Source organism: Palaemon carinicauda, chromosome 43 (assembly GCF_036898095.1).
Source record: "Palaemon carinicauda isolate YSFRI2023 chromosome 43, ASM3689809v2, whole genome shotgun sequence".
NCBI lineage: Eukaryota > Metazoa > Arthropoda > Malacostraca > Decapoda > Palaemonidae > Palaemon > Palaemon carinicauda.
This window is the reverse complement of record NC_090767.1, coordinates 9,218,301-9,275,800: the sequence shown is the minus strand read 5'-3', so window position 1 is coordinate 9,275,800 and position 57,500 is coordinate 9,218,301. Positions and strand designations below refer to the sequence as shown.

The 57,500-nt window shown below is 52.5% G+C and overlaps 1 protein-coding gene across 1 annotated transcript; it reads left to right on the top strand.

Moving 5' to 3' along the window:
• The first annotated feature begins 28,185 nt into the window (after positions 1–28,185).
• LOC137633710 (uncharacterized) lies at positions 28,186–54,249 on the top strand. The gene is made up of 3 exons (XM_068365958.1): positions 28,186–28,372; positions 48,577–49,082; positions 53,899–54,249. The coding sequence occupies exons 1-3, from the start codon at positions 28,186–28,188 to the stop codon at positions 54,247–54,249; spliced, it is 1,044 nt and encodes a 347-aa protein (XP_068222059.1).
• The last annotated feature ends 3,251 nt before the right edge of the window (positions 54,250–57,500 follow it).

The window sequence follows — 57,500 nt, the reverse complement described above, 5'->3', positions numbered from 1 at the left end:
CTGTTGTTAATTGTATAAAATTGAAGTTACTTGTACCTCTATTTCTATTTCATTTAACCAATCTTTAACGATTATATTTAGCTTTCGTTAAGAAGAGTATTTAGACGAAGGAGTTTTCTGGAGACTTTCAATATTGTAAGAGAAATCCTGATCAGATCCTCCTACATTTTCAGGGGTTAACAGTGAAAACTAAATAATCTGTTTAATTAGTTTAGCTGATGTTAATTACAATCACAATTCAGATTATGAAATATGTAGTGTGATTCATACTACTAATTCATGCAATTATTCCATAAGCCTATGGCAATTTGAATAAATATTCTTATCGTACGTATGTTCACATGTATGTATGTCTGCGGAATAGAATTATATTCAAACACGTATCTTGTCAGATTGCTTTCGTACTTCCCAGAACTTGCGGATTTTTTTTTTATCTTTTATGACAGACTCGTCAGAGTAACGAATGAGTTGCTCTCCTTGTTTAGTTTTTCGATGTATTTTATAAGGATCGTGATTTTGATTGAAGCTTTTATAACAGACTCCTCTGATAAAAGAATGTGCTGCTCTCTTCATTTTTTTCCGATGTATTTTATAAAAATCGTGATTTTGATTGAATCTTTTATAACACTCCTCTGATTAACGAATGGTATGCTCTTTATTTTTTTCCCCCGATGTATTTTATAAAAATCGTGATTTTGATCAAAAATTTTTATAAGAGACTAGTTAGATTAACGAATGGGCTGCTCTATTTTTTTTCTGATGTATAATAATAAATCGTGATTTTCACTTAGTTTCCTTTATATTGGAGGAATGCTTTTATACTGCCAACAGATTTCCTTGATAAAATATCCAACTTCTGTACTACATTACTCAACTTCTAAATTCCGATTTGCATCTCTCTCGAGCGATAATCTTTATACTTGATACTTTACGATGGGGGTATTTGAACATTGTTTCTGGCTCCCGATAATCAGCGCAAACAAGTCTTCCAGATGATTGAAAGCGATCGAAGCTGACGGTCTTTTGAGGCAGTACACTCAGGGAAGAAGTGTTCACCTGTGATTCAAGAGTATGACGGTGTCGGATTTTGGGTTAGCGAATGAAGATTAGGTATTTTAGCAGGGGTTTAATTACAATTGTTTTTAGACATTTTCATCTTATATATATATATATATATATATATATATATATATATATATATATATATATATATATATATATTATGGCTGCATACATATACAGTGTATATATATATATATTATATATATATATATATATATATATATATATAGTATATAATATATATATATAATATATATATATATATATATTATATATAAATATATATATATATATATATATATATATATATATATATATATATATATATATATATATGTATATGTGTGTATATATACATATATTGTATGCCTGCATTTATATAAGGTATATATATATATATATTATATATAAATACTTTACAAATATTATATGTATTTATATGTACATATGTATACATATATGTTATATGCATATATCAGATAAGAATTTCCATTGGATATATATATTTCCAAGATTTGTATAAATATAAATACTATTTCTGGTTGATATTGATTAATAGGCGCTGCGCGCGCGTGCACACACACACATATATGGTATATTATATGATATATGATATATGTATATATATGTACGTAATAAATATATATATATATATATAATATATATATATATATATTATATATATATATATATATATATATATATATATATATATATATATATATATATATATATATACCTAATAAATATAAATTTATTACGTGCTGTATATGTATGTATTGCATCATAATGTAGGGAAACTTAATATTGTAATAAACCTTCTCTTTTTATGGAATATATTCCCATAAGTTGACATTTATTGCAAAATATAAAAATCAACGCTGATATCCTGTTTTGAGAACTTGTAAACAAATTTTATTCTAGAGAACCGAATTTGAATTTGATAAAAAGTTAAACATTACTGACATCCAGATTGCGAATAAAATTTCTCACATGATATGATATTTTAATGAAGAAACTACCGCAATTTTTGTATAACGTTGGTACAACCTCAAAAGTTCAAATCTGCAGCAAATGTTTTCATGTTGTACAGGCTAACATAAGTCTCTCTTTTTTTATATTTGAAGGTTCTGTTTTAATGTTGTTACTGTTCTTAAAATATTTCATTTTAATAGTTCATTATTTCTCTTGTAGTTTATTTATTTCCTTATTTCCTTTCCTCACCGGGCTAGTTTTTCCTGTTGGATCCCTTTGGCTTATAGCATCTTGCTTTCCAACTAGGGTTGTAGCTTAGCTAATAATAATAATAATAATAATAATAATAATAATAATAATAATAATAATAATAATAATAATGGTATCAGTAAGTGTAACAGTAACAGTAAGGGTAACAGGAACAGTAGTAGTAGTAGTAGTAATAGTAGTAGTAGTAGTAGTTAAAACGGACACTTCAATCTTTATGATGCTGTCCAGTTTATGATAAACCTAAGAGCATTGTAAAAATCTTGTTTATATTCGGCATTAAGTCTTGAATGAAACGTGTTTTGCATACTTCTTCGTTGGATGAAACTGCCGGAACAAAACTTCATTAAGTATGGAATGTGTAAAATGCCTTTCGATGGAAGACTAACGCTTACTAATTAAACAGCTATTGGGGGAATACATGAATTATGATTAATTTTTATATACATATATATAGATATACATACATACATATATTCCTGCAACTGTATTAATATTGTTTGCAATATGTCCTAGTGCTTTTCATTTTACCAGAAGGAACGATTCCTCTACATTGAACCATAATTTAATCTAACAAAGTCAATAATAAGAAGGAACCAGATCATCAACTATTTGAGAAACTATGTCAAAAGAGGCCGCCATTCCAGTTGTCTGATGTACAATGCTTATGAAGTTCCGATAAGGAGTTCTGAAACATGATCGGAATTGCGAAAGTAAAGAGGTGTTGGTAAGGAGCCTGACATATCCATAGAAGGTCATGTGAATCAGGTTATATTTCACGTTGGGGTTGAGGGGGTCAGCTCGAGATTAGCTTCGGGTGTCCTAACAATATTACAGTACATGAAAAGTAATAAATTACTTGCGAATAATGCGGCAAAAAAAAAAAGATTGATGACATGAATAGTAAGAGATTATGTGTAATATTTGGCCATTAAGTATTTTTTCTTTATTTTGGATAGTCTATATAAGTAATATTAATACGAAGATAATTATTGATTATGTGACATATGAAAAATGTAACTGGCCTCATTGAACTCAATAATCTTATATAAATGTGTTAGGTGATCAGAATGACGAAAAGACCACCAGGAAAATTGGATTAAATATCAGAGTTGGTGTTGGGTAACGTCGTGTATTAGGCAATATGATTTGCATGATTTGTTTAACACGTAAATCATGTAACGCATTAGAGAGAGAGAGAGAGAGAGAGAGAGAGAGAGAGAGAGAGAGAGGAGAGAGAGAGAGAGAAAGAGAGAGAGAGAGTGCTTTGCAAGCAATGATTTACAGTATTGTATATGCTGTAGCTGAGTTGTGTAGAGCTTGGTTTACCTTTGCTAAAATCGGGGTTTGCTCCCGGCCTACCACCTATCAGCATTTTCAACTGTATAAGGTCAACAGAATCTAATGACGTCAGGTAAAAGGTTTATATGTCTGGTAAAAGGTACTGTTACGTTGTACATATTCTACAAACGCATGCATATACATATGTATTTATGTTCCTAACAATATAAAAAGTTTTAAGGATTAATACGAGGTCCATTCAAAAGGTATCCGACCTTGGCCCATAAAAGGACAAATAATTCACCAATCAGCAACTTCGTTTTGTGGGAGTTGACAGCACTCTTACTGCGCATGCGTGTAAATTTAAAAGCTTTAGTGCGTGGCAGTACCCGCCTATGAGGGTTAGAGTGCAGACGTCCAGCACAAGCTCGTCGGATTATCGGCCTTACACAACATGTCGGAGCGCATCGAGCAGCACTACTGCATTAAGTTCTGCTACAAGCTTGGTGATACACAAGTGCAAACTATCCAGAAGATTCAGCAAACCTTTGGTGATGAAGCCATGGGAATAACACAGATAAAGGAGTGGTATAATCGCTTCAAGCAAGGACAAACCTCAGTTGAGAGCTAGCCACGGTGAGGCAGGCCATCCACCAGCAGAAACGAAGAATTCATTTCAACTGTTCGTCGAATAGTGGAGGACGACCGTCGTATAACCATCAACGAAATCACTGAAGAAGTAGGAATAAGCACAGGATCAGTTCATACAATTTTAACGGAAGATTTGGCCATGCGACGAGTCCCTGCTAAATTCGTTCCCAAGTTGCTGGACGAACAGCAGAAACAACTCCGCCTGGAAATTGCGCAAGACCTGCTTGACTGTGCTAACAATGACTCTGACTTCATGAAGACTATCATCACTAGTGATGAGACATGGGTGTACGGATATGACCCGGAAACTAAATTTCAGTCATCACAATGGAAGCATCAGGGATCACCAAGACCCAAAAAAGCACGACAGGTTCGCTGCAATGTCAAGGTAATGTTGACATGTTTTTTTGACTCCAATGGTATTGTGCATCATGAATACACACCAGCAGGACAAACAATTATTAAGGAGTATTATCTAGAGGTTATGCGACACCTTAGAGATGCTGTACGACGAAAACGACCGGAAATGTGGGCGGCGCGAAACTGGCAACTGCACCATGATAATGCACCTGCTCATTCTGCCCCACCTGATCCAAGCTTATCTGGCCAAATCAACACTCCACTTGTTCGGCATCCTCCTTACTCTCCAGACATGGCACCTTGTGACTTCTGGCTGTTTCCTAAACTCAAAACAATCCTGAAAGGGAAGCGTTTTGAGTCGAGAGAGGAAATTATGAGAAAAACGACGGCAGAGCTTAACACCATCCCAATGTCAACATTCCAGAGATGTTACCAGCAGTGGCAGCACCGGTGGGAAAAGTGTGTGCACTCCCAATGGGAGTACTTTGAAGGTGATTGAATAAATTTTTTTCAGAATGTGCAATTTTTTTTCTTTATGGACCAAAGTCGGATACTTTTTGAATGCACCTCATATATTGAAAATTTAAATGAAATACAAAGATAAAGAGCAAGATAGATTTGACTTTAATTGCTATGGCGTACCATAGAGTAAAAGAAAAGGTCAGAATCGATTTCAACACCAGAAATCAAAATGCTGCTTTTTCTCTCGGGTCATCAAGATTTATGGCGTCTGTCTTGTTTATCTTGTTTTACTATCTTCAGCTCTGGGTTCATTTGTAAACTTAATTTCGCTGAAACTTAGTTGAGAGAGAAGAGAAGAGAGAGAGAGAGAGAGAGAGATGAGAGACAGAGAGAGAGAGAGAGAGAGAGAGAGAGAGAGAGAGAAGTTCTCATTCCATTGATTAAATCTTATTTTAAGAAGACACTGATTGTGGGCCATTTCTTAGTGTTAAGTAAAACAATTCTTCATACGGTAGAAAAATTTACCCATCACTTTGAGGCCCCCCCCCCTCTAAGATATTACAGTCACAATAGATTAAAGTATAACTGATCAATACAAGAGCTTCACTACCCATTGAGTTTGTTTTGTGAATTTAATTATATTCCAAATTCTTAAAACCCTGGATAGGTACGGTGGGTCGTTTGGCGACCCGAGCGTCAAAAAAAAATAGGTTTTTCTCACGTGACTCACACCCTGTACTGAATTTGTGGGTGATCGACCTGCAGGAGGTGTCTCCCTACACGCTCTAGTAGTGTCCAGATGTGCATTTGCTGTAGCTGTACTCCTTCCCCGATTTCTGAGACGCGTCGGGGTCGTTCGCCGTCCGAGTTTACCCTTCTGAGGTAGTTTGCATAATTATCAAAGTATTACGTATTATGAAATTGTCGTAGAATGTGCAACTTGTATAGGTTATCAGTTGTGGAAAGTCTTGGTGGATTGTTTGGCTATCCATGTGCATGTTTTTTTTTTAGTTAAAATGTCGTTCATCACCACGAGGACCATTTTACCGCGAGTGCCCCTTTTTCATTTTTTTTAATTTTTTTGCCAAGTCATTTTTCCGTAAGATATTGCCAAATAGTGTCGTAAACTTTGCTTGTTTAGTGTTGGAAAGTGTGTCTAGATGATCTGGCTACCCATGCATGACTTTGTTTTTGTCAGATACGACGTAGTTATTGGTATATTGGGTATTTAACTGCGGTTACCAATTTCTGTTTTTTTTTCAATATTTGTAAAAATTACTACGTAGTAAGGAATTGCCGTATATTATTCATTTTTTTTCATGTTTATGTGTTAGAAAGTGTGCCTTGATGGTTGGGCTAGACACGTGCATGTCTTTTTTTTATCTGAGATGTCGTATATTAGAATGTCGGGCATTTTACCGCGAGTGTCCCTTTTTAATTTTTTTTAATTTTTTTGCCAAGTCATTTTCCGTAAGATATTGCGAAATAGTGTCGTAAAACTTTTGCTTTTTTAATGTTGGAAAGTGTGTCTAGATGATCTGGCTACCCATCGCGTGATTTTGTTTTTGTCAGATACGACGTAGTTATTGGTATATTGGGTATTTAACTGCGGTTGCCAATTTCTGTTTTTTTTTCAATATTTGTAAAAATTTACTACGTAGTAAGGAATTGCCGTATATTATTGATTTTTTTTTCATGTTTTATGTGTTAGAAAGTGTGCCTTGATGGTTGGGCTAACACGTGCATGTCTTTTTTTTTATCTGAGATGCCGTATATTAGAATGTTGGGCATTTTTCCGCGAGTGCCCCTTTTTATTTGTTTTGCATTTTTTTGCTTAGTCATGTTACCGTAAGGAATTGGCAAGTAGTGTCGCAAAACTTATATTTTTATAGTGTTGGAAAGTGTTTCTAGATGATCTGGCTACCCATGCCTATTTTTTTTTTAGCCAGATATGGCGTATATATAAGTATGTGTTCGATTTTCCTGTGATTGCCATTTTTTCGTTTTTTTCCCATTTCTTTCAAAATTACTACGTACTAAGGAACTATCACAGAGTAATATTTCATTTATATGTTTTTTTGTCGGAACAATATGCCTTGATGGTTTGCCTAGCACGTGGCTGAAGTTTTTTTTTTCTGAAATGCCGTATATTAGAATGGCCATTTTTCCACGAGTGCCCCTTTTTATTTGTTTTGCATTTTTTTGCTTAGTCATGTTACCGTAAGGAATTGGCAAGTAGTGTCGCAAAAATTATATTTTTTATAGTGTTGGAAAGTGTTTCTAGATGATCTGGCTACCCATGCCCTATCTTTTTTTTAGCCAGATATGGCGTATATATAGGTATGTGTTCGATTTTCCGGTGATTGCCATTTTTTTCGTTTTTTCCCAATTCTTTCAAAATTACTACGTACTAAGGAACTATCACAGAGTAATGATTCCTCTAGATGTTTATTTGTCGGAAAATTTTGTTTACTTTTTTTTTGATTGAATATCATCAAATTTTTTTAGCTAAAATATTGTTTTACATTTTTTTTTTCGATTTTATTTTCCCTTCAAAAAAAAATTTTTGGGTCAGAATTTTAATTTTATAGTCGTAAAATAATCGACAATTATCCAGCAACCCACCATACAATTTTTATGCATATCCAATAATAATTAGATTAGTAAATAACACCTTGAAATTGACATACCCCTTCCTACATTTCAAGTGGCAGATTAGGGAGTCTGAATCAGTGTGGTTGGCGGCCATTTTGTGGACATATCCGAAGCGTAAGCTGCCCTATCTATATATATTCTTGTTCCCTATAGAATTTGTGATATTTTTGTATATTTTTACCTGCATAAATATCATATTATATATTAAATATATGTATTTTTTACGAAATTTCCAAGTACTCAAAAAACTTACCTTTAGATATGGCCCCTGATATAAATGTAATTTACAAAATAATGAAGATTTTTTTTACATATTTCTATTTTAGGATAACATATGTTTATTCCCTAAAAAAATTAGCCACTTCCTATTTCATTTGGGTACCCAAAAAAATTCATGAAATTTGGACAATTTTTTTTGGCCAAAAAAAGTTACCCTTTTTTTCTCATTTCAGATCTTCACCTCCATGGGTCTGACTTCATCCAAAATACATCAAGATGTGTCCTAAACATTCAAGAATCAATTCCTAAAAGGATTTGTGTATATATGTATAAACTTTTTTTTTATGAATTTTTATGTCAGGTCTTTTTTTTCTACTTAATTTTTTAAAATATTTATAATAAATAGTTTTTCTGCAGATGAGTAGTATTTATCTTTACAGTTGTTTTAAGCATTCATTGAAGTTTTTTTTTGGCAAAAGAAAAAAGGAGGTTACTGCAAAAACTGATTTTTTCAAGAATTTTTTTTGGCGTCGGGGTCGTTCGCGTCCGAGTATACCCTTAAAGGGGTGTCCGAGGACCGTACCTATCCAGGGTTAAAACTGCTGGCAATGACATAGTAGAAGTTTTGTTTGTAGGGAGGCTTGCCTATTATCTTTCTTTTAGATACAATCCTTCTGTTAACAGCATTTTGTTTATTTATTTGTTTTGTTAAAGCTGTTATAGTTTACATTGGAAATATTTATTTTAATGTTGTTAATGTTCTTAAAATGTTTTATTTCCCTAAGGCCTTTCTTCACTGGGCTGTTTTTCCCTGTGGGAGCCCCTGGGCTTATAGCATTCTGCTTTTCCAACTAGGGTTATAGCTTAGCAAGTAACAATAACAATAACGATAATTATAATGGTAGTAGTAGTAGTAGTAGTAGTAGTAGTAGTAAGTGAAAAAGAGTAGTTTATCATGCATTTGACTCTCTCACCGTGTGAGGTCACAAATTTATAGCGTTAGGTCAGGCTGGGTCAAGTTACGAAACGCATCATCACAACAATAATTACAGAATGACAAGACTCTTAATGAATCGTAGAGAGCAACAAAGAAGATTAGTTAGGAAAGTTGCTGTTGTTTACGAATACAAAAGTAACACTTTATCACTATCTCTCTCTCACTACCTCTCTCTACCTCTCTCAATACTTCTCTCTCTCTCCCTCACTACCATTCTCTCTCTCTCAATATCTCTCACTACCACTCTCTCTCTCACTACCTCTCTCATGACCTCTCTACCTCTCACTACCTTTCTACATCTCACTACCTGTCTACCTCTCACTACCTCTCTCTCACTACTCTCTCCTCTCACTACCTCTCTTGCACTACCTCTCTACCTAAAACTACCTCTCTCTTTCTATACTCTCTCTCTCTCACTACCTCTCTCTCACTCTCTCACTACCTGTCTACCTTTCACTACTTCCCTCTCCCACTCACTCACTACCCCTCTACCTCTCTCTCTCTCTCTCTCTCATCTCCTCTCTCTCTCACTCTCTCTCTCTCACTACCTCTACCTCTCACTACCTCTCAACCTCTCAATACCTCTCTACCTCTCACTACCTCTCTCTACCAATCTCCCTCTATACCTCTCTCTCTCACTACCTCTCTCTACCTTTCTCTCTCACTACTCTTCTCTCTCTCTCTCTCACTACCTCTCTCCCTCTCTGTCTCATTACCTCTCTCTCTCTCTCACACACACCTCTCACTACTTCTCTCTCTCTCTCTCTCACTACCTCTCCCTATCTTTCTCTCTCTCTCTCTCTCTCTCTCTCTCTCTCTCTCTCTGTCTCATTACCTCTCTCTCTCTCACACACACACTCTCACTACTTCTCCCTCTCTCTCTCTCACTACCTCTCCCTATCTTTCTCTCTTCTCTCTGACTCTCTCTCTCTCTCTCTCTCTCTCTCTCTCTCACTCTCTCTCTCTCTCTCCCTCACTACCTCTCTACCTCTCACTACATCTATACCTCTCCTTATCTCTCTACCTACCACTACCTTTCTCTCTCTCACTCTCTCACTACCTCTCTCTACCTCTTTCTCTCTCTCTCTCTCTCTCTCTCTCTCTTGCTACCTCTCTCTCTCTCATAACCTCTCTCTACCCCTCTCTGTCACTACTTCTCTCTCACACTACCTCTGTAAATCTCTCTCTCTCTCTCTCTGTCTGTCTCTCTCTCTCTCTCTCTCTCTCTCTCTCTCTCTCTCACTACCACTCTACATCTCACTACCTCTCCACCTCTCTATCTCTCTCACTACCTCTGTGCCTCTCACTACCTCTCTCTCTCTCACTATGTCATTCTCTCACTTTATCACTACCTCTCTCACTCTCTCACTACCTCTCTACCTCTCACTACCCTTCTCTCACACTCTCACTACCTCTCTACCTCTCAGTACCTCTCCCTCTCACTACCCTCTCTACCTATTACTACCTCTCTCTCCTACACTCTCTCTTTCACTACCTCTCTTTACCTCTCTCTCTCACTACCTCTCTCTCTCTCTCTCACTACCTCTCTCTCTCACTACCTCTCTCTCTCCCTACCCCTCTCACTACCTCTCTACATATCACTACCTCTCTCTCTCTCTCTCTCTCTCTCTCTCTCTCTCTCTCTCTCTCTCTCTCTACCTCTCACTACCTTTCTACCTCTCACTACCTCTCTCTCACTACCTCTCTACCTCTCACTACCTCTTTCGCACTACCTCTCTACCTAAAACTACCTCTCTCTTGCTATACTTTCTCTCTCTCTCTCTCTCTCTAGTCACTACCTCTCTCTCCACTCTCTCACTACCTCTCTACCTTTCACTACTTCTCTCTACCACTCTCTCACTACCTCTCTACCTCTCTCTCTCTCTCCCTCTCTCTCTCTCTCTCTCTCTCTCTCTCACTACCTCTCTACCTCTCACTACCTCTCTACCTCTCACTACCTCTCTCTACCTCACCCTCTCTATACCTCTCTATCTCACTACCTCTCACTACTTCTCTCTCACAACCTCTCTACCTCTCACTACCTCTCTCTACCTCTCTCTCTCTCATTACTCTTCTCTCTCTCTCTCACTTCCTCTCTCCCTCTCTCTCTCTCACTACCTCTCTCTCACACACACACACTCTCAATACCTCTCTCTCTCTCTCTCTCTCTCTCTCTCTCTCTCTCACAAACTACTCTCTCTCTCACAACCTCTCTCTCTCTCACTACCCCTCTCTCTCTCTCTCCTCACTACCTCTCTACCTCTCACTACATCTAAACCTCTCCTTATCTCTCTACCTCCCACTACCTCTCTCTCTCACTCTCTCACTACCTCTCTCTACCTCTCCCTCTCATGCTACCTCTCTCTCTTTCTCACAACCTCTCTCTACCCATCTCTGTCACTACTTCTCTCTCACACTACCTCTGTCTAAATCTTTCTCTCTCTCTCTCTCTCTCTCTCTCTCTCTCTCTCTCTCTCTCTCTCTCTCTCTCGCTCTCTCTCTCTCCAACTACATTTCTCTCTCACTACCTCTCTCTCTCACTACCTCTCTCTCACTACCACTCAACGTCTCACTACCACTCTACCTCTCACTACCTCTCTGCCTCTCTATCTCTCTCACTACCTCTGTGCCTCTCACTACCTCTCTTTCTCACTACGTCTCTCTCTTACTTTATCACTACCTCTCTCACTCTCTCAATACCTCTCTACCTCTAACTACCCCTCTCTCACACTCTCACTACCTCTCTACCTCTCACTACCTTTCTACCTCTCAGTACCTCTCCCTCTCACTACCTCTCTTCCTATTACTACATCTCTCTCTTACACTCTCTCTTTCACTACCTCTCTTTACCTCTCTCTCACTACCTCTCTCTCTCACTACCTCTCTCTCTCTCTCACTGCCTCTCTCTCTCAGTACCTCTTTCTCTCCCCACCTCTCTCACTACCTCTCTACATATCACTACATCTCACTACCTCTCTCTCACTACCTCTCTACCTCTCAATATTCTCTCTCTCTCTCTCTCTCTCTCTCTCTCTCTCTCTCTCTCTCTCAGACTATCTCTCTACCCCTCACTACCTCTCTCTCAATACCTCTATACCTCTCACTACCTTTCTCTACCTTTCTCACTACTTCCATCTCACTCTCTCACTACCTTTCTCTACCTTTCTCACTACTTCCATCTCACTCTCTCACTACCTCGCTACCTCACAGTACCTCTCTCTCCCACTCTCTCACTCTCTCACTACCTCCCCCTACATATCTCTTTCACTAACTATCTCACAAGCTCTCTCTACCCCTCTCTCTCACTACCTTTCTGTCTTACTATCTCTACATCTCTCTCTCTCTCTCTATCTCTCTCTCACTACCTCTCTCTATCTCTCTCTTTCAGTACCTCGCTCTCTCTCTCTCTCTCTCTCTCTCTCTCTCTCTCTCTCTCTCTCTCTCCCATTCTCTCTATCTCACTACCTCTCTCTCACTACCTCTATTTCTCTCTCTCACTACCTCTCTCACCACCTCTCTACCTCTAACTACCTCCCTACCTTTCACTACCTCTCTCTCACTACCTATCTACCTCTCACTACCTCTCTCACAATACCTCTCTACCTCAAACTATTTCTCTCTCACTATACTCTCTCTCTCTCTCTCTCTCTCTCTCTCTCTCTCACTACCTCTCTCTCACTCTCTCACTACCTCTATACCTATCAAACCTCTCTCTCCCACTCTCTCACTAACTTTCTACCTATCAATACCTCTCTATGTCTCACTACCCCCCTCTCTCTACCTCTCTCTCTCAATCTCTCTCTCTCTCTCTCTCTCTCTCTCTCTCTCTCTCTCTCTCTCTACTTCTCTCTATCTCTCACTCACTACGTCTCACTACCTCTCTCTCTCTCTTACTACCTCTCTCTCACTGCCTCTACATCTCACTACCTCGCTACCTCTCACTACCTCACTACCTCTCACTACTTTTCTACCTCTCACTACCTATCTTTATCTCACTCTCTCTCTCACTACCTATCTCTCTCTCTCTCTCTCTCTCTCTCTCTCTCTCTCTCTCTCTCTCACTACCTTTTCCTACCTCTCTCTCTCTCACACAACCTCTCTACCTCTCACTACCTCTCTCTACCTCTCTCTCTCACTACCTCTCTCTCTCACTACCTCTCACTACATCTCTCTCTCTTTCTCACTACCTCTCCACCTCTCTCTTTCTCTCTCTCTCTCTCTCTCTCTCTCTCTCTCTCTCTCTCTCTCTCACACACACACACTACCTCTTTCTCCCACTACCTCTCTCTACCTGTTATTCTTACTACCTCTCTCTCTCAATACCTCTCTCTACCTCTCTCTCTCTCACTACCTCTCGCTCTCACTACCTATCTCTCTCTCACTACCTCCCTCTGTCTCTCTCACTACCTCTCTCTCTCACTACCATTCTCTCTCTCACTCACTACATCTCTCTCACTACCTCTCTCTCTCTCTTACTACTTCTTGACTAAAGGAAAATGGATAAACTCGACCTTCGTTAGAAACTTGCCAACTAATGTGTGATCATTACTAATAACTCTTTGTACTTGAAGGACGTTTATTGCTGTGCAATGGAGAAACAGGGCATGATTCTCCAAGGGAGTGAGTTTTCAGAGGAACCATAAAATGGATTGTGTAGCAGCATGGAAGAGAGGCCAAGACGGGGATACTATTTCCCTACCATAGTCTTTGGCATCCACCACATACTGCTGGATTACTTCAGAAGAATTCAACTCCGTGGATTTATATCGAGCAAGCAGGCGCTTGATAACTTTGAGGTAGGTTTCAGTAAATGTTGGCACACTTTACGAGATTTAAAGTTATTGAATGAATAATTTTAGCGCTGAGTCATTAATCCCGTAAAAAATAAAACTTATAACCAGAAAGAATTTACTCTTGTTAATATTTTTCTTTGCCATTTATCATATCTTTTGAGATCTTTTTGTTGAATCTTACTCTGAACTTTAAGTCGCTTGCATAGGCAATAATTTCATATACAATTTTCTGATAGACGTATCATATCTTTTATAGGCTATGCACAGTAGCATCATGGTAATGGTATTGCTAGACGAATCATATAAACTTTTCACTGGTTATAAGCGATTTGGAGTGTGGATGTTAGGTAACTAGTGCCAGAGTTACAAAGATATCAGGGCAGCATCAAGTGTCATTAATATTAATTTATATTCTGCATAATATTATGCTTTAAATTTATCGTATGTTCAATAATAAATTCAATGTTCACTTTGATGTTTGTTTTCTCACCATTTTTTACAAGGAGACTTCAAGTCCCCTTTCCCAAATCCCTCCACCAAGGTGACCCCAGGTCTCCCTCCCCATATCCCCAACACCAAGGTGACCCCAGGTCTCCTTCCCCAAATTTCCCCCACCAAGGTGACCCCAGGTCCCCTTCCCCAAATCCCCAACACTAGGTAACCCCAGGTCCTGTTCCCGAAATCCCAACCACCAAAGTGACCAAAAGACCCCTTCCCCAAATCCCCAACACCAAGAAGACCCCAGGTCTCTTTCCCCAAATCCCCAACACCAAGGTGACCACAGGTCCCCTTCCCCAAATCCCCCAACAAGGTGACCCCAGGTCCCCTCCCCAAAGTACCCAACACCAAGGTGACCCCAGGTCCCCTTCCCCAAGTCTCCAATACCAAGGTAACCCCGGGTCTCCTACCCCAAGTCCCCAACACCAATTTGACCACAGGTCTCCTTTCCCAAATCCCCATCAAATAGGTGACCTCATGTCGCCTCTCCAAGTATCAAACACTAAGGTGACACCAGGTCCCCTTCCCCAAATCCCCAACACCAAGTGACCCCTAGTCCCCCTCCCCAAATCTCCCCCACCAAGGTGACCTAAGGTCCCCCTCCCATAATTTCAAACACCAAGGTAACCCCAGGTCCCCTTCCCCAAATCCCCCCACCAAGGTGACCCCAAATTCCCCCATCAAGGTGACCCCAAATCCTCAACCCCAAATTACCCCACAAAGGTGACTGTAGGTCCCCTTCCCCAAATCCCCAACACAAAGGTGACCCCAAGTCTCCTTCCCCAAGTCCCCAACACCAAGGTGACCCCAGGTCCCCTTCCCAAATCCCCAACACCAAGGTGACCCCAAGTCCCCTTCCCGAAATCCCCAACACCAAGGTGACCTCATGTCCCCTTTCTCATATCCCCAACACCAAGGTGACCCCAGGTCCTCTCCCCAAATCCCCCCTCCCCCCAACCAAGGAGACCCGGTCCCCTTCCCCAAATCCACAACAAATAGGTGACCCCCTGTCCCCTTCCCCAAGTCTCCAACACCAAGGCGACACCAGGTTCCCTTCCCCAAATCCCCAACACCAAGGTGACCCCAGGTCCCCATCCCCAAAATCCCCTTCACATAGGTGACCCCAGGTCCTCTTCCCAAATCCACCCAACCAAGATGACCCCAGGTCCCTTCCCCAAATCCCCCCACCAAGGTGACCCAGGTCCCCTTCCCCTAACCCCCCCACCAAGGTGACCCCAGGTCCCCTTCCCAAAATCCCCCCACCAAGGTGACCCAGGTCTCCTTCCCCATATCCCCCACCAAGGTGACCCCTGGTTCTATTCCACAAATTCCTCCCACCAAGGTGACCCAGGTCCCCTTCCCCAAATCCCCACTACCATGGTGACCCCAGGTCCCCTTCCCAAATCCCCAACACCAAGTGACCCCAGGTCCCCTTCCCCAAATCCCCAACCCAGGTGACCCCAGGTCCCCTTCCCCAAATCCACCCCACCAAGGTGAACCAAGGTCCCCTTCCCAAATCCCCACACCAAGGTGACCCCAGGTCCCCTTCCCCATATCCCCAACACCAAGGTGACCCCAGGTCCCCTTCCCCAAATCCCACACCAAGGTGACCCCAGGTCCCCTTCCCCAAATCCCCAACCAAGGTGACCCCAGGTCCCTTCCAAATCCCACACCAAGGTGACCCTTGGTCACCTTCCCCAAATCCCCACAAGGTGACCCCAGGTCCCCTTCCCAAATCCCCACACCAAAGTGACCAGTCCCTTCCCCAAATCCCCAACACCAAGTGACCCCAGGTCCCTTCCCAAATTCCCCCCACCAAGGACCCCAGGTCCCTTCCCCAAATCCCAACACCAAGGTGACCCCAGTCCCCTTCCCAAATCCCCCCACCAAGGTGACCCTAGGTCCCCTTCCCCAAATCCCCAACACCAAGGTGACCCCAGGTCCCCTTCCCCAAGTCCCCAACACCAAGGTGACCCCAGGTCCCCTTCCCCAAATCCCCAACAAATAAGGTGACCCCAGTCCCCTCCACCAAGTCCCAACACCAAGGTGACCCAGGTCCCCTTCCCCAAATCCCCAACACCAAGGTGACCCCGGTCCCCTTCCCAAGCCCCAACCAAGATTACCAGGTCCCTTCCCCAAATCCCCAACACCAAGGTGACCCCAGGTCCCCTTCCCCAAATCCCCACCAAGGTGACCCCAGGTCCCCTTCCCCAAATCCACCCACAAGGTGACCCCAGGTCCCTTCCCAAAATCCCCCAAAAAGGTGACCCCAGGTCCCCTTCCCCAAATCCACCCACCAAGGTGACCCCAGGTCCCCTTCCCCAAATCCCCAACACCAAGGTGACCCCAGGTCCCCTTCCCCAAATCCCCAACACCAAGGTGACCCCAGGTCCCCTTCCCCAAATCCCCACCAAGGTGACCCGGTCCCCTTCCCCAAATCCCCAACCAAGGTGACCCCAGGTCCCTTCCAAATTTCCCACACCAAGGTGACCCCAGGTCACCTTCCCCAAATTTCCCCACCAAGGTGACCCCAGGTCCCCTTCCCAAATCCCCACACCAAGGTGACCCAGGTCCCCTTCCCCAAATCCCCAACACCAAGGTGACCCCACCCCTTCCCAAATCCCCCCACCAAGAAGACCCCAGGTCCCTTCCCCAAATCCCAACACCAAGGTGACCCTAGGTCCCCTTCCCCAAGTCCCACACGAAGGTGACCACAGGTCCCCTTCCCCAAGTCCCCAACACCAAGGTGACCCCAGGTCTCCTTCTCCAAATCCCCAACAAATAGGTGACCCATGTCCCTTCCCAAATCCCTAACACCAAGGTGACCAAAGGTCCCCTTCCCCAAATCCCAACACCAAGGTGACCCCAGGTCCCCTTCCCCAAACCCTAACCAAGGTGACCCAGTCCCTTCCCCAAATCCCCAACACCAAGGTGACCCCAGGTCCCCTTCCCCAAATCCCACACCAAGGTGACCAGGTCCCCTTCCCCAAATCCCCCCATCAAGGTGACCCCAGGTCCCTTCCCAAAATCCACCTAAAAAGGTGACCCAAGGTCCCCTTCCCCAAATCCCCCACCAAGGTGACCCAAGGTCCCTTCCCCAAATCCCCCCACCAAGGTGACCCTAGGTCCCCTTCCCCAAATCCCCCGAAACCAAGGTGAACCCAGGTCCCCTTCCCCATATTTCCCCCACCAAGGTGACCCCAGGTCCCTTCCCAAATCCCCACCAAGGTGACCAAAGGTCCCCTTCCCCAAATCCCCACCACCAAGTGACCCCAGGTCTCTTCCCCAAATCCCCAACACCAAGGTGATCCCAGGTCCCCTTCCCTAAATCCCCCCACCAAGGTGACCCCAGTCCCCTTCCCCAAATCACCAACACCAAGGTGACCAGAGGTCCCCTTCCCCAAATCCCCCCACAAAGGTGAATCCAGGTCCCCTTCCCCAAGTCCCAACACCAAGGTGACCTGAGGTCCCTTCCCCAAGTCCCCAACACCAAGGTGACCCCAGGTCCCCTTCCCCTAGTCCCCAACACCAAGTGACCCCAGGTCCCCTTCCCCAAGTCCCCAACACCAAGGTGACCCGAGGTCCCTTCCCCAAGTCCCAACACCAAGGTGACACCTGGTCCCTTCCTAAAGTCCCCAACACCAAGGTGACATCAGGTCCCCTTCCAAATCCCAACACCAAGGTGACCACAGGTCCCCTTCCCCAAGTCCCCAACACCAAAGTGACCCCAGGTCCCCTTCCCCAAGTCCCCAACACCAAGGTGACCCAGGTCCCCTTCCCCAAATCTCCAACACCAAGGTGACCCCAGGTCCCCTTCCCCAAATCCCCAACACCAAGTGACCACAGGTCCCCTTCCCCAAATCTCCCCCACCAAGGTGACCCCAGGTCCCCTTCCCCAAATCCCCCAAACAAGGTGACCAGGTCCCCTTCCCCAAATCCCCAACCAAGTGACCCAGGTCCCCTTCCCAAATTCCCCACCAAGGTGACCAGGTCCCCTTCCCCAAATCCTCAACACCAAGGTGACCCCAGGTCCCCTTCCCCAAATATCCCAACAAGGTGACCCCAGGTACCCTTCCCCAAATTTCCCCTACCAAGGTGACCCCAGGTCCCCTTCCCCAAATCCCCAACACCAAGGTGACCCAGTCCCCTTCCCCAAATCCCCCACCAAGGTGACCCCAGGTCCTTCCCCAAATCCCCCACCAAGGTGACCCCAGGTCCCTTCCCCAAATCCCCCACCAAGGTGACCCCAGTTCCCCTTCCCCAAATCACCCACCAAGGTGACCCCAGGTCCCCTTCCCCAAATCCCCACACCAAGGTGACCCCAGGTCCCCTTCCCCAAATCCCCAAACCAAGGTGACCCCAGGTCCTTTCCCAAATCCCCAACACCAAATGACCCCAGGTCCCCTTCCCAAATCCCTCCACCAAGGTGACCCCAGGTCCCCTTCCCCAAATCCCCCCCACCAAGGTGACTCCAGGTCCCCTTCCCCAAGTCCCAACACCAAGGTGACCCCAAGTCCCCTTCTCCTAGTCTCCAACATCAAGGTGACCCCAGGTCCCCTTCCCCAAGTCCCCAACACCAAGGTGACCCCAGGTCCCCTTCCCCAAGTCCCCAACACCAAGGTGACCCCAGGTCCCTTCCCCAAGTTCCCAACACCGAAGGTGACCCCAGGTCCCCTTCCCCAAATCTCCCCACCAAGGTGACCCCAGGTCCCCTTCCCCAAATCCCCAACCAAGGTGACTCAGATCCCCTTCCCCAAGTCCCCAACACCAAGGTGACCCCAAGTCCCCTTCCCAAAATCCCCAACACCAAGGTAACCCCAGGGCTCCATCCCCAAATCCCCTCCACAAATGTGACCCTAGGTCCCCTCCCCAAATCCCCAACACCAAGGTGACCCAAGGTCTCCTTCCCCATATCCCCAACACCAAGGTGACCCCAGGTCCCCTTCCCCAAACCAACCCCACCAAGGTGACCACAGGTACCCTTCCCCAAATCCCCCCACCAAGGAGACTCCAGGTCCCCTTTCCCAAATCCCCCACCAAGGTGACTCCCAGGTGTCCTTCCCCATATCCCCAACACCAAGTTGACCACAGTTCACCTTCCCCAAATTTCCCAGATAAAGGTGACCCCATGTCCCCTTCCCCAAATCCCCAACACCAAGGTGACCCCAGGTGTCCTTCCCCATATCCCCAACACCAAGTTGACCACAGTTCACCTTCCCCAAATTTCCCAGATAAAGGTGACCCCATGTCCCCTTCCTGAAATCCCTACCACCAAAGTGACCAAAGGACCCCTTCCACAAATCTCCAACACCAAGGTGACCCAAGGTCCGCTTTCCCAAATTCCCCCCAACAAGAAGACCCCAGGTCCCATTTCCCAAATCCCCAACACCAAGGTGACCCCAGGTCCCCTTCCCCAATTCCCCCAAACAAGGTGACCCCAGGTCCCCTTCCCAAAGTCCCCAACACCAAGGTGACCCCAGGTCCCCTTCCCCAAGTCCTCAATACCAAGGTAACCCCAGGTCTCCTACCCCAAGTCCTCAACACCAATTTGACCACAGGTCTCCTTTCCCAAATCCCCATCAAATAGGTGACCTCAGGTCGCCTTCTCCAAGTCTCTAACACTAAGGTGACACCAGGTCCCCTTCCCCAAATCCCAACACCAAGGTGACAAAGGTCCCCTTCCCCAAATCCACCCCACCAAGGTGACCCCAGGTCCCTTCCCCAAATCCCCCCCACCAAGGAGACTTCAAGTCCCCTTTCCCAAATCCCTTCACCAAGGTGACCCCAGGTCTCCCTCCCCATATCCCCAACACCAAGGTGACCCCAGGTCTCCTTCTCCAAATTTCCCCCACCAATGTGCCCCCAGGTCCCCTTCCCCAAATCCCCAACACCAAGGTAACCCCAGGTCCCGTTCCCGAGATCCCAACCACCAAAGTGACCAAAAGACCCCTTCTTCAAATCCCCAACACCAAGAAGACCCCAAGTCTCCTTCCCCAAATCCCCAACACCAAGGTGACCACAGGTCCCCTTCCCCAAATCCCCCAAACAAGGTGACCCCAGGTCCCCTCCCCAAAGTCCCAACACGAAGGTGACCCCAGGTCCCCTTCCCAAGTCCCCAATACCAAGGTAACCCTGGGTCTCCTACCCCAAGTCCCCAACATCAATTTGACCACAGGTCTCCTTTCCCAAATCCCCATCAAATAGGTGACCTCATGTCGCCTTCTCCAAGTCTCTAACACTAAGGTGACACCAGGTCCCCTTCCCCAAATCCCCAACACCAAGGTGACTCCAGGTCCCCTTCCCCAAATCCACCCCACCAAGGTGACCCCAAGTCCCCTTCCCCAAATCCCCCCCACCAAGGAGACTTCAAGTCCCCTTTCCCAAATCCCTCCACCAAGGTGACCCCAGGTCTCCCTCCCCATATCCCTAACACCAAGGTGACCCCAGGTCTCCTTCCCCAAATTTCCCCCACGAAGGTGACCCAAGGTCCCCTCTCCCAAATCCCCAACACCAAGGTAACCCCAGGTCCCGTCCCCGAAATCCCAACCACCAAAGTGACCAAAGGACCCCTTCCCAAATCCCCAACACCAAGAAGACCCCAGGTCTCCTTCCCCAAATCCCCAACACCAAGGTGACCACAGGTCCCCTTCCCCAAATCCCCCAAACAAGGTGACCCCAGGTCCCCTCCCCAAAGTACCCAACACCAAGGTGACCCCAGGTCCCCTTCCCCAAGTCCCCAATACCAATTAGACCACAGGTCTCCTTTCCCAAATCCCCATCAAATAGGTGACCTCATGTCGCCTTCTCCAAGTCTCAAACACTAAGGTGACACCAGGTCCACTTCCCCAAATCCCCAACACCAAAGTGACCCCTAGTCCCCCTCCCCAAATCTCCCCCACCAAGGTGACCTCAGGTCCCCCTCCCATAATTTCAAACACCAAGGTAACCACAGGTCCCCTTCCCCAAATCCCCCCACCAAGGTGACCCCAAATTCCCCCATCAAGGTGACCCCAAATTCTCAACCCCGAATTCCCCCACAAAGGTGACTGTAGGTCCCCTTAATCAAATCCCCAACACCAAGGTGACCCCAAGTCTCCTTCCCCAAGTCCCCAACACCAAGGTGACCCCAGGTCCCCTTCCACAAGTCCCCAACACCAAGGTGACCCCAAGTACCCTTCCCCAAATCCACCCCACCAAGGTGACCTAAGTTCCCCTTCCCAAAATCCCCAACACCAAGGTGACCCTATGTCCCCTTTCTCATATCCCCAACACCAAAGTGACCCCAGGTCCTCTCCCCAAATCCCCCCTCCCCCCAACCAAGGAGACCCAGGTCCCCTTCCCCAAATCCACAACAAATAGGTGACCCCCTGTCCCCTTCCCCAAGTCTCCAACACCAAGGCGACACCAGGTTCCCTTCCCCAAATCCCCAACACCAAGGTGACCCCAGGTCCCCATCCCAAAAATCCCCTTCACATAGGTGACCCCAGGTCCTCTTCCCCAAATCCACCCAACCAAGATGACCCCAGGTCCCCTTCCCTAAATCCCCCTACCAATGTGACCCCAGGTCCCCTTCCCCTAAACCCCCCCACCAAGGTGACCCAGGTCCTCTTCCCAAAATCCCCCCACCAAGGTGATCCCAGGTCCCCTTCCCCATATTTCCCCCACCAAGGTGACTCCTGGTCCTATTCCACAAATTCCTCCCACCAAGGTGACCCCAGGTCCCCTTCCCCAAATCCCCACTACCATGGTGACCCCAGGTCCCCTTCACCAAATCCCCAACACCAAGTTGACCCCAGGTCCCCTTCCCCAAGTCCGCAACACCAAGGTGAGCTGAGGTCCTCTTCCCCAAATCCCCAATACCAAGGTGACCCTAGGTCCCCTTCACCAAATCTCCACCACGAAGGTGACCCCAGGTCCCCTTCCGGAAATCCCCAACACCAAGGTGACCTCAGGTCTCCTTCCCTAAATCCCCAACACCAAGGAGACCCCAGGTCCCCTTCCCCAAATTTCCCAACCAAGGTGACCCCAGGTCCCCTTCCAAATCCCACACCAAGGTGACCCGGTCCCTTCCCCAAATCCCCACCAAGGTGACCCCAGGTCCCCTTCCCCAAATCCCCAACACCAAGGTGACCCCAGGTCCCCTTCCCCAAATCCCCAACACCAAGGTGACCCCAGGTCCCCTTCCCAAATCCCCCACCAAGGACCCCAGGTCCCTTCCCCAAATCCCAACACCAAGGTGACCCCAGGTCCCCTTCCCCAAGTCCCCAACACCAAGGTGACCCAGGTCCCCTTCCCCAAGTCCCCAACACCAAGGTGACCCCAGGTCCCTTCTCCAAATCCCCAACAAATAGGTGACCTCATGGTCCCCTTCCCAAGTCCCTAACACCAAGGTGACACAGTCCCCTTCCCCAAATCCCAACACCAAGTGACCCCAGGTCCCCTTCCCCAAATCCCTAACCAAGGTGACCACATGTCCCTTCCCCAAATCCCCAACACCAAGGTGACCCCAGGTCCCCTTCCCCAAATCCCACACCAAGGTGACCAGGTCCCCTTCCCCAAATCCACCCCACAAGGTGACCCCAGGTCCCTTCCCCAAATCCACCAAAAAGGTGACCCAGGTCCCCTTCCCCAAATCCCCCACCAAGGTGACCCAAGGTCCCTTCCCCAAATCCCCCACCAAGGTGACCCCAGGTCCCCTTCCCCAAATCCCCCAAACCAAGGTGACCCAGGTCCCCTTCCCCAAATCCCCCACCAAGGTGACCCCAGGTCCCTTCCCAAATCCCCACCAAGGTGACCAGGTCCCCTTCCCCAAATCCCCAACCACCAAGGTGACCCCAGGTCCCCTTCCCCAAATCCCCAACACCAAGGTGACCCAGGTCCCCTTCCCCAAATCCCCCACCAAGGTGACCCCAGGTCCCCTTCCCCAAATCCCAACACCAAGGTGACCAGAGGTCCCCTTCCCCAAATCCCCCCACAAGGTGACCAGGTCCCCTTCCCCAAGTCCCCAAACACCAAGGTGACCTAGGTCCCCTTCCCCAAGTCCCCAACACAAGGTGACCCCAGGTCCCCTTCCCCAGTCCCAACACCAAGTGACCCAGGTCCCTTCCCCAAATCCCCAACACCAAGGTGACCCCAGGTCCCTTCCCCAAATCCCAACACCAAGGTGACACCTGGTCCCTTCCTAAAGTCCCCAATACCAAGGTGACATCAGGTCCCCTTCCAAGTCCCAACACCAAGGTGACCCAGGTCCCCTTCCCCAAATCCCCAACACCAAGTGACCCCAGGTCCCCTTCCCCAAGTCCCCAACACCAAGGTGACCACAGGTCCCCTTCCCCAAATCTCCCCCACCAAGGTGACCCCAGGTCCCCTTCCCCAAATCCCCAACACCAAGGTGACCAGGTCCCCTTCCCCAAATCCCCAACCAAGTGACCCCAGGTCCCCTTCCCCAAATCCCCACCAAGGTGACCCAGGTCCCCTTCCCCAAATCCCAACACCAAGGTGACCCCAAGGTCCCCTTCCCAAATATCCCAACAAGGTGACCCCAGGTCCCTTCCCCAAATTTCCCCTACCAAGGTGACCCCAGGTCCCCTTCCCCAAATCCCCAACACGAAGGTGACCCCAGGTCCCCTTCCCCAAATCCCCCACCAAGGTGACCCCAGGTCCCTTCCCCAAATTTCCCCCACCAAGGTGACCCCAGTCCCTTCCCCAAATCCCCCACCAAGGTGACCCCAGGTCCCCTTCCCCAAATCCCCACCAAGGTGACCCCAGGTCCCCTTCCCCAAATCCCCCCACCAAGGTGACCCCAGGTCCCTTCCCCAAATCCCCACCAAGGTGACCCCAGGTCCTTTCCCAAATCCCCAACACCAAATGACCCCAGGTCCCCTTCCCAAATCCCCCACCAAGGTGACCCCAGGTCCCCTTCCCCAAATCCCCCACCAAGGTGACCCAGGTCCCCTTCCCCAAGTCCTCAACACCAGGTGACCCCAGTCCCCTTCTCCTAGTCCCAACACAAGGTTACCCCAGGTCCCCTTCCCCAAGTCCCCAACACCAAGGTGACCCCAGGTCCCCTTCCCCAAGTCCCCAACACCAAGGTGACCCCAGGTCCCTTCCCCAAGTCCCAACACCGAGGTGACCCCAGGTCCCCTTCCCCAAATCTCCCCACCAAGGTGACCCCAGGTCCCCTTCCCCAAATCCCCTCAACCAAGGTGACTCAGGTCCCCTTCCCCAAGTCCCCAACACCAAGGTGACCCCAAGTCCCCTTCCCAAAATCCCCAACACCAAGGTAACCCCAGGGCTCCATCCCCAAATCCCCTCCACAAATGTGACCCTAGGTCCCCTCCCCCAAATCCCCAACACCAAGGTGACCCAAGGTCTCCTTCCCCAATCCCCAACACCAAGGTGACCCCAGGTCCCCTTCCCCAAACCAACCCCACCAAGGTGACCCAGGTCCCTTCCCCAAATCCCCCCACCAAGGAGACTCCAGGTCCCCTTCCCAAATCCCCCCACCAAGGTGCCCCAGGTGTCCTTCCCCAATCCCCAACACCAAGTTGACCACAGTTCACCTTCCCCAAATTTCCCAGATAAAGGTGACCCCATGTCCCCTTCCCCAAATCCCCAACACCAAGGTGACCCCAGGTGTCCTTCCCCATATCCCCAACACCAAGTTGACCACAGTTCACCTTCCCCAAATTTCCCAGATAAAGGTGACCCCATGTCCCCTTCCTGAAATCCCTACCACCAAAGTGACCAAAGGACCCCTTCCACAAATCTCCAACACCAAGGTGACCCAAGGTCCCTTTCCCAAATTCCCCCCAACAAGAAGACCCCAGGTCCCATTTCCAAATCCCCAACACCAAGGTGACCCCAGGTCCCCTTCCCCAATTCCCCCAAACAAGGTGACCCCAGGTCCCCTTCCCAAAGTCCCCAACACCAAGGTGACCCCAGGTCCCCTTCCCCAAGTCCTCAATACCAAGGTAACCCCAGGTCTCCTACCCCAAGTCCTCAACACCAATTTGACCACAGGTCTCCTTTCCCAAATCCCCATCAAATAGGTGACCTCAGGTCGCCTTCTCCAAGTCTCTAACACTAAGGTGACACCAGGTCCCCTTCCCCAAATCCTCAACACCAAGGTGACAAAGGTCCCCTTCCCCAAATCCACCCCACCAAGGTGACCCCAGGTACCCTTCCCCAAATCCCCCCCACCAAGGAGACTTCAAGTCCCCTTTCCCAAATCCCTTCACCAAGGTGACCCCAGGTCTCCCTCCCCATATCCCCAACACCAAGGTGACCCCAGGTCTCCTTCTCCAAATTTCCCCCACCAATGTGCCCCCAGGTCCCCTTCCCCAAATCCCCAACACCAAGGTAACCCCAGGTCCCGTTCCCGAGATCCCAACCACCAAAGTGACCAAAAGACCCCTTCTTCAAATCCCCAACACCAAGAAGACCCCAAGTCTCCTTCCCCAAATCCCCAACACCAAGGTGACCACAGGTCCCCTTCCCCAAATCCCCCAAACAAGGTGACCCCAGGTCCCCTCCCCAAAGTACCCAACACGAAGGTGACCCCAGGTCCCCTTCCACAAGTCCCCAATACCAAGGTAACCCTGGGTCTCCTACCCCAAGTCCCCAACATCAATTTGACCACAGGTCTCCTTTCCCAAATCCCCATCAAATAGGTGACCTCATGTCGCCTTCTCCAAGTCTCTAACACTAAGGTGACACCAGGTCCCCTTCCCCAAATCCCCAACACCAAGGTGACTCCAGGTCCCCTTCCCCAAATCCACCCCACCAAGGTGACCCCAAGTCCCCTTCCCCAAATCCCCCCCACCAAGGAGACTTCAAGTCCCCTTTCCCAAATCCCTCCACCAAGGTGACCCCAGGTCTCCCTCCCCATATCCCTAACACCAAGGTGACCCCAGGTCTCCTTCCCCAAATTTCCCCCACGAAGGTGACCCAAGGTCCCCTCTCCCAAATCCCCAACACCAAGGTAACCCCAGGTCCCGTCCCCGAAATCCCAACCACCAAAGTGACCAAAGGACCCCTTCCTCAAATCCCCAACACCAAGAAGACCCCAGGTCTCCTTCCCCAAATCCCCAACACCAAGGTGACCACAGGTCCCCTTCCCCAAATCCCCCAAACAAGGTGACCCCAGGTCCCCTCCCCAAAGTACCCAACACCAAGGTGACCCCAGGTCCCCTTCCCCAAGTCCCCAATACCAATTAGACCACAGGTCTCCTTTCCCAAATCCCCATCAAATAGGTGACCTCATGTCGCCTTCTCCAAGTCTCAAACACTAAGGTGACACCAGGTCCACTTCCCCAAATCCCCAACACCAAAGTGACCCCTAGTCCCCCTCCCCAAATCTCCCCCACCAAGGTGACCTCAGGTCCCCCTCCCATAATTTCAAACACCAAGGTAACCACAGGTCCCCTTCCCCAAATCCCCCCACCAAGGTGACCCCAAATTCCCCCATCAAGGTGACCCCAAATTCTCAACCCCGAATTCCCCCACAAAGGTGACTGTAGGTCCCCTTAATCAAATCCCCAACACCAAGGTGACCCCAAGTCTCCTTCCCCAAGTCCCCAACACCAAGGTGACCCCAGGTCCCCTTCCACAAGTCCCCAACACCAAGGTGACCCCAAGTACCCTTCCCCAAATCCACCCCACCAAGGTGACCTAAGTTCCCCTTCCCAAAATCCCCAACACCAAGGTGACCCTATGTCCCCTTTCTCATATCCCCAACACCAAAGTGACCCCAGGTCCTCTCCCCAAATCCCCCCTCCCCCCAACCAAGGAGACCCAGGTCCCCTTCCCCAAATCCACAACAAATAGGTGACCCCCTGTCCCCTTCCCCAAGTCTCCAACACCAAGGCGACACCAGGTTCCCTTCCCCAAATCCCCAACACCAAGGTGACCCCAGGTCCCCATCCCAAAAATCCCCTTCACATAGGTGACCCCAGGTCCTCTTCCCCAAATCCACCCAACCAAGATGACCCCAGGTCCCCTTCCCTAAATCCCCCTACCAATGTGACCCCAGGTCCCCTTCCCCTAAACCCCCCCACCAAGGTGACCACAGGTCCTCTTCCCAAAATCCCCCCACCAAGGTGATCCCAGGTCCCCTTCCCCATATTTCCCCCACCAAGGTGACTCCTGGTCCTATTCCACAAATTCCTCCCACCAAGGTGACCCCAGGTCCCCTTCCCCAAATCCCCACTACCATGGTGACCCCAGGTCCCCTTCACCAAATCCCCAACACCAAGTTGACCCCAGGTCCCCTTCCCCAAGTCCGCAACACCAAGGTGAGCTGAGGTCCTCTTCCCCAAATCCCCAATACCAAGGTGACCCTAGGTCCCCTTCACCAAATCTCCACCACGAAGGTGACCCCAGGTCCCCTTCCGGAAATCCCCAACACCAAGGTGACCTCAGGTCTCCTTCCCTAAATCCCCAACACCAAGGAGACCCCAGGTCCACTTCCCCAAATTTCTCCCAGGAGGGGGACCAAAGGTCCCCTTCCCAAAATCCCAACCACCAAGGTGACCCCAGGCCCCTTTCCCTAGTCCCTAACACCAAGGTGACCTCGGTTCCCCCTCCCCAAATCCCCAACACCAAGGTTACCCCATATCCCCTTCCCCAAGTCCCCAGCACCAAGGTGACCCCAGGTCCCCTTCCCAAAATCCCCAACATCAATGTGACCCCTGGTTCCCTTCCCTAAATCCCCAACACCAAGGTGACCCCAGGTCCCCTTTCCATAGTCCTCAACACCAAGGTGACCCAAGGTCCCCTTTCCCTAGTCCCCAACACCAAGGTGACCCCAGGTCCCCTTCCCCAGATTTCAAACACCAAGGTGACCCCAGGTCCCCTTCCCCAAGTCCCCAACACAAAGCTGACCCCATGTCCCCTTCCCCGAATCCCAAACACATAGGGGACCCCAGGTCCCCTTCCCCAAATCCCTAACACCAAGGTGACACCATGTCCCCTTCCTCAAATTCCCAACGCCAAGGTGACCTCAGGTCCCCTTCCCCAAATCCCCAACACCAAAGTGACCCCAGGTCCCCTTCCCAAAATCCCACCACCAAGCTGACCACAGGTCCCGTTCCCCAAATCCCCAAAACCAAGGTGACCCCAGGTCCCCTTCCCCAAATCCCCAACACCAAAGGTGACCCAGGTCCCCTTTCCCAAATCCCCCAACCAAGTGACCCCAAGTCCCCTTCCCAAATCCCCAACAACAAGGTGACCCCAGGTCCCCTTCCCCAAATCCCCCTCACCAAGGTGACCCTGGTCCCCTTCCCTAAATCCCAACACCAAGGTGACCCCAGGTCTACTTCCCCAAATCCTCAACACCAAGGTGACCCCAGGTCCCCTTCCAAATCCCAACACCAAGGTGACCAGGTCCCCTTCCCCAATCCCCAACACAAGGTGACCAGGTCCCCTTCCCCATATCCCCAACACCAAGGTGACCCCAGGTCCCCTTCCCAAATCCCCCCCCAAGGTGACCCAGGTCTCTTCTCCAAATTTCCCTAACCAAGGTGACCCCAGGTCACCTTCACCAAATTTCCCACACCAAGGTGACCCTAGTCCCTTCCCCAAATTTCCCCATCAAGGTGACCCCAGGTCCCCCTCCCAAATCCCACCACCAAAGTGACCCAGGTCCCCTTCCCAAATCCCCCCACCAAGGACCCTAGGTCCCTTCCCCAAATCCCCAACACCAAGGTGACCCCAGGTCCCCTTCCCCAAATCCCCACACCAAGGTGACCCTAGGTCTCCTTCCCCAAGTCCCCAACGCGAAGGTGACCACAGGTCCCCTTCCCCAAGTCCCCAACACCAAGGTGACCCCAGGTCTCCTTCCCCAAATCCCCAACAAAGCTGACCAGTCCCTTCCCCAAGTCCCTAACACCAAGGTGACCCAGGTCCCCTTCCCCAAATCCCCAACACCAAGGTGACCCCAGGTCCCCTTCCCGAAAGCCCCCCACCAAGGTGACCACAGGTCCCCTTCCCCAAATCCCCAACACCAAGGAGACCCCAGGTCCCCTTCCCCAAATCCCCCACCAAGGTGACCCAGGTCCCCTTTACTAAATCCCACACCAAGGTGACCCAGGTCCCCCTCTCCAAATCCCCCTTCCAAGGTGACCCCAGGTCCCCTTCCCAAGTTCCCCCACCAAGTGACCCCAGGTCCCCTCCCCAAATCTTCAACACGAAGGTGACCCCTAGGCCCCTTCCCCAATCCCAACCAAGGTGACCCCAGGTCCCTTCCCAAATTTCCCCCCAAGATGACCCAGGTCCCCTTCCCCAAATCCCCAACACCAAGGTGACCCCAGGTCCCCTTTCCCTAAATCCACCCAACCAAGGTGACCCCAGGTCCCCTTCCCTAAATCCCCCCACCAAGGTGACCCCAGGTCCCTTCCCCAAATCCCCCACCAAGGTGACCCCAGGTCTTCCCCAAATCCCCCACCAAGGTGACCCCAGGTCCTTCCCCAAATTTCCCCCACCAAGGTGACCCCAAGTCACCTTCCCCAAATTTCCCCCACCAAGGTGACCCCAGTTCCCCTTCCCCAAATTTCACCCACCAAGGTGACCCCAGGTCCCCTTCCCCAAATCCCCACCAAGGTGACCCCAGGTCCCCTTCCCCAAATCCCCAACACCAAGGTGACCCAGGTCCCTTCCCCAAATCCCCCACCAAGGTGACCCCAGGTCCCCTTCCCAAAATCCCCAACACCAAGGTGACCCCAGGTCCCCTTCCCAAATCCCCCACCAAGGTGACCCAGGTCCCCTTCCCCAAATCCCCCACCAAGGTGACCCAGGTCCCCTTCCCCAAATCCCAACACCAGGTGACCCCAGTCCCCTTCTCCTAGTCTCCAACATCAAGGTGACCCCAGGTCCCCTCCAAATCCCCAACACCAAGGTGACCCCAGGTCCCCTTCCCCAAGTCCCCAACACCAAGGTGACCCCAGGTCCCTTCCCCAAGTTCCCAACACCGAGGTGACCCCAGGTCCCCTTCCCCAAATCTCCCCACCAAGGTGACCCCAGGTCCCCTTCCCCAAATCCCCTCAACCAAGGTGACTCAGATCCCCTTCCCCAAGTCCCCAACACCAAGGTGACCCCAAGTCCCCTTCCCAAAATCCCCAACACCAAGGTAACCCCAGGGCTCCATCCCCAAATCCCCTCCACCAAATGTGACCCTAGGTCCCCTTCCCCAAATCCCCAACACCAAGGTGACCCAAGGTCCCTTCCCCATATCCCCAACACCAAGGTGACCCCAGGTCCCCTTCCCCAAACCAACCCCACCAAGGTGACCCAGGTCCCTTCCCCAAATCCCCCCACCAAGGAGACCCAGGTCCCCTTCCCAAATCCCCCCACCAAGGTGACCCCAGGTGTCCTTCCCCAATCCCCAACACCAAGTGACCACAGTCCCTTCCCCAAATCCCAATAAAGGTGACCCCAGTCCCCTTCCCCAAATCCCCAACACCAAGGTGACCCCAGGTCCTTCCCCAATCCCCAACACCAAGTGACCACAGTCCCCTTCCCCAAATCCCAATAAAGGTGACCCCAGTCCCCTTCCTAAATCCCTACCACCAAGTGACCCCAGGTCCCCTTCCCAAATCTCCAACACCAAGGTGACCCAAGGTCCCCTTTCCCCAAATTCCCCCCAACAAGAAGACCCCAGGTCCCATTCCCAAATCCCCAACACCAAGGTGACCCCAGGTCCCCTTCCCCAAATCCCCCAAACCAAGGTGACCCCAGGTCCCCTTCCCAAATCCCCAACACCAAGGTGACCCCAGGTCCCCTTCCCCAAATCCTCAATACCAAGGTGACCCCAGGTCCCTTCCCCAAGTCCTCAACACCAATGACCACAGGTCTCCTTCCCAAATCCCCATCAAGGTGACCTCAGGTCCCTTCCCAAATCTCTAACACTAAGGTGACCCCAGGTCCCCTTCCCCAAATCCCAACACCAAGGTGACAAAGGTCCCCTTCCCCAAATCCCCCCACCAAGGTGACCCCAGGTCCCTTCCCCAAATCCCCCACCAAGGAGACCAAGGTCCCCTTCCCAAATCCCCACCAAGGTGACCCCAGGTCCCCTCCCCATATCCCCAACACCAAGGTGACCCCAGGTCTCCTTCTCCAAATCCCCCACCAAGGTGCCCCAGGTCCCCTTCCCCAAATCCCCAACACCAAGGTACCCCAGGTCCCCTTCCCGAATCCCAACCACCAAGGTGACCAAAAGACCCCTTCTTCAAATCCCCAACACCAAGGTGACCCCAAGTCCCTTCCCCAAATCCCCAACACCAAGGTGACCCAGGTCCCCTTCCCCAAATCCCCCAAACAAGGTGACCCCAGGTCCCCTCCCCAAAGTACCCAACACGAAGGTGACCCCAGGTCCCCTTCCCAAGTCCCCAATACCAAGGTAACCCTGGGTCTCCTACCCCAAGTCCCCAACATCAATTTGACCACAGGTCTCCTTTCCCAAATCCCCATCAAATAGGTGACCTCATGTCGCCTTCTCCAAGTCTCTAACACTAAGGTGACACCAGGTCCCCTTCCCCAAATCCCCAACACCAAGGTGACTCCAGGTCCCCTTCCCCAAATCCACCCCACCAAGGTGACCCCAAGTCCCCTTCCCCAAATCCCCCCACCAAGGTGACCAAGGTCCCCTTCCCAAATCCCCCACCAAGGTGACCCCAGGTCTCCCTCCCCATATCCCTAACACCAAGGTGACCCCAGGTCTCCTTCCCCAAATTTCCCCCACGAAGGTGACCCAGGTCCCCTCTCCCAAATCCCCAACACCAAGGTAACCCCAGGTCCCGTTCCCCGAAATCCCAACCACCAAAGTGACCAAAGGACCCCTTCCCAAATCCCCAACACCAAGAAGACCCCAGGTCTCCTTCCCCAAATCCCCAACACCAAGGTGACCACAGGTCCCCTTCCCCAAATCCCCCAAACAAGGTGACCCCAGGTCCCCTCCCCAAAGTACCCAACACCAAGGTGACCCCAGGTCCCCTTCCCCAAGTCCCCAATACCAATTAGACCACAGGTCTCCTTTCCCAAATCCCCATCAAATAGGTGACCTCATGTCGCCTTCTCCAAGTCTCAAACACTAAGGTGACACCAGGTCCCTTCCCCAAATCCCCAACACCAAAGTGACCCCTAGTCCCCCTCCCCAAATCTCCCCCACCAAGGTGACCTCAGGTCCCCCTCCCATAATTTCAAACACCAAGGTAACCCAGGTCCCCTTCCCCAAATCCCCCCACCAAGGTGACCCCAAATTCCCCCATCAAGGTGACCCCAAATCCTCAACCCCAATTCCCCCACAAAGGTGACTGTAGGTCCCCTTCCCCAAATCCCCAACACCAAGGTGACCCCAAGTCTCCTTCCCCAAGTCCCCAACACCAAGGTGACCCCAGGTCCCCTTCCACAAGTCCCCAACACCAAGGTGACCCCAAGTACCCTTCCCCAAATCCACCCCACCAAGGTGACCTAAGGTCCCCTTCCCAAAATCCCCAACACCAAGGTGACCCCATGTCCCCTTTCTCATATCCCCAACACCAAGTGACCCCAGGTCCTCTCCCCAAATCCCCCCTCCCCCCAACCAAGGAGACCCAGGTCCCCTTCCCCAAATCCACAACAAATAGGTGACCCCCTGTCCCCTTCCCCAAGTCTCCAACACCAAGGCGACACCAGGTTCCCTTCCCCAAATCCCCAACACCAAGGTGACCCCAGGTCCCCATCCCAAAATCCCCTTCACATAGGTGACCCCAGGTCCTCTTCCCCAAATCCACCCAACCAAGATGACCCCAGGTCCCCTTCCCTAAATCCCCCCACCAAGGTGACCCCAGGTCCCCTTCCCCTAAACCCCCCCACCAAGGTGACCCCAGGTCCCCTTCCCAAAATCCCCCCACCAAGGTGATCCCAGGTCCCCTTCCCCATATTTCCCCCACCAAGGTGACCCTGGTCCTATTCCACAAATTCCTCCCACCAAGGTGACCCCAGGTCCCCTTCCCCAAATCCCCACTACCATGGTGACCCCAGGTCCCCTTCACCAAATCCCCAACACCAAGGTGACCCCAGGTCCCCTTCCCCAAGTCCGCAACACCAAGGTGAGCTGAGGTCCTCTTCCCCAAATCCCCAATACCAAGGTGACCCTAGGTCCCCTTCCCAAATCTCCACCACGAAGGTGACCCCAGGTCCCCTTCCCGAAATCCCCAACACCAAGGTGACCCAGGTCTCCTTCCCTAAATCCCCAACACCAAGGAGACCCCAGGTCCCTTCCCCAAATTTCCCCCAAGGGACCAAAGGTCCCCTTCCCCAAATCCCAACCACCAAGGTGACCCCAGGTCCCCTTCCCTAAATCCCCACCAAGGTGACCTCGGTCCCCTCCCCAAATCCCCAACACCAAGGTGACCCCAGGTCCCCTTCCCCAAGTCCCCAGCACCAAGGTGACCCCAGGTCCCCTTCCCAAAATCCCCAACACAAGGACCCCTGGTCCCTTCCCAAATCCCCAACACCAAGGTGACCCCAGGTCCCCTTCCCCAAGTCCCCAACACAAGGTGACCCAGGTCCCCTTCCCAAGTCCCCAACACCAAGGTGACCCCAGGTCCCCTTCCCCAAATCCCCAACAAATAGGTGACCCAGGTCCCTTCCCCAAGTCCCCAACACCAAGGTGACACAGTCCCCTTCCCCAAATCCCAACACCAAGGTGACCCCAGGTCCCCTTCCCAAGTCCCTAACACAAGGTGACCACCATGTCCCTTCCCCAAATCCCCAACACCAAGGTGACCCAGGTCCCCTTCCCCAAATCCACCCCACCAAGGTGACCCCAGGTCCCCTTCCCAAAATCCACCAAAAAGGTGACCCAAGGTCCCCTTCCCCAAATCCCCCACCAAGGTGACCCCAGGTCCCCTCCCCAAATCCCCAACACCAAGGTGACCCAGGTCCCCTTCCCCAAATCCCCCACCAAGGTGACCCCAGGTCCCCTTCCCCAAATCCCCAACACCAAGGTGACCCCAGGTCCCTTCCCCAAATCCCCACCAAGGTGACCAAAGGTCCCCTTCCCCAAATCCCCAACACCAAGTGACCCCAGGTCTCTTCCCCAAATCCCAACACCAAGGTGACCCAGGTCCCCTTCCCAAATCCCCACCAAGGTGACCCCAGGTCCCCTTCCCCAAATCCCCAACACCAAGGTGACCAGGTCCCCTTCCCCAAATCCCCCACAAAGGTGACCCCAGGTCCCCTTCCCCAAGTCCCAACACCAAGGTGACCAGGTCCCTTCCCCAAATCCCCAACACAAGGTGACCCCAGGTCCCCTTCCCCAAATCCCAACACCAAGGTGACCCAGGTCCCCTTCCCCAAATCCCCAACACCAAGGTGACCCCAGGTCCCTTCCCCAAATCACCAACACCAAGGTGACACCTGGTCCCTTCCTAAATCCCCAATACCAAGGTGACTCAGGTCCCCTTCTCAAATCCCAACACCAAGGTGACCCCAGGTCCCCTTCCCCAAGTCCCCAACACCAAGGTGACCCCAGGTCCCCTTCCCCAAGTCCCCAACACCAAGGTGACCCAGGTCCCCTTCCCCAAATCCCCAACACCAAGGTGACCCCAGGTCCCCTTCCCCAAATCCCCAACACCAAGGTGACCCCAGGTCCCCTTCCCCAAATCCCCCACCAAGGTGACCCCAGGTCCCCTTCCCCAAATCCCCAACACCAAGGTGACCCAGGTCCCCTTCCCCAAATCCCCAACCAAGGTGACCCCAAGGTCCCCTTCCCCAAATTCCCCACCAAGGTGACCCAGGTCCCCTTCCCCAAATCCCAACACCAAGGTGACCCCAGGTCCCCTTCCCCAAATCCCAACAAGGTGACCCCAGGTCCCTTCCCCAAATCCCCCACCAAGGTGACCCCAGGTCCCCTTCCCCAAATCCCCCACCAAGGTGACCCCAGTCCCCTTCCCCAAATCCCCCACCAAGGTGACCCCAGGTCCCCTTCCCCAAATTTCCCCCACCAAGGTGACCCCAGGTCCCCTTCCCCAAATCCCCCACCAAGGTGACCCCAGGTCCCCTTCCCCAAATCCCCACCAAGGTGACCCCAGGTCCCCTTCCCCAAATCCCCCCACCAAGGTGACCCCAGGTCCCCTTCCCCAAATCCCCACCAAGGTGACCCCAGGTCCCCTTCCCCAAATCCCCAACACCAAGGTGACCCCAGGTCCCCTTCCCCAAATCCCCCACCAAGGTGACCCCAGGTCCCCTTCCCCAAATCCCCCACCAAGGTGACCCCAGGTCCCCTTCCCCAAATCCCCAACACCAAGGTGACCCCAGGTCCCCTTCCCCAAATCCCCAACACCAAGGTGACCCCAGGTCCCCTTCCCCAAATCCCCAACACCAAGGTGACCCCAGGTCCCCTTCCCCAAATCCCCAACACCAAGGTGACCCCAGGTCCCTTCCCCAAATCCCAACACCGGTGACCCCAGGTCCCCTTCCCCAAATCCCCCACCAAGGTGACCCCAGGTCCCCTTCCCCAAATCCCCAACACAAGGTGACTCAGGTCCCCTTCCCCAAATCCCCAACACCAAGGTGACCCCAGGTCCCCTTCCCAAATCCCCAACACCAAGGTGACCCCAGGTCCCCTTCCCCAAATCCCCCCACAAGGTGACCCCAGGTCCCCTTCCCCAAATCCCCAACACCAAGGTGACCCAGGTCCCTTCCCCAAATCCCCAACACCAAGGTGACCCCAGGTCCCCTTCCCCAAACCAACCCCACCAAGGTGACCACAGGTCCCTTCCCCAAATCCCCCACCAAGGTGACTCCAGGTCCCCTTCCCCAAATCCCCCACCAAGGTGACCCCAGGTGTCCTTCCCCAATCCCCAACACCAAGGTGACCCAGGTCCCTTCCCCAAATCCCAATAAAGGTGACCCCATGTCCCCTTCCCCAAATCCCCAACACCAAGGTGACCCCAGGTCCTTCCCCAATCCCCAACACCAAGTGACCCAGGTCCCTTCCCCAAATCCCAAAAAGGTGACCCCAGGTCCCCTTCCCCAAATCCCTACCACCAAGGTGACCCCAGGTCCCCTTCCCAAATCCCAACACCAAGGTGACCCAGGTCCCCTTCCCAAATTCCCCCCAACAAGAAGACCCCAGGTCCCCTTCCCAAATCCCCAACACCAAGGTGACCCCAGGTCCCCTTCCCCAAATCCCCCAAACCAAGGTGACCCCAGGTCCCCTTCCCCAAAGTCCCCAACACCAAGGTGACCCCAGGTCCCCTTCCCCAAGTCCCAATACCAAGGTGACCCCAGGTCTCCTTCCCCAAGTCCCAACACCAATGACCACAGGTCCCCTTCCCAAATCCCCACAAATAGGTGACCTCAGGTCCCTTCTCCAAGTCTCAACACCAAGGTGACCCAGGTCCCCTTCCCCAAATCCCCAACACCAAGGTGACCCCAGGTCCCCTTCCCCAAATCCCCCCACCAAGGTGACCCCAGGTCCCCTTCCCCAAATCCCCCACCAAGGTGACCCCAGGTCCCCTTCCCCAAATCCCCACCAAGGTGACCCCAGGTCTCCCTTCCCCAATCCCCAACACCAAGGTGACCCCAGGTCTCCTTCCCAAATCCCCCACCAATGTGACCCAGGTCCCCTTCCCCAAATCCCCAACACCAAGGTGACCCCAGGTCCCTTCCCCAAATCCCAACACCAAGGTGACCAGGTCCCCTTCCAAATCCCCAACACCAAGGTGACCCCAGTCCCTTCCCCAAATCCCAACACCAAGGTGACCACAGGTCCCCTTCCCCAAATCCCCAAACAAGGTGACCCCAGGTCCCCTTCCCAAGTCCCCAACACCAAGGTGACCCTGGTCTCCTACCCCAAGTCCCCAACACAATGACCCAGGTCCCTTCCCCAAATCCCCATCAAATAGGTGACCCCATGTCCCTTCCCAAGTCTCTAACACCAAGGTGACACCAGGTCCCCTTCCCCAAATCCCCAACACCAAGGTGACCCAGGTCCCCTTCCCCAAATCCCCCACCAAGGTGACCCCAAGTCCCCTTCCCCAAATCCCCCACCAAGGAGACCAGTCCCCTTTCCCAAATCCCTCCACCAAGGTGACCCCAGGTCTCCCTTCCCCATATCCCTAACACCAAGGTGACCCCAGGTCTCCTTCCCCAAATCCCCCACGAAGGTGACCCAAGGTCCCCTTCCCAAATCCCCAACACCAAGGTACCCCAGGTCCCGTCCCCAAATCCCAACCACCAAAGTGACCAGGACCCCTTCCCAAATCCCCAACACCAAGGTGACCCCAGGTCCCCTTCCCCAAATCCCCAACACCAAGGTGACCCCAGGTCCCCTTCCCCAAATCCCCCAAACAAGGTGACCCCAGGTCCCCTTCCCCAAAGTCCCAACACCAAGGTGACCCCAGGTCCCCTTCCCCAAGTCCCCAATACCAATGACCACAGGTCTCCTTCCCAAATCCCCATCAAGGTGACCCATGTCCCTTCTCCAAGTCCAACACCAAGGTGACACCAGGTCCCTTCCCCAAATCCCCAACACCAAAGTGACCCCAGTCCCCCTTCCCCAAATCTCCCCCACCAAGGTGACCCAGGTCCCCTCCCAAATTTCAACACCAAGGTACCCAGGTCCCCTTCCCCAAATCCCCCCACCAAGGTGACCCCAAATTCCCCCATCAAGGTGACCCCAAATTCTCAACCCAATTCCCCCACAAAGGTGACTGTAGGTCCCCTTAATCAAATCCCCAACACCAAGGTGACCCCAAGTCCCTTCCCCAAGTCCCCAACACCAAGGTGACCCCAGGTCCCCTTCCCAAGTCCCCAACACCAAGGTGACCCCAGTACCCTTCCCCAAATCCCCCCACCAAGGTGACCTAGTCCCCTTCCCAAAATCCCCAACACCAAGGTGACCCTAGGTCCCCTTCCATATCCCCAACACCAAGTGACCCCAGGTCCTCTCCCCAAATCCCCCCTCCCCCCAACCAAGGAGACCCAGGTCCCCTTCCCCAAATCCCAACAAATAGGTGACCCCCTGTCCCCTTCCCCAAGTCTCCAACACCAAGGTGACACCAGGTCCCTTCCCCAAATCCCCAACACCAAGGTGACCCCAGGTCCCCTCCCAAATCCCCCACCAAGGTGACCCCAGGTCCTCTTCCCCAAATCCCCCAACCAAGATGACCCCAGGTCCCCTTCCCTAAATCCCCCTACCAATGTGACCCCAGGTCCCCTTCCCCTAAACCCCCCCACCAAGGTGACCCAGGTCCTCTTCCCAAATCCCCCCACCAAGGTGACCCAGGTCCCCTTCCCCAATCCCCCACCAAGGTGACTCCTGGTCCTTTCCCAAATCCTCCCACCAAGGTGACCCCAGGTCCCCTTCCCCAAATCCCCACACCATGGTGACCCCAGGTCCCCTTCCCAAATCCCCAACACCAAGTGACCCCAGGTCCCCTTCCCCAAGTCCCAACACCAAGGTGACTGAGGTCCTCCTTCCCCAAATCCCCAATACCAAGGTGACCCTAGGTCCCCTTCCCAAATCTCCACCACGAAGGTGACCCCAGGTCCCCTTCCGGAAATCCCCAACACCAAGGTGACCTCAGGTCTCCTTCCCTAAATCCCCAACACCAAGGAGACCCCAGGTCCCTTCCCCAAATTTCTCCCAAGGTGACCAAAGGTCCCCTTCCCAAATCCCAACCACCAAGGTGACCCCAGGCCCCTTCCCCAGTCCCTAACACCAAGGTGACCTCGGTCCCCCTCCCCAAATCCCCAACACCAAGGTTACCCCATATCCCCTTCCCCAAGTCCCCAGCACCAAGGTGACCCCAGGTCCCCTTCCCAAAATCCCCAACATCAAGTGACCCCTGGTTCCCTTCCCTAAATCCCCAACACCAAGGTGACCCCAGGTCCCCTTCCCCAAGTCCTCAACACCAAGGTGACCCAGGTCCCCTTTCCCTAGTCCCCAACACCAAGGTGACCCCAGGTCCCCTTCCCCAGATTTCAAACACCAAGGTGACCCCAGGTCCCCTTCCCCAAGTCCCCAACACAAAGCTGACCCCATGTCCCCTTCCCCGAATCCCAAACACAAGGGACCCCAGGTCCCCTTCCCCAAATCCCTAACACCAAGGTGACACCATGTCCCCTTCCCAAATTCCCAACGCCAAGGTGACCTCAGGTCCCCTTCCCCAAATCCCCAACACCAAAGTGACCCCAGGTCCCCTTCCCAAAATCCCACCACCAAGCTGACCACAGGTCCCGTTCCCCAAATCCCCAAAACCAAGGTGACCCCAGGTCCCCTTCCCCAAATCCCCAACACCAAAGTGACCCAGGTCCCCTTTCCCAAATCCCCCAACCAAGTTGACCCCAGTCCCCTTCCCAAAATCCCCAACAACAAGGTGACCCCAGGTCCCCTTCCCCAAATCCCCCTCACTAAGGTGACCCTGGTCCCCTTCCCTAAATCACCAACACCAAGGTGACCCCAGGTCTACTTCCCGAAGTCCTCAACACCAAGGTGACCCTAGGTCCCCTTCCAAATCCCAACACCAAGGTGACCAGGTCCCCTTCCCCGAATCCCCAACACAAAGGTGACCAGGTCCCCTTCCCCATATCCCCAACACCAAGGTGACCCCAGGTCCCCTTCCCAAATCCCCCCCCCCCAGCAAGGAGACCCAGGTCTCTTTCTCCAAATTTCCCTAACCAAGGTGACCCCAGGTCACCTTCACCAAATTTCCCACACCATGGTGACCCTAGTCACCTTCCCCAAATTTCCCCATCAAGGTGACCCCAGGTCCCCCTCCCAAAATCACCACCACCAAAGTGACCACAGGACCGCTTTCCCAAATTCCCCCCACCAAGAAGACCCTAGGTCCCTTTCCCCAAATCCCCAACACCAAGATGACCCCAGGTCCCCTTCCCCAAATCCCCACACCAAGGTGACCCTAGGTCTCCTTCCCTAAGTCCCCAACGCGAAGGTGACCACAGGTCCCCTTCCCCAAGTCCCCAACACCAAGGTGACCCCAGGTCTCCTTCCCCAAATCCCCAACAAATAGCTGACTTCATGTCCCTTCCACAAGTCCCTAACACCAAGGTGACACCAGGTCCCCTTCCCCAAATCCCCAACACCAAGGTGACCCCAGGGCCCCTTCCCGAAAGCCCCCCACCAAGAGTACCACACGTCCCCTTCCCCAAATCCCCAACACCAAGGAGACCCCAGGTCCCCTTCCCCAAATCCCGCCACCAAGGTGACCCAAGGTCCCCTTTACTAAATCCACACCACCAAGGTGACCCAGGTCCCCCTCTCCAAAACCCCCTTCCAAGGTGACCCCAGGTCCCCTTCCCAAGGTTCCCCCACCAAGTGACCCCAGGTCCCCTTCCCCAAATCTTCAACACGAAGGTGACCCCTAGGCCCCTTCCCCAGATTTCCCAAGCCAAGGTGACCCCATGTACCCTTCCCAAATTTCCCCGGCCAAGATGACCCAGGTCCCCTTCCCCAAATCCCCAACACAAAGGTGACCCCAGGTCCTGTTCCCTAAATCCACCCAACCAAGATGACCCCAGGTCCCCTTCCCTAAATCCCCCCACCAAGGTGACCCCAGGTCCCTTTCCCCAATCCCCCCCACCAAGGTGACCCCAGGGTCTTCCCCAAATTTCCCCCACCAATATGACCCCAGGTAACCTTCCCCAAATTTCCCCCACCAAGGTGACCCCAAGTCACCTTCCCCAAATTTCCCCCACCAAGGTGACCCCAGTTCCCCTTCCCCAAATTTCACCCACCAAGGTGACCCCAGGTCCCCTTCCCCAAATCCCCCCCACCAAGATGACCCCAGGTCCCCTTCCCCAAATCCCCAACACCAAGGGGACCCAAGGTCCTCTTCCCCAAATCCCAACCACCGAGCTGACCCCAGGTCCCCTTCCCAAAATCCCCAAACCAAGGTGACCCCAGGTCCCCTTCCCCAAATCCCCAACACCAAGGTGACTCCAGGTCCCCTTCCCCAAATCCCCCACCAAGGTGACCCCAGGTCCCCTTCCCAAATCCCCAACACAAGGTGACCCCAGGTCCCCTTCCCCAAATCCCCCCCAAAGGTGACCCCAGGTCCCCTTCCCCAAGTCCCCAACACCAAGGTGACCCCAGGTCCCTTCCCCAAGTCCCCAACACCAAGGTGACCCCAGGTCCCCTTCCCAAGTCCCCAACACCATGTCCCCTTCCCCAAATCCCCAACCAAGGTGAACCCAGGTCCCCTTCCCCAAATCCCCAACACCAAGGTGACCCCAGGTCCCCTTCCCCAATCCCCAACCCAAGGTGACCCCAGGTCCTTCCCCAAATCCCCCACCAAGGTGACCCTAGTCCCCTTCCCCAAATCCCCCACCAAGGTGACCCCAGGTCCCCTTCCCCAAATCCCCACCCAAGGTGACCCCAGGTCCCCTTCCCCAAATCCCCAACACCAAGGTGACCCCAGGTCCCCTTCCCCAAATCCCCAACACCAAGGTGACCCAGGTCCCCTTCCCAAATCCCCCCACCAAGGTGACCCCAGGTCCCCTTCCCAAATCCCCCCACAAGTGACCCCAGGTCCCCTTCCCCAATCCCCCCACCAAGGTGACCCAGGTCCCCTTCCCCAAATCCCAATACCAAGGTGACCCCAGGTCCCCTTCCCCAAGTCCCCAACACCAAGGTGACCCCAGGTTCCCCTTCCCCAAGTCCCCAACACCAATATGACCAGTCCCCTTCCCCAAATCCCCAACACCAAGGTGACCCCAGGTCCCCTTCCCCAAATGTCCCCAACACCAAGGTGACCCCAGGTCCCCTTCCCCAAATCCCCAACACCAAGGTGACCCCAGGTCCCCTTCCCCAAATTCCCCAACACCAAGGTGACCCCAGGTCCCCTTCCCCAAGTCCCCAACACCAAGGTGACCCCAGGTCCCCTTCCCAAATCCCCAACACCAAGGTGACCCCAGGTCCCCTTCCCCAAATCCCAACACCAAGGTGACCCCAGGTCCCCTTCCCCAAATCCTCAACACCAAGGTGACCCCAGGTCCCTTCCCCAAATCCCCCACCAAGGTGACCCCAGGTCCCCTTCCCCAAATCCCCAACACCAAGGTGACCCAGGTCCCCTTCCCCAAATCCCCAACCAGTGACCCAGGTCCCCTTCCCCAAATCCCCCACCAAGGAGACCCCAGGTCCCCTTCCCCAAATCCCAACACCAAGGTGACCCAGGTCCCCTTCCCCAAATTCTAACCAAGGTGACCCCAGGTCCCCTTCCAAATCCCCCACCAAGGTGACCCAGGTCTCCCTTCCCCAAATCCCCAACACCAAGGTGACCCCAGGTCCCCTTCCCCAAATCCCCCACCAAGGTGACCCCAGGTCCCCTTCCCCAAATCCCCAACAAAGGTGACCCCAGGTCCCCTTCCCAAATCCCCCACCAAGGTGACCCAGTCCCCTTCCCCAAATCCCCCACCAAGGTGACCCCAGGTCCCCTTCCCCAAATAACACACCGGTGACCCCAGGTCCCCTTCCCCAAATCCCCACACCAAGGTGACCCCAGGTCCCCTTCCCCAAATCCCAACACCAAGGTGACCCCAGGTCCCTTCCCCAAATCCCCCCAAGGTGACCCCAGGTCCCCTTCCCCAATCCCCAACACAAGGTGACCCAGGTCCCCTTCCCAAATCCCCAACACCAAGGTGACCCAGGTCCCCTTCCCCAAGTCCCCAACACCAAGGTGACCCCAGGTCCCCTTCCCCAAATCCCCAACACCAAGGTGACCCCAGGTCCCCTTCCCAAATCCCCAACACCAAGGTGACCCCAGGTCCCCTTCCCCAAATCCCCAACACCAAGGTGACCCCAGGTCCCTTCCCCAAATCCCCCACCAAGGTGACCCCAGGTCCCCTTCCCCAAATCCCCCACCAAGGTGACCCCAGGTCCCCTTCCCCAAATCCCCAACCAAGGTGACCCAGGTCCCCTTCCCAAATCCCCCACCAAGGTGACCCCAGGTCCCCTTCCCCAAATCCCAACACCAAGGTGACCCAGGTCCCCTTCCCCAAATCCCAACCAAGGTGACCCCAGGTCCCCTTCCCCAAATCCCCCACCAAGGTGACCCAGGTCCCCTTCCCCAAATCCCCAACACCAAGGTGACCCCAGGTCCCCTTCCCCAATCCCCCACCAAGGTGACCCCAGGTCCCCTTCCCAAATCCCCAAAAAGGTGACCCCAGGTCCTTCCCAAATCCCCCACCAAGGTGACCCCAGTCCCCTTCCCCAATCCCCCACCAAGGTGACCCCAGGTCCCCTCCCCAAATAACACACCAAGGTGACCCCAGGTCCCCTTCCCCAAATCCCCACCACCAAGGTGACCCCAGTCCCCTTCCCCAAATCCCAAAACCAAGTGACCCCAGGTCCCCTTCCCCAAATCCCCCACCAAGGTGACCCCAGTCCCCTTCCCCAAGTCCCCAACACAAGGTGACCCCAGGTCCCCTTCCCAAGTCCCCAACACCAAGGTGACCCCGGTCCCCTTCCCCAAATCCCCAACACCAAGGTGACCCCAGGTCCCCTTCCCCAAGTCCCCAACACCAAGGTGACCCCAGGTCCCCTTCCCAAATCCCCAACACCAAGTGACCCCAGGTCCCCTTCCCGAAATCCCCACCAAGTGACCAGTCCTTCCCCAAGTCCCCAACACCAAGGTGACCCCAGGTCCCCTTCCCCAAATCCCCAACAAAGGTGACCCCAGTCCCCTTCCCCAAATCCCAACACCAAGGTGACCCAGGTCCCTTCCCCAAGTCCCCAACACCAAGGTGACCCCAGGTCCCCTTCCCCAAATCCCCCACCAAGGTGACCCCAGGTCCCCTTCCCCAAATCCCCAACACCAAGATGACCCCAGGTCCCCTTCCCCAAATCCCCTCACCAAGGTGACCCCAGTCCCCTTCCCAAATCCCCAAACCAAGGTGACCCCAGGTCCCCTTCCCCAAATCCCCCTCAAAGGTGACCCCAGGTCCCCTTCCCCAAACCCCCAACACCAAGTGACCCCAGGTCCCTTCCCAAATCCCCAACACCAAGGTGACCCCAGGTCCCCTTCCCCAAATCCCCCACCAAGGTGACCCAGTCCCCTTCCCCAAATCCCCACACCAAGGTGACCCCAGGTCCCCTTCCCCAAATCCCCAACACCAAGGTGACCCCTGGTCCCCTTCCCCAAATCCCCAACACCAAGGTGACCCCAGGTCCCCTTCCCCAAATCCCCAACACCAAGGTGACCCCAGGTCCCCTTCCAAATCCCCAACACCAAGTGACCCCAGGTCCCCTTCCCCAAATCCCCAACACAAGGTGACCCAGGTCCCCTTCCCAAATCCCAACACCAAGGTGACCCAGGTCCCCTTCCCAAATCCCAACACCAAGGTGACCCAGGTCCCCTTCCCCAAATTCCCCAACACCAAGGTGACCCCAGGTCCCCTTCCCAAATCCTACCACCAAGGTGACCCCAGGTCCCCTTCCCCAAACCCCAAAACCAAGGTGACCCCAGGTCCCCTTCCCAAATCCCCAACACCAAGGTGACCCAGGTCCCCTTCCCAAATCCCCCCACCAAGTGACCCCAGGTCCCCTTCCCAAATCCCCAACACCAAGGTGACCCAGGTCCCCTTCCCAAATCTCACCACCAAGGTGACCCCAGGTCCCCTTCCCCAAATCCCCAAACCAAGGTGACCCCAGGTCCCCTTCCCCAAATCCCCAACACCAAGGTGACCCCAGGTCCCCTTCCCCAAACCCCCACCAAGTGACCCCAGGTCCCTTCCCAAAATCCCCAACACCAAGGTACCCCAGGTCCCCTTCCCCAAATCCCCCACCAAGGTGACCCAGGTCCCCTTCCCCAAATCCCCAACACCAAGGTGACCCCAGGTCCCTTCCCCAAGTCCCCAACACCAAGGTGACCCAGGTCCCCTTCAAGTCCCCAACACCAAGGTGACCCCAGGTCCCCTTCCCCAAATCCCCAACACCAAGGTGACCCAGGTCCCCTTCCCAATCCCCAACACCAAGGTACCCCAAGGTCCCCTTCCCCAAATCCCCCCACAAGGTGACCCAGGTCCCCTTCCCAAATCCCTAACCAAGAAGACCCAGGTCACCTTCCCCAAATTTCCCACACCAAGTTGACCCTATCTCACCTTCCCCAAATTTCCCCACCAAGGTGACCAGGTCCCCTTCCCCAAATCCCCACCACCAAAGTGACAAACAGGACCCCTTCCCGAAATCCCCAACACCAAGGTGACCCCAGGACCCTTTCCCAAATTCCCCCACCAAGGACCCAGGTCCCTTCCCCAAATCCCCAACACCAAGGTGACCCCTGGTCCCCTTCCCCAAATCCCCCCACAAGGTGAGAGTAGGTCCCCTTCCCCAAATCCCCAACACGAAGGTGACCCAGGTCCCCTTCCAAGTCCCCAACACCAAGGTGACCCCAGGTCCCCTTCCACAAGTCCCAACACCAAGTGACAATATGTCCCCTTCCCCAAGTCCCCAAAACCAAGGTGACCCAGGTCCCCTTCCCCAAATCCCCAACCAATAGGTGACCCCAGTCCCTTCCCCAAGTCCGCAACACCAGGTGACACCAGATCCCCTTCCCCAAATCCCAACACCAAGGTGACCCCAGTCCCCTTCCCCAAATCCCCCACCAAGGTGACCCTAGGTCCCCTTCCCCAAATCCCCAACACCAAGGTGACCCCAGTCCCCTTCCCCAAATCTCCCCCCACCAAGGTGACCCCAGGTCCCCTTCCCAAAATCCCCAAACAAGTGACCCCTGGTCCCCTTCCCCAAATCCCCCCCAAGGTGACCCCAGGTCCCCTTCCCCAAATCCCCAACACCAAGTGACCCCTGGTCCTTCCCCATATCCCCAACACAAGGTGACCCCAGGTCCCCTTCCCCAAATCCCCCAACCAAGGTGACCCAAGGTCCCCTTCCCCAAATCCCCCCACCAAGGAGACTCCAGGTCCCCTTCCAAAATCCCCCCACCAAGGTGACCCCAGGTCCCTTCCCCATATCCCCAACCCAAGGTGACCCCGGGTTACCTTCCCCAAATTTTCCCCCCCAAGGTGACCCCAGGTCCCCTTCCCCAAATCTCCAACACCAAGGTGACCCCAGGTCCCGTTCCCCAAAATCCCCACCACCAAGGTGACCAAAGGTCCCCTTCCCCAAATCCCTAACACCAAGGTGACCCCAGGTCAACTTCCAAAATTCCCCCCACCAAAAAGACCCCAGGTCCCCTTCCCGAAATTTCCCCCACCAGGGTGACCCCAAAGTCACCTTCCCCTAATTTCCCCCACCAAGGTGACCCCAGTTCCCCTCCCCCAAATTTAACACACCGGGTGACCCCAGGTCCCCTTCCCCAAATCCCCACCACCAAGGTGACCCCAGTCCCATTCCCCAAATCGCCAAAACCAAGCTGACCATAGGTACCTTCCCCAAATCCCTCCCACCAAGGTGACCCCAAGTCCCCTTCCCCAAGTCCCCAACATCAAGGTGACCCCAGATCCCCTTCGCCAAGTCCCCAACACCAAGGTGACCCCCGATCCCCTTCCCCAAGTCCCCAACACCAAGGTGACCCCAGGTCCACCTCCCAAGTCCCCAACACTGAAGTGACCCCAGGTCCCCTTCCTCAAGTCCCCAACACCAAGTTGACCCCAGGTCCCCTTCCACGAGTCCCCAAAACCAATGTGACCATATGTCCACTTCCCCAAGTCCCCAACACCAAGGTGACACCATTTCCCCTTCCCCAAATCCCCAACAAATAGGTGACCCCATGTCCCCTTCCCCAAGTCCGCAACACCAAGGTGACACCAGGATCCCTCCCCCAAGTCCCCAACACCAAGGTGACCCCATGTCCCCTTCCCCAAATCCCCCCACCAAGGTGACCCCAGTTCCCCTTCCCCAAATCCCGAACACCAAGATGACCCCCAGTCCCCTCCCGGAAATCTCCCTTCACCAAGGTGACCCCATGTCCCCTTCCCAAAATCCCCAAAAACAAGGTAACCCCAGGTCCCCTTCCCCAAATCCCCCTCAAAAAGGTGACCCTAGGTCATCTTCCCCAAACCCCCAACACCAAAGTGACCCCAGGTCTCCTTCCACATATCCCCAACATCAAAGAGACCCCAGGTCCCCTTCCCAAAATCCACTCCACCAAGGTGACCCAAAGTCCCCTTCCCCGAGTCCCCAGCACCAAGGTGACCCCAGGTCCCCTTCCTAAAATCCCCAACATCGAGGTGACCCCTGGTTCCATTCCCCAAATCCCCAACACCAAGGTGACCCCAGGTCCCCTTTCCCTATTCCCCAACACCAAGGTGACGCCAGGTCCCCTTATCCAAATCCCCAACACCAAAGTGACCCCAGGTCCCATTCCCCGAATCCCCAACACATAGGTGACCCAGGTCCCCTTTCCCAAATCCCTAACACCAAGGTGACACCAGGTCCCCTTCACCAAATCCGCAACGACAAGGTGACCTCAGGTCCCCTTCCCAAATTCCCCAACACCAAAGTGACCCCAGGTCCCCTTCCCAAAATCCTACCACCAAGCTGACCCCAGGTCCCCTTCCCCAAACCCCCAAAACCAAGGTGACCCCAAGTCCCCTTCCCAAAATCCCCAACACCAAGGTGACTCCAGGTCCCCTTTCCCAAATCCCCCCACCAAGTTGACCCCAGGTCCCCTTCCCAAAATCCCTAACAACAAGGTGACCCCAGGTCCCCTTCCCCAAATCCCACCACTTAGGTGACCCCAGGTCCCCTTCCCTAAATCACCAACACCAAGGTAACCCCAGGTCCCCTTCTGCAAGTCCCCAACACCAAGGTGATACCAGGTCCCCTTCCCCAAATCCCCAACACCAAGGTGACGCCAGGTCCCCTTCCCCATATCCCCAACACCAAGGCGACCCAGGGTCCCCTTCCCCAAATCCCGCCACCAAGGTGACCCAAGGTCGCCATCCCTAAAATCCCCCTAAAAAGTTGAACCAAGGTCCCCTTCCCCAAATCCACCCCCACCAAGGTGACCCAAGGTCCCCTTTCCTAAATCCACACCACCAAGGTGATCTCAGGTCCCCTTCTCCAAATCTCCTTTCCAAGGTGACCTCAGGTACCCTTCCCAAGGTTTCCCCAACAATGTGACCCCAGGTCCCCTTCCCCGAATCTTTAACACCAAGGTGACCCCTGGTCCCATTCCCCAAATTTCCCAGGCCATGGTGACCCCAGGTACCCATCCCCAAATTTCCCCGGCCAAGTGAGCCAAGGTCCGCATCCTCAAATCCCCAACACCAAAGTGACCCCATGTCCCCTGCCACAATTCCCCCCCCACCAATGTGACCCCAGGTAACCTTCCCCAAATTTCCCACACCAAGGTGACCCCAGGTAACCTTCCCAAAATTTCCCCCACCAAGGTGACCCCAAGTCACCTTCCCGAAATTTCCCCCACCAAGGTGACCCCAGTTCCCCTTCCCCAAATTTCACACACCAAGATGACTCCGAGTCCCCTTCCCCAAATCCCCAACACCAAGGTGATTCCAGGTCCCCTTTCCCAAATCCCCCCACCAAGGTGACCCCAGTTCCCCTTCCCAAAAGCCCCCCCACCAATGTGACCCCAGGTCCCCTTCCCCAAGTCCCCAACATCAAGGTGACCCCAGGTCCCCTTTGCCAAGTCCCCAACACCAAGGTGACCCCTGATCCCCTTCCCCAATTCGCCAACACCAAAGGTGACCCTAGGTCCACTTCCCCAAGTCCCAACACTGAGGTGACCACAGGTCCCCTTCCTCAAGTCCCCAAAACCAAGGTGACCCGAGGTGCTCTTCCACAAATCCCCAATACCAAGGTGACCCTAGGTCCCCTTCCACAAATCTCCACCACCAAGGTGACCCCAGGTCCCCTTCCCCAAATCCCCAACACCAAGGTGACCCTATGTCCCCTTCCCTAACCCTGGATAGGTATGCTACTCGGACACCCCTTTAAGGCTATACTCGGTCGTGAGCGACCCCGACTCCGAAATAAATTCAGGAAAAATTCAGTTATGCATCAATCTATATTGTTTGACTTTCTAAAAATACTTCAAAGAATGCTAAAAATTACTGAAAATATAAATGATACCCATCTACAAAATAACTATTTATTGGAAACATATTAAAAATTTAAGTATACAAAAAAAGACTTGATGTAAATATTCACAAAAAATAGAAATATACATATACACATAAATCCCTTTAGGGACACCTTCTTAGATGGCAAAGCAACAGCGTGTAATTGCTGGAAATAAGTTGGACCCATAGAAGTCAAGATCTGAAATGAGAAAAAAAGAGTAACTTTTTTTGGCCTAAAAAAATTGTCCAAATTTCATGAATTTTTTTGGGTACCCAAATGAAATAGGAAGAGGCTAATTTTTTTATAGAATAAACTCATATTATCCTAGAACAAAAATACCTAATAAAATGTGCACTAAGATGTAATTTACTGTTATAACAGGGGCGAAATCTAAAGGTCATTTTTGACGGCCTAGTTTCACAATGTAAATTTCTTATGAAAATCATTGTATCTCCTATAAAATATGATATTTATGCATTAAAATATACCAAAATATCACGAATTCTATACAGAACAAGAATATATAGAGATATGCCAACTTACCTTTCGGGTATGTCAACAAAATGGCCGCAGACCGCAACAACTCTTACAGCCCAATCTACCACTTGAAATGAAGAATGGGGTTGCAAGCTCCATATTATCATCAACATCTCTTTTTAACTCCATTAGAAGTGTGTTGATGACATCCATGCCGAGGAAAAACTGCCACCTGGCCATTATTGAAGATAAATTCAAAATAAATAGAAAAAAATCAAATTTGCAAAAAATAAACAAAATTCAGAAATTTGCATTTGAGGGAAAATGGACCTCATGGCAATATATGGCATCTAAGCCAAAACCAATGTCATGCAAGTGGTAGACACACCATCCACCAACACTTTCAAACTATAAAGAACCAAACAAATATCAACACTGTTCGACAATTTATAATTATGTAATAACTTTGCTGTTTGATCACTTACCCCTATAAAGGTATGCAGGGTCGAGGTCGACCCCTGGGGGGGGTAAAAAAACGGGGAAGAAGGGAAGTTAGACGAAAATCAGTCCTAAAGCAGACAATGGCATGTAGACTAGTCACCCCTTGCAGGTCGATCAATTCCATATTCGAGACAGCTGATGATTTATGGGAAAAAACAGGTTTTGAAAATGCTGTAGGGGTCGTGTACGACCCATCATACCTTTCCAAGGCTAAATCCGCAGCACCAAGGTGACCCCAGGTCCACTTCCCTAAATACGCAACAAATAGGTGACCCCATGTCCCCTTGCCCAAGTGCGCAACACCAAGGTGACACCAGGATCCCTCCCCCAAATCCCCAACACCAAGGTGACCCCATGTCCCCTTCCCGAAATCCCCAACACCAAGATGACCCCCAGTCCCCTTCCCGAAATCTCCCTCCACCAAGGTTACCCCCTGTCCCCTTCCCAAAATCCCCAAAAACAAGGTAACCCCAGGTCCCCTTCCCCAAATCCCCCCTCAAAAAGGTGACCCTAGGTCCCCTCCCCCAAACCCTCAACACCAAGGTGACCCCAGGTCCCCATCCCCAAATCCCCAACATCAAGGTGACCCCAGGTCCCCTTCCCTAAATCCCCAACACCAAGGTGACCCCAGGTCCACTTCCCCAAATTTCCCCCACCAGAGGACCACAGGTCCCCTTCCCCGAATCCCCACCACCAAGGTGACCCCAGGTCTCCTTTCCCTAGTCCCTAACACCAAGGTGACCCCGGGTTCCCCTCCCCAAATCCCCAACACCAAGGTTACCCCAGGTTCCCTTCCCCAAGTTCCCAACACCAAGGTGACCCCAGGTTCCCTTCCCCAAATCCCCAACATCAAGGTGACCCCTGGGTCCCTTCCCCAAATCCCCAACACCAAGGTGACCCCATGTCCCCTTCCCCTAGTCCCAACACCAAGGTGACCCCAGGTCCCCTTCCCCAAATTTCAAACACCAAGGTGACCCCAGGTCCCCTTCCCCAAATCTCCAACACCAAGGTGACCCCAGGTCCCATTCCCCGAATTCCCAACTCATAGGTGATCCCAGGTCCCCTTCCCCAAATCCCTAACACCAAGGTGACACAAGGTCCCCTTCCTCAAATCCCCAATGCCAAGGTGACCTAAGGTCCCCTTAACCAAATCCCCAACACCAAGGTGACCCAAGGTCCCCTTACCCAAATCTCACCACCAAGCTGACCCCAGGTCCCCTTCCCCAAATCCCCAAAACCAAGTTGACCCCAGGTCCCCATCCCCAAATCCCCAACACCAAGGTGACTCTAGGTCCCCTTCCCCAAACCCCCCCACCAAGTTGACCCCAGGTCCCCTTCCCAAAATCCCCAACAACAAGGTAACCCCAGGTCCCCTTCCCCAAATCCCTCCCACTAAGGTGACCCAATGTCCCCTTCCCTAAATCACCAACACCAAGGTGACCCCAGGTCTCCTTCCCCAAGTCCCCAACACCAAGGTGACCCAAGGTCCCCATCTGCAAGTCCCCGACACCAAGGTGACCCTAGGTCCCCTTCCCCAAATCCCCAACACCAAGCTGACGCCAGGTCCCCTTCCCATTATCCCCAACACCAAGGTGACCCCAAGTCCCCTTCCCCAAATCCCCGCCAGCAAGGAGACCCAGGTCTCTTTCTCCAAATTTCCCTAACCAAGAAGACCCGAGGTCACCTTCCCCAAATTTCCCACACCAAGTTGACCCTATCTCACCTTCCCCAAATTTCCCCACCAAGGTGACCAAAGGTCCCCTCTCTGGAATCCCCACCACCAAAGTGACAAACAGGACCCCTTCCCGAAATCCCCAACACCAAGGTGACCCCCGGACCGCTTTCCCAAATTCCCCCTACCAAGAAGACCTCAGGTCCCTTTCCCTAAATCCCCAACACCAAGGTGACCCCTGGTCCCCTTCCCCAAATCCCCCCACAAAGGTGAGAGTAGGTCCCCTTCCCCAAATCCCCAACACGAAGGTGACCACAGGTCCCCTTCTTCAAGTCCCCAACACCATGGTGACCCCAGGTCCCCTTCCACAAGTCCTCAACACCAATGTGACAATATGTCCCCTTCCCCAAGTCCCCAAAACCAAGGTGACACCAGGTCCCCTTCCCCAAATCCCCAACTAATAGGTGACCCCAAGTCCCTTTCCCCAAGTCCGCAACACCTAGGTGACACCAGATCCCCTCCCCCAAATCGCCAACACCAAGGTGACCCCATGTCCCCTTCCCCAAATCCCCCACCAAGGTGACCCTAGGTCCCCTTCCCCAAATCCCCAACACCATGATGAACCCCAGTCCCCTTCCCGAAATCTCCCCCCACCAAGGTGACCCCAGGTCCCCTTCCCAAAATCCCCAAAAACAAGTTAACCCCTGGTCCCCTTCCCCAAATCCCCCCTCAAAAAGGTGACCCTAGGTCCCCTTCCCCAAATCCCCAACACCAAAGTGACCCCTGGTCTCTTCCCCATATCCCCAACATCAAGGTGACCCCAGGTCCCCTTCCCCAAATCCACCCAACCAAGGTGACCCAAGGTCCCCTTCCCCAAATCCCTCCCACCAAGGAGACTCCAGGTCCCCTTTCCAAAATCCCCCCACCAAGGTGACCCCAGGTCTCCTTCCCCATATCCCCAACACCAAGGTGACCCCGGGTTACCTTCCCCAAATTTTCCCCCCCAGGTGACCCCAGGTCCCCTTCCCCAAATCTCCAACACCAAGGAGACCCCAGGTCCCGTTCCCAAAATCCCCACCACCAAAAGGACCAAAGGTCCCCTTCCCCAAATCCCTAACACCAAGGTGACCCCAGGTCAACTTTCCAAAATTCCCCCCACCAAAAAGACCCCAGGTCCCCTTCCCGAAATTTCCCCCACCAGGGTGACCCCAAAGTCACCTTCCCCTAATTTCCCCCACCAAGGTGACCCCAGTTCCCCTCCCCCAAATTTAACACACCGGGTGACCCCAGGTCCCCTTCCCCAAATCCCCACCACCAAGGTGACCCCAGTCCCATTCCCCAAATCGCCAAAACCAAGCTGACCATAGGTACCTTTCCCCAAATCCCTCCCACCAAGGTGACCCCAAGTCCCCTTCCCCAAGTCCCCAACATCAAGGTGACCCCAGATCCCCTTCGCCAAGTCCCCAACACCAAGGTGACCCCCGATCCCCTTCCCCAAGTCCCCAACACCAAGGTGACCCCAGGTCCACCTCCCCAAGTCCCCAACACTGAAGTGACCCCAGGTCCCCTTCCTCAAGTCCCCAACACCAAGTTGACCCCAGGTCCCCTTCCACGAGTCCCCAAAACCAATGTGACCATATGTCCACTTCCCCAAGTCCCCAACACCAAGGTGACACCATTTCCCCTTCCCCAAATCCCCAACAAATAGGTGACCCCATGTCCCCTTCCCCAAGTCCGCAACACCAAGGTGACACCAGGATCCCTCCCCCAAGTCCCCAACACCAAGGTGACCCCATGTCCCCTTCCCCAAATCCCCCCACCAAGGTGACCCCAGTTCCCCTTCCCCAAATCCCGAACACCAAGATGACCCCCAGTCCCCTCCCGGAAATCTCCCTTCACCAAGGTGACCCCATGTCCCCTTCCCAAAATCCCCAAAAACAAGGTAACCCCAGGTCCCCTTCCCCAAATCCCCCTCAAAAAGGTGACCCTAGGTCATCTTCCCCAAACCCCCAACACCAAAGTGACCCCAGGTCTCCTTCCACATATCCCCAACATCAAAGAAACCCCAGGTCCCCTTCCCAAAATCCACTCCACCAAGGTGACCCAAAGTCCCCTTCCCCGAGTCCCCAGCACCAAGGTGACCCCAGGTCCCCTTCCTAAAATTCCCAACATCGAGGTGACCCCTGGTTCCATTCCCCAAATCCCCAACACCAAGGTGACCCCAGGTCCCCTTTCCCTATTCCCCAACACCAAGGTGACGCCAGGTCCCCTTATCCAAATCCCCAACACCAAAGTGACCCCAGGTCCCATTCCCCGAATCCCCAACACATAGGTGACCCAGGTCCCCTTTCCCAAATCCCTAACACCAAGGTGACACCAGGTCCCCTTCACCAAATCCGCAACGACAAGGTGACCTCAGGTCCCCTTCCCAAATTCCCCAACACCAAAGTGACCCCAGGTCCCCTTCCCAAAATCCTACCACCAAGCTGACCCCAGGTCCCCTTCCCCAAACCCCCAAAACCAAGGTGACCCCAAGTCCCCTTCCCAAAATCCCCAACACCAAGGTGACTCCAGGTCCCCTTTCCCAAATCCCCCCACCAAGTTGACCCCAGGTCCCCTTCCCAAAATCCCTAACAACAAGGTGACCCCAGGTCCCCTTCCCCAAATCCCACCACTTAGGTGACCCCAGGTCCCCTTCCCTAAATCACCAACACCAAGGTAACCCCAGGTCCCCTTCTGCAAGTCCCCAACACCAAGGTGATACCAGGTCCCCTTCCCCAAATCCCCAACACCAAGGTGACGCCAGGTCCCCTTCCCCATATCCCCAACACCAAGGCGACCCAGGGTCCCCTTCCCCAAATCCCGCCACCAAGGTGACCCAAGGTCGCCATCCCTAAAATCCCCCTAAAAAGTTGAACCAAGGTCCCCTTCCCCAAATCCACCCCCACCAAGGTGACCCAAGGTCCCCTTTCCTAAATCCACACCACCAAGGTGATCTCAGGTCCCCTTCTCCAAATCTCCTTTCCAAGGTGACCTCAGGTACCCTTCCCAAGGTTTCCCCAACAATGTGACCCCAGGTCCCCTTCCCCGAATCTTTAACACCAAGGTGACCCCTGGTCCCATTCCCCAAATTTCCCAGGCCATGGTGACCCCAGGTACCCATCCCCAAATTTCCCCGGCCAAGTGAGCCAAGGTCCGCATCCTCAAATCCCCAACACCAAAGTGACCCCATGTCCCCTGCCACAATTCCCCCCCCCCCACCAATGTGACCCCAGGTAACCTTCCCCAAATTTCCCACACCAAGGTGACCCCAGGTAACCTTCCCAAAATTTCCCCCACCAAGGTGACCCCAAGTCACCTTCCCGAAATTTCCCCCACCAAGGTGACCCCAGTTCCCCTTCCCCAAATTTCACACACCAAGATGACTCCGAGTCCCCTTCCCCAAATCCCCAACACCAAGGTGATTCCAGGTCCCCTTTCCCAAATCCCCCCACCAAGGTGACCCCAGTTCCCCTTCCCAAAAGCCCCCCCACCAATGTGACCCCAGGTCCCCTTCCCCAAGTCCCCAACATCAAGGTGACCCCAGGTCCCCTTTGCCAAGTCCCCAACACCAAGGTGACCCCTGATCCCCTTCCCCAATTCGCCAACACCAAAGGTGACCCTAGGTCCACTTCCCCAAGTCCCAACACTGAGGTGACCACAGGTCCCCTTCCTCAAGTCCCCAAAACCAAGGTGACCCGAGGTGCTCTTCCACAAATCCCCAATACCAAGGTGACCCTAGGTCCCCTTCCACAAATCTCCACCACCAAGGTGACCCCAGGTCCCCTTCCCCAAATCCCCAACACCAAGGTGACCCTATGTCCCCTTCCCTAACCCTGGATAGGTATGCTACTCGGACACCCCTTTAAGGCTATACTCGGTCGTGAGCGACCCCGACTCCGAAATAAATTCAGGAAAAATTCAGTTATGCATCAATCTATATTGTTTGACTTTCTAAAAATACTTCAAAGAATGCTAAAAATTACTGAAAATATAAATGATACCCATCTACAAAATAACTATTTATTGGAAACATATTAAAAATTTAAGTATACAAAAAAAGACTTGATGTAAATATTCACAAAAAATAGAAATATACATATACACATAAATCCCTTTAGGGACACCTTCTTAGATGGCAAAGCAACAGCGTGTAATTGCTGGAAATAAGTTGGACCCATAGAAGTCAAGATCTGAAATGAGAAAAAAAGAGTAACTTTTTTTGGCCTAAAAAAATTGTCCAAATTTCATGAATTTTTTTGGGTACCCAAATGAAATAGGAAGAGGCTAATTTTTTTATAGAATAAACTCATATTATCCTAGAACAAAAATACCTAATAAAATGTGCACTAAGATGTAATTTACTGTTATAACAGGGGCGAAATCTAAAGGTCATTTTTGACGGCCTAGTTTCACAATGTAAATTTCTTATGAAAATCATTGTATCTCCTATAAAATATGATATTTATGCATTAAAATATACCAAAATATCACGAATTCTATACAGAACAAGAATATATAGAGATATGCCAACTTACCTTTCGGGTATGTCAACAAAATGGCCGCAGACCGCAACAACTCTTACAGCCCAATCTACCACTTGAAATGAAGAATGGGGTTGCAAGCTCCATATTATCATCAACATCTCTTTTTAACTCCATTAGAAGTGTGTTGATGACATCCATGCCGAGGGAAAAACTGCCACCTGGCCATTATTGAAGATAAATTCAAAATAAATAGAAAAAAATCAAATTTGCAAAAAATAAACAAAATTCAGAAATTTGCATTTGAGGGAAAATGGACCTCATGGCAATATATGGCATCTAAGCCAAAACCAATGTCATGCAAGTGGTAGACACACCATCCACCAACACTTTCAAACTATAAAGAACCAAACAAATATCAACACTGTTCGACAATTTATAATTATGTAATAACTTTGCTGTTTGATCACTTACCCCTATAAAGGTATGCAGGGTCGAGGTCGACCCCTGGGGGGGGTAAAAAAACGGGGAAGAAGGGAAGTTAGACGAAAATCAGTCCTAAAGCAGACAATGGCATGTAGACTAGTCACCCCTTGCAGGTCGATCAATTCCATATTCGAGACAGCTGATGATTTATGGGAAAAAACAGGTTTTGAAAATGCTGTAGGGGTCGTGTACGACCCATCATACCTTTCCAAGGCTAAATCCGCAGCACCAAGGTGACCCCAGGTCCACTTCCCTAAATACGCAACAAATAGGTGACCCCATGTCCCCTTGCCCAAGTGCGCAACACCAAGGTGACACCAGGATCCCTCCCCCAAATCCCCAACACCAAGGTGACCCCATGTCCCCTTCCCGAAATCCCCAACACCAAGATGACCCCCAGTCCCCTTCCCGAAATCTCCCTCCACCAAGGTTACCCCCTGTCCCCTTCCCAAAATCCCCAAAAACAAGGTAACCCCAGGTCCCCTTCCCCAAATCCCCCCTCAAAAAGGTGACCCTAGGTCCCCTCCCCCAAACCCTCAACACCAAGGTGACCCCAGGTCCCCATCCCCAAATC

Excerpts from the sequence above, each read along its gene's own strand:
- LOC137633710 (XM_068365958.1), top strand. The coding sequence starts at position 28,186 with ATGTCCCCTTCCTCAAATTCCCAACGCCAAGGTGACCTCAGGTCCCCT. Across the intron at positions 28,373-48,576 it reads CCAAATCCCCAACACCAAAG|GTGACCCCAAGTCACCTTCC; the intron begins GTGACCCAGGTC and ends TCCCCCACCAAG. Across the intron at positions 49,083-53,898 it reads CCCAAATCCCCAACACCAAG|GTGACCCTAGGTCATCTTCC; the intron begins GTGACCCTATGT and ends CCCCTCAAAAAG.